The 72,089-nt window shown below is 32.1% G+C and overlaps 4 protein-coding genes and 2 long non-coding RNA genes across 9 annotated transcripts; 3 read left to right on the top strand and 3 right to left on the bottom strand.

Moving 5' to 3' along the window:
- Window positions 1–19,858: 19,858 nt before the first annotated feature.
- Window positions 19,859–21,393, bottom strand: LOC108468949 (uncharacterized). Its single transcript, XM_017769818.2, has one exon. The coding sequence runs from the start codon at window positions 20,991–20,993 to the stop codon at window positions 20,088–20,090; it is 906 nt and encodes a 301-aa protein (XP_017625307.1). The 5' UTR covers window positions 20,994–21,393; the 3' UTR covers window positions 19,859–20,087.
- A 2,809-nt stretch (window positions 21,394–24,202) lies between these two features.
- Window positions 24,203–27,274, top strand: LOC108467659 (pheophytinase, chloroplastic-like). The gene is made up of 6 exons (XM_017768378.2): window positions 24,203–24,383; window positions 24,783–25,548; window positions 25,858–26,084; window positions 26,270–26,461; window positions 26,575–26,731; window positions 26,882–27,274. Exons 2-6 carry the CDS (start codon window positions 24,799–24,801, stop codon window positions 27,128–27,130), a joined length of 1,575 nt encoding a protein of 524 aa, XP_017623867.1. The 5' UTR covers window positions 24,203–24,383; window positions 24,783–24,798; the 3' UTR covers window positions 27,131–27,274.
- Window positions 27,275–27,649: 375 nt separating this feature from the next.
- LOC108467896 (serine/threonine-protein kinase-like protein At3g51990) lies at window positions 27,650–29,646 on the top strand. Its single transcript, XM_017768712.2, has one exon. The coding sequence runs from the start codon at window positions 28,103–28,105 to the stop codon at window positions 29,492–29,494; it is 1,392 nt and encodes a 463-aa protein (XP_017624201.1). The 5' UTR covers window positions 27,650–28,102; the 3' UTR covers window positions 29,495–29,646.
- A 4,026-nt stretch (window positions 29,647–33,672) lies between these two features.
- Window positions 33,673–43,096, bottom strand: LOC108469712 (protein transport protein SEC31 homolog B-like). The gene is made up of 22 exons (XM_017770715.2): window positions 42,486–43,096; window positions 41,398–41,452; window positions 41,165–41,287; window positions 40,888–40,984; window positions 40,768–40,804; window positions 40,547–40,652; window positions 40,405–40,462; window positions 39,853–39,950; window positions 39,609–39,728; window positions 39,233–39,275; window positions 38,704–38,822; window positions 38,486–38,613; window positions 37,836–38,373; window positions 37,571–37,663; window positions 37,283–37,468; window positions 36,989–37,202; window positions 36,537–36,619; window positions 36,250–36,417; window positions 35,449–35,577; window positions 35,082–35,361; window positions 34,378–34,616; window positions 33,673–34,279 (listed from the first exon to the last, which is right to left on the bottom strand). The coding sequence occupies exons 1-22, from the start codon at window positions 42,800–42,802 to the stop codon at window positions 34,190–34,192; spliced, it is 3,321 nt and encodes a 1,106-aa protein (XP_017626204.1). The 5' UTR covers window positions 42,803–43,096; the 3' UTR covers window positions 33,673–34,189.
- Window positions 43,097–50,514: 7,418 nt separating this feature from the next.
- LOC108467398 (uncharacterized) lies at window positions 50,515–54,087 on the top strand. Of its 2 annotated transcripts, XR_008286865.1 has the most exons (3): window positions 50,550–50,799; window positions 51,066–51,426; window positions 53,888–54,087. It is a non-coding gene; the product is annotated as an uncharacterized LOC108467398 (long non-coding RNA). The 2 variants fall into 2 exon arrangements; XR_001868824.2 differs by having other exon boundaries at window positions 50,515–51,426.
- Window positions 54,088–60,072: 5,985 nt separating this feature from the next.
- LOC108469235 (uncharacterized) lies at window positions 60,073–66,096 on the bottom strand. 3 transcript variants are annotated; one of them, XR_008269597.1, is made up of 4 exons: window positions 65,804–66,094; window positions 65,177–65,565; window positions 64,680–65,095; window positions 60,073–60,183 (listed from the first exon to the last, which is right to left on the bottom strand). It is a non-coding gene; the product is annotated as an uncharacterized LOC108469235 (long non-coding RNA). The 3 variants fall into 3 exon arrangements; XR_001869064.2 differs by lacking the exon at window positions 60,073–60,183 and adding an exon at window positions 60,794–61,143; XR_001869063.2 differs by lacking the exon at window positions 60,073–60,183 and having other exon boundaries at window positions 64,569–65,095; window positions 65,804–66,096.
- Window positions 66,097–72,089: the final 5,993 nt, after the last annotated feature.

Below are 72,089 nucleotides of genomic sequence, written 5' to 3'. Positions count from 1 at the left end.
ATTACCCTTATAATATGAAAATGACCGTTTTGCCCCTAGGTAAAAATGACCATTATACCCCTAGGGTTTAAATATGAATTTAATACATGGGATTTTGATAAACATGGTATGTATGATATGCACATGACATGTATGATATGCACATGATATGTATGATATGCACATGATGTATTCATAAATGCATTGGGTTGGGTTTTTATATGGATGGAGGAAGTGTAAAAGGGTTTATGCCCCAGTTATGATAAAGGGCTTATGCCCCAGTTATGATAAAGGGCTTATGCCCCAGTTATTAAAAGGGCTTATGCCCAGTTATTAAAAGGGCTTTGCCCCAGTTATTAAAAGAGGCTAGGCCTCCAGTTATATGATAAAGCTATCTTTGCCGGTGGAGAGTTATGGCGGGGTGGGTCGAGTTAATCCCCACATGGTGTGTTGGTTGGTACGGGTGGAGAGTAGCGGATGGTGGGTTGAGTAGTCTCCCTAAATAGGCTTCCATTCTCTCATTGACATTACATGTGATATTGAAATGGGCCTATGGGCCATACCGTTCTGATAAAGGCTTGACCCGAAGAATATGAAATATGAAAAGGCTTCGGCCCAGTGTTATGAAATGTGAAATATGAAAAGGGCTACTGACCCGATACATGTTGAGATTGGATTTGCGCTTAGGCCCAACAGTTGTTATTGTTTTGGGCTCTGAAAGGGTTTGTTGCTGCCGAGTTTCCAAACTCACCCCTTTCCTTAACCTTCTGGTGAGCCTTGATGTGGGGACTTGGGTGGAGGGATTGAGTAGCCACGGTGATCGCCTTTGGACTTTTAAATAAGCGGTGGTTTTCATTAAATTTCCTTTAATTATTATTTATTTTTGGGTTGTAATAAGGCCATTTTAACTTTCCTTTTATTTCTTTTCGTGATTATTTTAATTTTAATAACTTTAAACACAGTTGATAATTATTCAAATGGGCTAGACTTAGGACGTGTTTTCAAAACGATACTTGTTTTCAAAATAGCTCAACGCCACGATTAATCGATTTATCAAAGACGTCCACTTAAACAAATTTAAACTCGATATAACAAAGTGTGGCTATGGTTGTGGGCATGTCTAGGATTGGATCCAATCAAAGAGTTTGGTACTTAAGCAACCTTCATGGCTCACCTCCTCTGTCTCGGATACCTACCTGGTGCCCAGCTTCCATACACTTTGTTAACTCAACAAAATATATGGTTTTTAAAACACTAAAACGGAACGTGGGTTTTCAACTCCAATGTGGCACTTCAGATTCGGCCATAATGTCTGGGCCAGGTTTGGAGTGTTACATACTTTGTGTATTCTTTCCCTGTTTTATAGATTATCGAAGCTAGCTCGGACTCAGGGATTATCGAGAAACGTCATCACACTATCGATCATCTTGTTGGTACTTCTGGCAGCTTTGTATATATGGTATATGACTTGTATAGGCTAGTGTCATCTTGGTATGTTTTGAGTTATGATATTAGCCATGAGATTTGGCTTGTAAATGTTGGTGTGTATGGCCATTTAAGTTGGCTTAAAATTATGTTTTGGATAAGTGTTATATGTGAAATATATAATGCCTTGTGTTTGGCATTGTTTGCCATGGTTTTGGATATGACTAAATGGTTACTCATTGGTTAGTTAATAATGTTTGAGAAATGGTACATTATGGTATGATTTATAGATGATGAATTGATATGTTTGAGAGGCATGATTTAGTTGATGGTAAGGTGATGAAAATATATTTAAAAGTTACGTGAATTTGGTGAATTATCCAAAATGAGTTGGTATGTTTTGAATATGGAATTGAGTAGTTGAAATGGTTGAGGATAGATGGCATAATATGTGTATGATTTGGCATGTTTTGGCTACCTATATATGCAATGAAATGGTATTATTTGATTGCTTTATGTGCATGAGAAAAAGGGTGGCAAATTGGCTTTGCAAATCACCTATTTTTGTCTACACGGGCAGAGACACAGGTGTGTGTCTTGGTCGTGTGTGATACACGGTCATGCTGCATGGCCGTGTGTCCCCTGGGGTAACCCTTCGAATTAAAGTCAGTATACCCTATAGGTTTGGCACGGCCTAGACACACGGGCGTGTCTACTGGCTGTGTGTGGCACATGGGCTGGCACATGGACGTGTGGTCGGCCGTGGACCCATGTTAGTAACCCCTTTAGTTTTCCCAAGGGCATGGCACACTGGTGTGTCCTCGATTGTGTAGTGCAAGTCAGTATGTATGCCCTGTTTTCACACAGCTTGTGACACGGGCGTGTCTGGTGACCGTGTGAGGCACACGGCCTGCTCACACGGGCGTGTGACCTTATAATATTGTAAAATTTTCTAAGTTTCTCAAACTTTGTAAATGTTATTAGTTTAGTCCCGAACCACTTTTAAGCATGTTTTAAGGTCTCGCAGAGCCTTATAATAGACAATGTGAATGATTTGAATGGATCTTATATGTGAATGCATAAATGTATATGTTATGCATATGAATGATGTGTATTGTTCGATAATGCCTCTAACCCTATTTCGGCGGCAGATACGGGTTAGGGGTGTTATAGTACCTACCGGGATGATGTAACAACCCGATTTAGACCCTAGTCGAAACAGTGGTTTTGGGACCATAAATCTGAGTCAGAAAACTATTTTAATATTATTTTGAGTGCCTGTTATATGTCAATTAGTATGTGTGAAATTTTCGTATGAAAATTTAATCGTTTGTGTGCTCAATTTGGTAAAAGGACCTAATCGCGTAAAATGTAAAAGTTGTATGCTATTTTTTAAAAGTGTTAAAGTGACATGGCTTATTAATTAAGAGGCCTTATGTTGATATTAAACCATTGGTTTTGATAATGGACATAAATAGCCCTAATATATATAATTTTATAATGTTTATAATAAGGTTAAAATTGTAAAATGTATAATTAAGTTATATTAAATTAAACCAAACATGAAAATTAGTGCATTATGTGTTCTTATTGCCGAAATTTGAGAAAAAATAAAAGAAAAAAGAACTCTAGGGTTCGGCAAAGAAATTCTATGAGTAAGGTATGGTTTTGACTCGATTTTTCATAATTTCTACGTTTTTGTAATCGTTGCTTTGTATACGATCAAGCCCATGTCTTAATTTTTTATTTTGATGATGATTTTGAGTTATGCCATTGTTGATTTTGTAAGTTTTGTGAAGATATTGATGGAAAAAGAAAGATATGTTTTGGGTTAGTATATTTTGTCTTTGAATTTTTGATGAATTTGAGTAAAATGGACTAAATTGTGAAAATGAGTTTTTGAGGGACTAAAATCTGAAATAAATGAAATATGTAGGTTTGTATGAGCTATAGGAATTTCGACCAAGCATATGTCTAAAGAAATTTGGTGTAATTTGTAATTTTATGAATTAGGGGCTAAATTGTTAAAATGTGAAAATGTGAGGGCTAATTTGTAAAATAGCCTAAATATGTGTTTTTGGATTGATTTGAATGATTTGATAAATAAACGAGTAAAATTTTTATTGAATTAGATCAAGAAAAGTGGAAATTAGATTTGGATAGGGAAAATCGAAAGTTATTGATTAGTCGTTCCGGTCCATTCGTGTCCGTACGAGGTAAGTTCATAAGTAAATAAATATTGTTAAATTGAAATATAAGTGCATTATATATGCTGAATTGAGCTGTAAATATATATATATATATATATATATATATGTGATACCGAATTGAATTGAGCTTTGGAGAATTTGTTCTGATCGTGGATTTTTCGAATATGTGAAATTGAGAAAGTTTCGATAATACGACAATGTCCGAAAAGCCCCGTACGAACCATAGGAATAGTTAGGATACATATGTCATGACATAGGATTCCGATATGTGTTATCATGTAAGACCATGTCTGGGACGTTGGCATTGATTTGTGATTTACGTGTAAGACCATGTCTGGGACATTGGCATCATATATGATTTCATGTAAGACCCTGTTTGGGATAGTGGCATCGATATTTGATTATATGTAAGACCATGTCTGGGACATTGGCATTGTATGAGCTTACGAGCTATCCGAGTATCCTTATTGATTCCGAACGGTTCAACGGGAGTTTCGAGAAATAAATGGGTTTATGAATGTGCATCCGAATTAGGTATGTTGTGATGTATATGAAATTCTGATATGAAAGTGAGTATGATTATGATAAGTTCATATATCATATATGTGAAAATGAGATGTGGATACTAGTAAGTAAACTATGATCTAATGAAATATATGAGAAATATGGAATTGTAATTGTGTATTGCCATATATGATACAGGTACATATGATTTGAATATGAAATTTTGATATGAAATGTTAGTATGATTCAAATGACGATATGTGAAATATATGATAACGAACGATGTGTTATATATGCTTATTAGATGAAATTGTGGTCCTATGTTTCGAACATGAGAATTATGAAAAATGGAGCATGATTTATATGTTCATTGATAAATAAGTCTAATGAAGTTACCTAAGGTGGTGATGTTGGATTAGATAAGAAAAGTGATTGAATATGTGTTTGAAGTTAAATAAATTGGTTTATTCAAGTTGAATTATATACATGATCTTGTGAAGATTTATTTGCTTATGGCTTACTAAGCTTTCGAAGCTTATTCTATGTGTTTTTCCTATGTTCATAGATTTTTGGAGTTCTGCTGGGCTTGGAAGTCGATGGAGACGTCATCACACTATCCAGCTATCATTTCGGTAAATAATGTTTTGAGTTTTGGTTATGTGCCATGTATAGGTTAGAAGTATGTGAATATGTTTTGAGATGTAAATATATATTTTTCCAAGTGATATGGCTTGATAATGGATGTGATTGGTTTGGTTTTGTTATGGTTTACTGATGAGAAAATGGTATGTTTTAATGCATATGAATGACTAAATGAAATGGTCAATTTGGTATGTGCTTAATTATTACATTTGGTTTAAGTTTGGCATGAAAATGGACAAGAAATTGAGATGTTGGTGATGTATGATTGAATGAATTCGACTTATGATTTTAGTATGTTTTGGTATAGATATTGAGCATGAAATAGATTGATGATTACATGATTTGAATGGTGTTTGTTTTGAGATTGAAATTTGCTGAAAATGTGGTATATTGGTGCTTGGTTTTATGCTCGTAGGTATGACCCAAAATGGGTGGCAAATTTGTTTTTCAGATGGCCCATTTTTGTCCACACGGGCGTGTGTCTCAGCCGTGTGCGACACACAGTTATGTAGCACGGTCGTGTGTCCCCTGGGGTACCCTACGATTTAAAGTCAGTCTCAAGCACAACCAAGGCACACGGGCGTGAGGCTAGCCGTGTGACTCAAGTCAATTTCGAACACGACTAAGGCACACGGGCGTGTCTTGTGGTTGTGTGAATAAGTCAGTATGTATGCCCTGTTCTAACACGACCTAGACACACGAGTGTGTCTAAAGCCGTGTGAGGCACACAGCCTGTTCAAACGGGCGTGTGACCTGTACAACTTTAATAAATGGTTAAATGTTGAATTTTTTTTGTATGTGTTCGGTTTAGTCCCGACCTCTTCCTAAAGCATGTTTAAGGTCTCGTTGACCTATGTAAGGGACTTAAAATTGATGCTTGACTATGATATACATATGCATGACTTTTGATTGTAAAATGATTTTGAAATGTTCCGTTTTTTCGGTAACGCTTTAAATCTTAGTCTGGCAACGGATATGGGTTAGGGGGGTTACAAATGACGACCTAAATTGCATCTTTCCTCTTCAGAGACAGGGGTAATCTCGATATGAAATCCATAGTCACTCTATCCCATTTTCACTCCGGTATCATCACAGGCTGAAGCAAACCCGAAGACACTTGATACTCGGCTTTCACTTGCTGAAAAATCAAACATTTCGATACAAACTCAGAAATGTCTCGTTTCATACCCGACTACCAATACGATTTCTTCAAATCATTGTACATTTTGGTACTCCCTCAGGTGAACAGATAAACTACTACTATGTGCCTCATGAAAAATTTACTGAATCAACTCTGGATTTTTCGGTACGCAAATTCGATCTCAAAATATCAAACAATCATCAGATCCAATTTAGTACTCTGAATCACTATTCGACTCGCATTGCTCTCTTTTAGCTTGCAATTCACTATCACATTTTTGAGCTTCACAAATTTGCTGAAGAAATACTGGTTGCTGAAGGTTACTTGACATAAGAGTGTATGACTTTCTGCTCTAGATTTAGAAGATGTTGAAAAAAGATTGAATAGACCAAGTAGAAATGCTGGGCTCACTAATCATAACATAGTTGAAACTTATTTATTTCGAAGTTATGGACAAACACTCGATAAAGTTGAAACTACACACTTAGATGATAGATCTTGGGTACAAGCTTTTCACCACGATTCAATTGAACCATTACGCAAGTAAGTTTTAGAATTTGATAAATATTCATTTTTTTAATTTGTTTATCTTCTAACCAAGTAATCCACTTTTTAACATAGTGAGTACAAACAAGTCTTGAGTTCTCGTTCGCGCTCCCGAAGATTACAACATCGAGAGATTCATAAGTTATTCACAGAATATTTTCATGAATGGTTAGGGAAAACGGTATGCAACTAAAGCTTTCATTGACAAATAATAATGTTTTCATCTAACATTTATAATTAATCAATTTACTTTCAATTCAATAGTTTGGAGTGGAAAGGACATCAATGACAAAGTTAAATGGCTTTCCCAAGGTCCAAATAGAGTAGTAAAAAAGATATACTGTCTTTCTCATTAATGGATTCAGGTTTCATACAAAATCTCGCGAAAGATTGAGAAGGACTCAAAATTGTGGAATAGTTGTTAATTCTTCAATTACAAGTTATTCTAGTGCTAGGGATAGCAATCCTATTGAGGGAAATATGGAGTATTATGGACTTTTTACGGACATTATTGAGTTGGATTACTATGGCAAACGAAAGGTTGTCTTATTTCGATGTGATTGGGCTGTGTTAATATTGCTCACGGAATTAAAAAATATCAATTTGGTTTTACAATGGTAAACTTCTCTCGATTAATTCACACTGGACAACAATTGATTGACGAGCCGTATGTACTTTCTTCTCAAGTCAACCAAGTTTTTTACTTGAAATATCCAACTATGAGGGTTGGTACGTTGTACTCCGTAACACCCCTAGAGACTTTTTTACATGGGCAATGGAAGTAGAGATGACATCGACGAAAGATCAGAAACTTTGCCTTTTCCAGAACAAAACTTAAATGAAACTATCCTTAGTACTAGTACACAATTTTAATAGGTTCGCTAGGATGTGGATAAAGATATTTACGAATCATGATGTAGTAAGATTTTACGATTTTTTAATTATGTGTAATATTATAATTTAAATCTTGATCTTGTTAAATATTTCAACTATTTTATATGTACTATTATTGTTGTAAATAGTTACTAATATTTCAACTATTTTATATGTATTGCAGATAAAATGCCTAAAAGAAGATTGCAAGATCTAAGTATTATTCAAAATCCTCCAAATTCGGAAGAAACAAATAGTGAACAACAGACTGCTATTGGATCTTCGAATGGTTCAAATACAACTGACGAACCTGCAGAAATTCAAAGTAATGTTAACTTTAATTTACATACATGTTGACTTTTATTATTTATTTTTGTTTCAAATTCTTATATTATCATATACCATTTTTTAGCTGAAAGTGGTGGGAAACGCAAAACTTAAGGACGTATGCTATTAAAAGATTTATATGAGCTAAATTTTATCGAGAGTGTCAAAGTGACTAGAAACAGTCACGGTCAGCCTATTGGATCAGAAGCTCGACTTTTAGCAGGATACTTGGGCATTATAGCACGAAATGCCAATTTGTTGCATATCAACTACGAGTCATGGCATCATATGTTTGATAGTAACAAAAACCAAGCACTCGATAATATTAAGGTAATAACGTGAATGTAATTTTTAATACTTTGGTTTAAGTTTCATTTATATTTACTTTTTAAACTTTGTTATTTGTAGGAGAGATTTGTTTTAGAGGTCTCAGATAAGGCATTAGAAAAGAAATGGATGGACCATAAAAGTAATTTAAAAAAGGAATATTTTAATAAAAATATAAGCCTCGAAGAGAAATTGCGAAATGTCCCGCCGAGAATGCTAAGGTACCAATTAGAAAATGCAGTTAAATTTTTGAAATTCAAAGAAAAGAAAAGTATTACGTACTTTCAAACTCTTATAATTATTTTGGTTTATAGTATTTACTATATACGTAATAATAATTTCATAATGTAGGATCGTGAGCGAGTTGGAACTACAAGTAGGCAAAAAAAAATTCACGCACACAACTGGGTCGAAAAGTTTCGCTTGTGTAGCTGATGACGAGGTATTTTGAATTTATTAATTGTGTCAAATATTAATTACTTTCTACTAAATAATATTTTTCCTATTATATTGCAGGAACTGTCATCTGGTTAAAAATTTGGACGCGTTCAACTTTTTGACATTACACATAGAAAGAAAGATGGATATCCTATGACTACTAAAGCTGTAGAAATTATGGTATATTTCCTTAATAAAATTTGAATTATTTTAAATATTTATCATGTTTAATTATAATGGTTTAATTTGTCGTTTGTAATGTCAATAATACCAAGTTATGTTGCATTTATTTTGATTATATATTTTGTTTCTAACTCTTTGATTGATTTATTAAGAGAAACTAAAGGATAAAAGGGCGGAGTATGAACCGATCGCTTCAAGTGATAGTTCTGTTAATCTTGATGACATTGATAACCAAATTATTACTAAAGTTTTGGGTCCTGAAAGGTATGGTCGGGTTCAATTTCAAGGATCTTTTGTTCACCCAACCCAATATTTTGGATCCAACTTGCAGCAATACATGCATTCGGGGAATCAGGCTCAAGCTGAAGTTTAGAGGTTAAGAGACTAGATAGTTTAGATGCAAGTGAGCACAGTTGAGCAAATTGCTCAACTTAAAGTGGAGGCAGCATCAAGGGAAGCAAAGGCTCAAAGAAAATATGATGAACTCCAGCTACAATTGAAAGCGGAGGCAGCAGCAGGGGAAGCAGAGGCAACAAGAAAATATGACGAACTCCAACTACAGCTTTAAAATATGATGAAGATGTTTCAACAATCACAGAATCTGCTATCTTAGACTTTTGTTTTCTTATTGTGAGAATATTTTAACAATATAACTTTTGAATATAATATATTTTACTATTTCATTTATTAATTTAGATCATATACATATTTCTTTCGTGATAATATCATTTAGATTTGAAGTTTTTGGTTGGATTTGATGTTACAGGAAATAATGTTGACAATTTGGGTTTTATATGAATGAAAACGGGTTGCTAAAATTTGATAAAGTTAGTGGCATTTGTGGGAAAAGTGTCGTTAAAGGTCATGATCTATAGCGGCGTTTTTCCACATAAACGTCGCAAAATTTAGCGGAATTATCTATAGCGGTGTTTTTTGCGGCGCTTATCAAAACGCCGCAAATTGTTTTAGCAGTGCTTATAAGCGCCACTATAGGGCCAAAAAATGCCACTAAAAACCTATTTTGCTGTAATGGTCTAGGCAAGTGAGACCGAGAGGTAATCTTGTTGAGCACTAATTCGTTAGTCCCAAGATAGTTGGTGAGATCAAAAGATTAACTGGATTAACTTATCTAATTTGGTAAATTAGAGACCGAGAGGTAAAATGGAACTATTTTAGGAGTTTAAACAATTTAGATCCCTAATTTGAGGATTAGTGAACCATATCAAAGTCACTCAACCACTATTTGTTATTTAGCTATAAATTTCATAATTTTGTACATTTTACAATTTAATCCTTAGTAGCTAGCTTGTAGAATAGTATAATTATTATTGACTTTATGATTTGTCATACTATAATGTTTAGTGATTAGTAGGTTAGACTCTTTATTTTGCAAGCTCGTTTGTAGAAATTGGTCAATCACCAAATCTCTTGGGTTTGATCCTTAGAGTACTTTATACCCTGTTATACAATTATATTACAACTAATCTGTGGCACTTGCAGACACCGCAAGTCTTATTTTTATTTGATTTTTGTATTTATTTTTTTATTTATCCACCTCGTTCGCGAGACTAAGAGGTAGAAGCGATCAAGAACATAATCTATAACAGCCCGTTTTTGAGTTAAATCGGAACAGTGGTTTTAGGACCACAAATTCAAAGTTAAAATATTTATTTTATTCTTTTATTAAAGTTTACAGTATGATAGAATTATTGTGTGAAAGTTCCGTAAAGAAATTTTACCATTTAAATGCTCAATTTGTAAATAAAAAAAAAGACTAAATCGTGTAAAATGTAAAATGTATGTTCTATTAGTTAAATGTGTCAAATAGCTTTGGCTTTTAATTCTGATGGCCTTAAGTGGTAATTAGACCATTTTAATAGTAAGTGGACATTAATGGACATGAAATGGATGATATAAATGTTTTATCATTAAGGTTAGTTTGGTAATTCATGAAATAATGGTTAATTAGTAAAACAAAAACAAAATTTGGTTCATTCATTTTTCTTATTACCGAAAATAGAAGAAGGAAATATTCATGAAAGCTTGCTAGTGTTCAGTCACTTGGATGCTTAATTGGTGAGTAAATTTTGTCTCGTTTTTAATGATTTCTATGTTTTTTAGATCGTTGCAGCTAGTGCTAGCTGACCCAAGGACTAATTTGTAAAACTGTTAAAGATTTTGAATGATGACATTGATGAATAAGCATGTTTTTTTGAAGTTTCTTGATAGATTATGAATGTTTGTTAATAGATATACAAGTTTTGTTAAGTGATTTTTAGTGAAAATGCAAAATAGGGATTGAATTGAGAAATGTGTAAAGTTAGTGGTTAAAATATGAAATAAATAAAAAATATGGGCTGCTAGGGACATATTAGCAATTTAGCTAGCATGGGTATATTTTAAATTTCACTAATTTGTGATTTTATGAAATAAGGACTAAATTGTGAAAAATGTGAAATATGTGGGGTAAAAGTGTAAATGTGTTTTAAAGTGTGTTTTGGATTAAATTGAATGAATATATGATTGAATAAGTCAATTTTGAATATATTTAGATCAAGAAAAGAAAAATACGGACTTGGATCGGGAAAAAGATAAAGTTATCGACTAATCGACTTATTTCATAGTTTACACGTCCGAGGTAAGTTCGTTTGTATTAAGCACAATAATAATTATGCTTTTAGTGCTTTGATATTGCATAAATTGTATATACGGGACTACATTTATGTTCGACGACAAATCGACTATTTATGGCACTCAGTGTGCGATTCGACATAGCTTCGGCTATATATAGCACTTAATGTGCGATTCAACATAGCTTCGGCTATATATGGCACTTAGTGTGCGATTTGAGATAGTTTCGGCTATGTACGGCACTTAGTATGCGAGATATCAAGTATGGCACCTAGTGTGCGAGACATTAAATATTCAACGGTATTCCATGTATGTATGAACTTGTTAAGGATTGGTACAGGTATATACATGTATATTATGAGCTTACTAAGCTCATAAAGTACATGATAATATGTTTGGATTGATGAATGTTGTATTTGTGATTAGTTAAGTTCATATCATATGAGCTTACTAAGCTTATTAGCTTACTTTGTATATTTTTCGTGTTTTATAGTGATATCGAAGCTAGCTCAGACTCAGGAATTGTCGAAGACTATGTCACACTATCCAACCATCACTTTGGTACTTTTTAGCCATTGGTTTGGTCATATGGCATGTATAGGATTATGGTCATTTTGGTTATGTTTTGGTAGTGAATTTTGTCATTTGAAAAGGCTTGTGAATGGTTATGTTTTGTTTGTATATATAGCCATAAGATTTGGCTTAACTTGGTTAGTTTGGTTGTATATTTAAGTGTGCTTATGTTTTATATTATGAGATTTGTGGAATTGGTGTTATGCTTGTGGATTGGAACAATAATGTATGTTTGGTATATGTTGTTAGATATGTTAATGCCATTTTATAATGTGTTTAATGATATTTGAAAATGGTACGAATTTACCTTAATTGTGACTGAACTGAGTGATGTTTATGTTATGATTTGGTACCATTTTGGTTGTTTAGGCCTATGCTTATATGGGGTGGAAAAATGGCTTGGCAAATAGCCTATTTTTGTCCACACGGGCGCGTGTCTCAGCCGTGTGTGACATACAGTCATGTTGCACGGCCGTGTGTCCCCTAATGTTGAAATTAAAATGAAGTCAGTATGCTCCACACAGTCTCACACACGGGCTTGTGACCGACCTTGTGGTATAAGTCAGTATACCCCCTAATTTGCACATGGCCTAGCACACAGGCATGTGACTTGGTCGTGTAGCATAAGTCAGTATACCCTACAGGTTTGGCACGGCCTAGCACACGGCTTGGCACACGGACATGTGTGGCCACTTCGAAGGGCACACGGGCTAGACATAGGGGCGTGTGGTTGGCCATGTAACCCAAGTCAATATGTACCCTCTGTTTTCACATGGCTGTGACACAGGCGTGTCTAATGGTCATGTGAGACACATGGCCGACACGGGCGTGTGTCCTCTATTTTGAGAAAATTTTCAAAGTTTTGTGAAAGCTTTATAAGTTATCGGTTTAGTCTCGAACCACTCTTAAAGCATGTTTAAGGCCTCGTAGGCTATTATAAGGGACCAATTGATTGAGAATGAATGATGATTGTATAAATTGATTGAATGTATGAGAAAAGTACAATTATATGTGTTATAAGCTCAGTAATGCTTCGAAACCCTATTCTGGCATTGAATAAGGGTGATGGGTGTTACATAATCAATCTTTGAAGTTAATGGCAAGAAGTGCATCTTTTTCTACCATCGTAAGAAGTTACCACCATCAAACAAGTCAAGCTTAACAAAACTGAGAACTATAATGTCTCACTTTCATGTGTTGTAGTAGCCATCATAAATCAAAATTGAAATTTAAAATTGTTAGAATGTGCATCATCCTTAAAATTTTAGGAATTTGAAACAGTGATAAATAAATGGTGAATCAGTTATAATCTAAGAAAGTCAGAAATTGGAAATTATCAGTGTTATGAAACAGTGAAGATAGATATTAAAGACATTTGGAAAGGTCTGTGTATTGAGAGAAATAAATCCAGGGTATTGACTAGATTGCAAGAGAGTGAAAAGTATTAAGGCCAAAGTGAGAAAATTGAAAGTTAGAGTGATTAAATTGAATTGAGGGAAAAATGAAGAGGGACTACAGTTTTCACCAAAAAGAAGCATGAATCATATATGGAATTATAGGAAAAATTTAGGGGCAAAATGGTAATTATTCAAATAAGATAATTATGGAGACATAATGATTAAGGATGAATATGTGTAAAAGTATAATTGGTGGGGAAAAATGGTGATTAATTAATAGATATTTTTGTAGATATTTACATGGAAATGTGTAGAAAAAAGTAGAAAAATATGGGAAAAGACGGATAAAAATCCATCAACCTCCATGTCTCTCACGTTACCTTCTATAGGCTATTACCTCAACTTTTGCTTTTCTTTCAAAGAAGTTATTTTCACCATTTCTAAGCCAATTAAGCTAAAATCCTCCAATTTTCTCCATGATTAATGAGTGACATCCATAGAGAAGTGTAATAGTAATCTCAATTTCATAAGAAGTGCGACCATACTTGTCTTAGAGGAGAGAAAAAATAAGGATTAGTGTTGAATACAAGTAATTGAGGTAATAATGGTAAACTTTGCATGAAATACATGCTAGTTTTACTTAAATGTGAGAATGATTTTAATGTGTAAATATTGTATGTTTGGATATGGAAAATGAAGAAAAAGTGAGTAAATGTGGGAAATAAGTGGAGAGTTAAAGAAAATAAGGAACCAAAGGAAAAAGAAGAAGAAGAATGTTTGATTCCAAGCTTTGAATTGTAAGGACAATTAGAGTTTCGTTTATTTTAAATATGTTGTTAATTGTTAAGGTCTATTAAGTGAATAAAAGTCTTATTATGATATTTAATTATATACTTACATGAAGAGTAAGACACGGTAAGGGTTAAATATAAGTAAATGATGAATTAGTTTTATTTACTAGGTAATATGTAATAGAGAAAATGAAAGAAAAGTGTGTAAAAGGACTAAAGAGTAAAAGAATCAAAAGTTAATAGAATTACAATTACTATAAATAAATGAGTATATAAAGTGATATATGAATAAGATTAATGAGAAAGATAATATGGTAATGTTGTGAGTTTATTTGATAAAGTGTGAGAAAGAAAGGATTAAGTTATAAAGGATATAAAAGTTATAGAAATTGCAATATTTATGATTAAATGGGTATATGAAATAAAATATGTGAAAAGTGATGTGTGTAATGATGTGATAATGTTGTGGATGTGTTTGATGGATTATGAGAAAGTAAAGGACTAAATTGTAAGATATGTAAAAGTAACATTTCATAAGTTTCATAAGAATCAATAAGGAATTATGGGAATTTATTTAAATTATGAGATATTCTATGTGTATTAAAGAGAATGAAAGTTCAGAATATTGTGTTACTATGACAAGGACTAAATTGTAAATAGTGCAAAAGTGCCATGTGAATGATATGTTTTTCCAAAGTAGACGAGATAAGAACTATTGGGATATAGATGGCATGCCATTAATGGAATATTAGTGTTCTCTCTGTTTACCCGCTTCAATAATGTCCCGTTACCCGTTTTGTCGGTGTCCCATTCAGTTCCATATATCCTATGCGTTCTGTTAAGTCTACTGGACTTCTATAAAAACGTAAAAGGTTTCCTCTGTCATATGATAAAGTATAGCATCTGTTAAATGAAGGAATAAGAAAATTAAATATATTGAAATGGGATTAAATTGTGATACAATAAATTATAGCAATAGATTAAAATATGTACCAATTTAATGGTAAGTTAAAGTTAATTATGAGTACAAGTTCGAATAATATTATGAAAATAATTATAAAAATTAGTATTTTTTATTATGAATAAAATTTTATTTATCTCTAAATTGTGCTTACTAAGCTAACAATAGCTTAACGCGTGTTTTATACATGTAGTTAAAAAGTAAAAGTAAGGACTTTTGAAGACTAGAAGCATCTCATCACATCACATCAACAAATTTGATGAAAAGAGTAAAGTTTCTTCTCTATTTTATTTTAGTAAATGGCATGTACCAAGGTATGTTTAAAGGATGATGTGTTTAAGGGACTTAAATGTAAAACTAGTTTCATGTTTTAAATATATGGAATAGTTTTCATGTTCAAGAGCAATATGTTAAATTATGAATATTTGGGATTGAAAATGCTTAAATGATATATGAATTGGTTTGGTTGCATTTGAAAGTTGTATACAAGGACTTCGAGGTAAAAGTTATAAAATTGGCAAAGAAAACTTGAAATTTTCAAACAGAGACACGATTCCCAAAAGTTACATGGCCTAACCACATGACCGTGTGGCAAAAACAGGCTATGACACGACCGTGTGACCCGACCATGTGGCAAACATGGGCTGTGACATGGTCGTGTGAATACTGAAATCAAATGTTTTTGGAACCACATAGTTCCCAAGATTCACACGGCCCAAGGACACAACTGTGTGCCCTGTTTTTCACAATAATCCTTATTTCACTTTAGAATAATGTTTTAGACGCAAGAATGTTTGAAAAATTTATTCGTTCTTGTTCAGTATAATTATAATATGATAATAACAAGCTAAAAAGATTAAAATACGATCTGAAAGAGAGTTCAATTTAATAGTTTTTGGCCAAGGTTAATCTGGCACCAAATGTGACATCTCTATAACTTGACTCGGAGATCGATCAGGTATTGGGGTGTTACAGAGTGGTACTTCTTAATTGTTGGTAAGTCTTGAACATATGAACAAATATTCGAATAAAATAACCAATCTGTGGGATAGAGCTCCAAGAGTGTATTAAACAATTATCTTTAAAGTTCTATTTTTACCCTCACCTATATTTTGGTGTGCAAAAAAGTTACAACCAAACAAACCTCAAAAATATAATGAAACCTAATGACTATTTGTCCTTTTCACTGCTAAAAATAGTTTAAGGAGAACTGAGTAAAATATAGCAAGAATATCAAATTCTATAGAAAACTTTTACATTCTTCTATGTGTCTTACAAATGAAATTTGAATATTGTTTATAAGAGTTCTCATATCTCCTTTTTTATTTATTTTGATGTATCTTCATTGAAACAAAACTATCATATATATATATATATATATATATATATATATATATATTTCAATAATCACTTTTAATCATCAATTACAATATTTAAATTACTAATAACACTTCACTCCTAACTATTCAAGCATTATAAATATTTTGAAAATGTTAAAATTAGGTTGAGCAAAAAAACTCGACCAAATTGAAAACCGGCTCAAACTGAGGTATTTGGATGGTTTATAGAATGTACGTTCAAAATTCATAGATACCCAAAATCGAACCGAATTCTATTTTTATTTAATTCATAATTATTTTAATTTTTATGATATAAAAATAAATATTTTATATTTAAAATAGTAAAAATAAATTAAAAGTATTGAAAAATTTATTTTTAAAAATATTTATAAAAAATCTTGAAATTTTATCAAATAATATTTAAAAGCCATAAAATAAAGTTCATATTATCAAAATAAATCTAAAAAATCAAAACTAAAAATTAAAATAAGAAACCGAGAACCATATTATTTGAATCGAATTGTGATGGACAATTCAAAAAATTAAAAAAAAAAATCCAACCGAACTGAACTGAAATTACCCTAATTGAATGAAATTGTTTCCTTTTCATAACATGCATTATCATTTTACTCATTTTTAAGATATAAACATCGAAATAGATATAGTACAACAACCTGGATGATACTTCCACTTATATTTTGACATTTAATTATGAAATGAGAAATTTATTTGAAATGAACAGTTTTAAAAGGTAGATAGCATATTTTACTCCTTTTTATTTAAATTATTTGAATTTTAAAATTCAAATCGATTCGAATTTGAATAACTCGGTTTAATTAACTCAAAATTCAAATTTTTTTTCAAATCAAATCGAGTTTTACTCACTATTTAAAGTTGATATCATAAGTCAATCGAATCTCAATTTAATTAAAAAATAATTAAAAACTCTTTATTTTTACAAAATAATATTTATTAATATGAAAAAAGTTTATAAAATATTACTATGACTATATTTGAATTAATTATATGCCTCCTAACCTTAACATGTGTCAGCATGATAGGCAACTTGAGAAATACTTGTGATATCCTTTGACTTTCACTGAAAGCCTTCACAATCAATCTTTCAAATCCTCGTCATCCATCCGATGCTTGGTCTAGTAGAAGACCTAGTTACCCACTTCCTCTTGAAAGGCGTAAGCCACTCACTCTCATATCTACTTGCTTGACAAGCTTTTTTGATAGATACGCGCTTTTTAGGCGCAAGCATTCAAATATGAACACCTTCAAAATCGTTGAGCTCCACTTAGGCATAATGATATTGTTGATTGAATGAGTAATACAATGAGCCCTCATGATGCACATCCTTCACATACTTTATGATGATAATTTCTTTTATAATAACTCGTCACATCATATTAGAAAATAAAATAATATATGCTATAAGTACCCTCCCAACAATAAAAAAGAGATCAAACTTGAAGAAACCATAAATAACCTCTACAAAATTACCCTCAGAAATCATATTCTCCTCAACAATTTTCCTGTCTCTTGTTATTTCTAATACTCCACCTCTTTTAAGTGAATCCAACTCTTAAAACTCACTCTTTATTTCTTTTTGTAGATTATATCGACTAAACTTAAAGTACATAATCATTCGATGGAATGGGTGAAATTTATTGCTAAATCTAAAAGAAAATACGTAGAAACAGTTATAAATAAATGAAAGGAAAGTGGGAGGAAAAATGATATAATTTGGTAGCACCGTCATTAATAGGTCGAACACTATCGCTCATATTAATGTCTCCTGCGTGAGACTGCTGGCTGAGTCTCCATATTTCAAAGTCTTGGAGTCGCCGCCATTAATAGGAAGGAGGATAGGTCACTCCCAATATTTACTCCATTATAGGTAGGGTGAGGGTCCACCATCACCTACACACCCTTCTGCCACCTCTTTAATGTTTGTCCACGCGGCCGAACAACCTCCACTTCATCATCCTTTTTTCATGAATTTCCTCTCTCCGGTGACACAAAACCTGCCATGCTATAACCAAGCACCTCATTCAATTCATATGTAATTGTGCGGTAATCTTTTTCTAGAAGTAAATATGGGGTACAACACCAATATATAATAACAAACTTTCTTAGAAGAATAATAATGTCAAATTAACTATTTATGAATATTTGAAATTAAATTGTTGAAGTGGAATCATGGCTACAAATTTTAGTTGGTAGTTTGAATCCTCAAGTACTCCTTTCATAAGTAATATTATGTAGGATGTTAATATCTCTTTTATGAGTTACTAGAAATCGTATCTCCATCAAATGATATTTTTATCCTATAAATCTTTTAAATTTTTCTATGAAATTAAGGGATAAAACTCTAAACAATAACAATATTTTCTGTTAAAGAATTCATCAATTCTTAACCGAACAATACTTTAAAAAAAATTCAACCTCCTTTCAACAATAATTATTCGATTTAGTATTATAATTTGAATATATAAATTCATTTTAATTTTGCATTCAATGGGTTCCATTGTTTCAACTCAAATCTATTTATTCATTATATATTCTAATTTTTAAATAACTATGCAAATTCAAAATGAAATAATAATAAGTTCTAACAATGCCCTCCGTCTATATATTTTTCTCACATTTGAAAATAATCCTCAATTTTCACTTTTTTTTGGGGGATTTTAATTAAAAAAAATATCACTTCACCAATTTATAAGCATACGAAAGTCATGTAAGCAAATAAAATTGTTGACATGACTAACTTATGAAGGAAATAAGTTATTTCACAGTAAATTTATTTGGGCATACAGATAAATATCCATTTTGTTATTTGGCTATAGTTCTCCTTTTGGGTTCTCTGCTCTTAATCTTCATATTTTTATATTTTAGTTAAATTGCTTTATTTTTAAGACATAATAATTTTATTTAGTCTTTCAATTTTACAAAAAATTATTTTAACTCTCTATTTATTTTATAGCCTCTTTTAACCATTAAATTTGTATTGCTTATCAAATCACCTCAAAATGAATAGAAAAATTAACATTTATTAGCATTGTTGACGTGGCATCCATCTCACAATCTATATTTATGCCACGTTAGTAAAATTAACAGATGTTGGGTGATTTAACAAACAACGTAAATTTAAAAATTAAAAAAGATAAAAAATTAAATGAAATACTAAAATAACTTTTTGTAAAGTTAAAATTAAGCCTATTTTTAAAGAAAAAGTTGGTTGAAGTATTACAATTTCAATCATGTTAACTAGGTAGCTCGCATAAAAATGAAAAAGCTAAAATGATCAAAAATATTTAAGTCAAAGTAACAAAACGGACTAGCTTTAGATTCTAAAATTATCATTATGCCAATATATTTGCTTATTTGACTCTTTATGCTTATAATATTGAACACATGAGATTTATATATATATAATTTAAATGGAATTGTAATTAAAAATTTTATGAGACGAGTTAAAATTGTATCATCTCATTTTCACTTGTTTAGACCTAAATTTTAAACTAAAAGTGAAAAATTAAATATTTTTGATTGGAAAAAGTATAAAGATTTAATTAGACTTATTACTAGATATGGTAGACATATTTTCCTTTTCTTTCTCATTTTAAGGAAACAAAATCACACTTAGTACTGACGATTACAAATCGCAGCATAAAACTGCAGAAAAGCAGCTTGCCAAAACCGTAACGTTCCCTTTTTGACCAGATTTGATAAAAAGTAAAAAGCGATAATTTTATAACTTTCACAATATCTGCAGTGAAATGTCAACGATTTACCGCGCTAAACGGTTGTAATTGACTGTGCCCATATCAGCAAGCTTCCTCGACCTATTAGCGGAAAACCCCGCTGCGGTGGCTAGCTGGGGTTTCATTGTCGGCCTACCATCGCCGGTAAATGATATGTCAGGCGGCAAACCGCTCTTCTGGTTCCAGTGCCGGTTCGGACTCGCCCTCACCAGCGGGCTCATGCAAAAAGCTAATCCCGATACGTTCTTTACCCCGCTCCTCGCCGCCGTCGGTGTCCTCTTCCACCGTGGGGAAGCTTCTGGCGAGAGTCCCGATGGTAATCGATGACACCCATCTCCCGTATCTGCTACAATCACCGGCGACATTCCTCTATCTGTGATCCTGTATGATTTCCTATCCCCGGTACCGAATTGGCCGAATTCTTCTACATGAGTTGCTCTCGAAAATTGCTGCTTTTTTCGACGAACAGCAAAGAATGCCGAGAACCAAGACGGAGATGACGAGGACGAGGACGGTTCATCTGACAAGTCCCGACGATAACGAACGTTAGGATCCGAATTAAATTTCTCGGATCTCGACCTGAACAGATTCGAAAAAAGCGAGACCCTGTTTTTCTTCGTGAATGATCGGGCCGCTTCGAAATCCCCGTTGGTCGTGGCTCCGTAGGTAGGACCCACCTGAGGAGTGCTGTAGAATCGCTGGTGGTGGATCCAATTGTCACCGTAGTCGTCAAATTTCCGTCGACTGACGTAAGGAGAAACGGACCGAGGGAAAACCAACGGCGGCGGGTCAGGTTTCCGACGACTCTCAGCAGAGCGTGCTAATTGAGCCTGAGCCTGAGCGGCGACGACCGCAAGAAGACGCTCCCGGAGACAAGTGGCGCAGACGCCGACGCTGCTACTGAGGTCAGTTAAATGTTCCTTACACCTCATTTACTTAAAAACGAAATACCCTTAGCTTATTAACTTGTCTTCTGTGATATCATCTATAAAGAGAAAATGTTGATTGCATGAGTGGGCTGTTGCTGTAAAACGAAGGAAGGTACCTGATGAAGAAATAAAAAAAGGGAAAACAGTGTCCTTTTCTCAGTGTTAGTGAAACAGAGAGAGAAAGCTTGGTGTTTGGGGTTTCACGTAAGAGAAAAGAAGAGTAAATGTTGGGTTGTTCTTCGTATTTGGTATCTATCTCTGTCTATATAACTAGCTTCATTAATAAATATGGTGTTAGTAGGAGATGGGATTTATGGTAGGTGTTGGTTCTTGTTACCAAATGTATCAAGGGGGGGCACTTGAGTTTTGTCTTGCCGCCCTGCTTCTTCGTAAAACTGCAAATTAGTAATTGCCTGCCTCCAACTTAAATGGTATATTTATGGTTTAGTCTATTTTACTCAAATTTGAAGTTTAATTTTTGTATTTTAATTTAATTTGATTTGATCCACTTATTTTTATAGTATGATTGGCTAATATCATTCTTTATTATGCTCAAAATTAGGATTTAATTTCTATATTTTAATTTGGCTTAATTTGATTATTATCTTTTAGTATGTTAAATATTTCCGTGTTATTGTTAAAAGTAATGAAATGATTTTTCTTCAAATCAGTTTAAATTGCTCATTAACATGTAAATTTATTATTTAATTGAATATGGTTGATTGAATTCTTATGTATCCTTAAATGTGTGATAAAATAATAGTAAAAAAAAAATATTAACATCATCACTTTAATAGTAACAGCTGACATTACATAGGTAAAGGGACTGAATTATGCCAAATTAAAGTAGATAGGTTAAAATCTAAATTTCAGCCTAGTAAAGGGGGCTCAAACCATAAATTATCAAACTTATATATTTTGTACATTTCTAGTGGCTATAGGATTAGCTGATACTTAATAATTACATTACAAGATTTGTTGGCTTTTCAGCTTTATTTTGAATCCTCAAAACTTATACAGCATTATGGTCCAAATACACAAAAGATATTAGTAAAAGGGTAATGCTAACACCCTAATGGATTCTCAGGAAACAAAGATCCAATCAATCCATGTTAACACGCTTAATTAGGGTTAGCGCTTTGATGTAAGAAAAAGGGAAGGTCAACGTGGAAATAATTTCAATTAAGAAATGGGGTTAGCTTAAAGAATCAATTAAATCTTGGGCGATATTCAATGATGGAAATGAAAGTGAAAGTGGTGCCTTCAGTTCACATACAATAGAAAACGGTACTAGGAGTGACGAATAAAAAAAAGTGTGAAAGAGCAGTGTTGATGGGACTAAAAGGGGGCAACTAGGGCTAATTAGGGCAGGCATCAAGAGCTAATTGAGCATCCCACTTTGTAATGAGGCAGCTTGTTAACATATAAACAAACCAAAAGTGTGTACATAGAATCCTCTGGGCCTGGCAAGCTTGGCCCACATAAGTGTTATCACAGCATCTATGCTTTTATTGGGCTCGAATTCAGACACTGCTGGCCTTATTCTCCATTGCTAAAACTCCAACCGTTTGATATATAGACCGAAGGAGTTTCATTATATGGAGCAGTTGAGGCGCTTAAAATTACTATTTTGCCATTAAATATTTATGTTTTAAATTTTTACAAACAAAATGCGTATAGCAAAACTTGATACATTCTAAGGAATGTTGTTAATTTGAATGTAAAAAAAAAAAAGAAAAAAGAAAAGAAGGTAATGATGTAAAAGCAAGTGGTTGGTGTCATTATCAAACAAAGAATCCAAAACCAATCCAACACGGCAAAAACTCGAATTTGTTTGGACAAATTCACGTTGAAAACCTGATGGATGTGGTTTTGTTTGGAACAATGTATCGTAGCTTTCATTATTTATTCTGGTGGGAGATAATGGTGAAAGTAAATAGGTGGCAAATTCATTCATTTTGGTTTCATAAATCTAATTCCTAGTTTCTATTTGCTATTTGCTGCCTATTTTCTCAACCTCCCAAACTCTTATTTTCTTTCTTCCTTCCATCCCTTAATTTTCTTAATAAAACATCTTTTACTCGCTTTATTTTCTTTTTATATTTATTTGTGGGAAATCCAAACAGGTATATTTTCCTTTTTAATTTAAACTAATCACCTTTCACATCTGTTAACTTTCAAAACCCTTCCATTTTAATTAACATTTACACGAGCTAATAAATAACATATAAATATCAATAAAAATATTTTCAAAAATTAAATGTAAATTTAAATATGTTTACAATTTTATCAAAAATATATCTTATATAACATCTTGTTCTCTTAAATATTATGTAATTTCTCTTAATTTTTATTTTTGTATTCATAACCCTAATTGAACAATGAGATGAGAATTTCTAGATTTGTGATTATCCCTTTTATTTTTGATCAACTCAATTAGTTAAACTATTTTAAACAAAAATTAACTAATATTTACATAATTAAAATAATTATATCTTTACTACATATTATAGTATACATACCCTTTTGAGGACATAATATATCAATTGTTATATAATTAAATTGTGATTATATAATAATTATTATAACATTATAATATTACAGTGTGCATTCTTCTATTAATCGTATGTAACTTAAACCTTAAACATGTAACTAATCTTATAGTATACTATAATATGTACAATTAGTATTATATGATTAAGGTATATTACTTACATATATATATATATATATTATAATAACATAATTGTATATAGGATTACATATCAAATTTCATCTGGTATGTGGGTTGGAAATAACATCGCCATATGCCAAATTCTACCGAATTAACAAAAACCCTTTACTAATCAAGAAGGTAAGAAAAGAGAAACAAATGAAGAAGAGTGATTTATTTGAACTAAGAATTGACTAGTAAATATATATATATATATATATATATATTCTGTAGAAAAGAGTCTAATTGATGTAACAAAAGAATCTAGCCTATATACAATTATTTACATATTTAAGGTTTAAAATACATATACTTGAATGCACATTGTAATATCGAATTTTTTATTATGTAACAGTGACCATGTGCAATTTAATCAATTTTTTATTATGCAAATCAAAACAGTTAGGGTTTGAAATATATGAAACTTACAGGGATTGGGAATAGTATTAGACCAATAAGAAATAAGTAGTTGGATTATTTTCTGAAAAAAGGTCAGACAAGTCATTATATTTCTTGGCCTTTTATAAGAAGAAGCAGCAGCTTTGAAGCAACCCAACTTTCCTCAATTTCTTTATAGATAGTGCTAGAATCTCCTCTTTTCTTGGAAAAATATTGCAATTTTTCTCAAAACCCAAAACAAAAGAGCAAAGCCCAATGTCACTTGTCTTTCAGAATTAGAGGTAAAACATCGTTTAATCTCACCCTTTTTTTTTATTATTATTTTAAGAATAAACGAATCTTTTTTGCTATTGTTGATTCGTCAATTTTCTTCCATTGTTTATGCTAAAGCGTATATAATTTATTAATAAGTTACTCCTTTTTAATTTATTTTAAGGTTTTTTTTTCTTTAAGAATAAATCTTGCCCAGAAAGCTCGTCTTTTGGTGCTCTGTGTATAAATATTTCATTTCGTTCATGAATTCAAGGTCCTAAGTTAGTAAAAAGTAGACAGTTTTATACATGGTTATGGTTATGTTCTACGCTTGGTTTGATTGCTTTTGTTTCTCTTAATCAAGATCAACCCATAGGGTAAAGTTAACTTTTTTGCTAAGATATTTGCTTTTTTGCTGAAAATCACAGAGCCAAGTTTATAAGCATGGAAGTCATCTCATACAATTCCCCTCGATGCTGTAATTTAAATCGGAGATTAGTGGTAAAGAAAAGTTCAAGTAGACAGCAAGTAAAGATCCCTTTGTGTAGAAAACACAGAATTTTATGTACTAGAGTTCAATTTAGAAGTGGGTCACTGGGTTTACCTAATAAACATCACCTGTTTTTGAAGAATGTTTATCATGGGAAAGGTTCAAGGCCATTCAAGGCTCTTGAAGGGTTTAACAATGTTGATCCAAAGGTCTTGAGTGGGAATTATAATGGTTATGTGATTGGTAGTGAAGATGAGATGGGGAGGATGTCAGAAACTGGGCAATCAGTAACCAAAGTGTTGATTCCAGGGTTGCCTGATGAGTCCAACGGTGAATGTGGTGCTCGAATAAGCAGTTGTTTCTGGCAGTGGAAACCCAAATTCAACGTTCATTACGAGAAATCGGGTGCTGAAAACGTGAATTCTCCGCCGCTGCTCTTCCTTCCTGGTTTTGGTGTTGGGTCTTTCCATTATGAAAATCAACTGAAGGATTTAGGCCGTGAGTATAGGGTATGGGCGATCGACTTTCTCGGGCAAGGCATGTCATTGCCTTTTGAAGATCCCACTTCCCCTTCCAGGGAGGAGGGTATCACTGAAGGGAAGGATTTTTTGTGGGGATTTGGGGATAAAACTGAACCATGGGCAAATGGTCTGGTTTACTCCATGGATTTATGGCGGGATCAGGTTCGCCATTTCGTAGAAGAGGTACAATTTACATGTTTACATACATGTCATTTATCTAGACTTTATACATCTTTATTTAAGATCTTAATGGTGCGCATACATTACTTAATTGCTACATTTACTTGCTATTGTTTTAATTTGCTTGTTACACCTGCTGAAGGGGAAGTTCTTCCCCTATAGACTTTGACAAGAAGATGGTTTAGCGAGGAAATCTTGCATTCTATCTAACGTGGCTTTTTAGGATTATGAATTTGTTATCGTACAACTCTTTGGTTTGAGTTGAATGAAATTTAAAGACTGCAATATTGACCTAAACTCTTTCTCTCACAGGTCATTGGTGAACCGGTTTACATTGTAGGGAACTCACTCGGAGGATTTGTTGCCCTATACTTTGCTGCATGCAATCCTCAATTAGTGAAGGGTGTTACACTACTTAATGCAACTCCTTTTTGGGGATTTTTTCCTAATCCAATAAAATCACCGAGGCTAGCTAGGATATTTTCATGGTCCGGAACATTTCCTCTTCCCGAAAACGTTAGGAAGCTGACGGAATTTGTGTAAGTTCTTTCTCCTTTTTATTTAGATGATATGGCTTTCTCACCATGTAATTGCCATTCCATCGCCATTAAATGTTTAGCAATTGTTTTAAGAGCTTCGAAAAAGTTTAAGGTCAGCTGCTGCACTTTCTTTACATAAAATCTCTTCTTGTTCTTAACTTCTTTTCCGCACCTTTTGATTTCAGTTGGCAGAAAATAAGTGATCCTGAAAGTATCGCGGATGTACTTAGACAGGTTTATGCAGATCATTCTGTAAATGTTGACAAAGTCTTTTCTCATATCCTTGAGACAACACAACACCCTGCTGCTGCAGCATCGTTTGCTTCAATTATGTTTGCTCCTCAAGGAGAGCTGTCTTTCAGGGAGGCTTTATCGAGGTATGTAGTATGAATAAATTTTTTACTGGTATAGCCAAATCGGACCATTCTATGTGGAAAGGTTACCTATCTGCTTCAAGTTATGGACTTTTGTGTTTATTTGTTACTTTTAGGTGTCATATGAACAACGTACCTATCTGTCTCATGTATGGAAAAGAAGACCCCTGGGTTAAGCCTGTCTGGGGACGTCAGGTGAAAAAGCAAGTTCCCGAAGCTCCATACTATGAGATCAGCCCAGCCGGTCACTGCCCTCATGATGAAGTTCCTGAGGTATATTGCTGTTGATAGGCTTCCTTTTCACATCTTATTGGCATGTAAAATCGGTCTGAGTACTGTAAATTGTCTATTTTCCTTTAAATTTATGGTCCCTAAGCCATTGGATCGGAGCTTATTTGTCTTATGTTGTGCTATTTCATACAGGTGGTGAATTATTTGCTACGAGGATGGATAAAAAACCTGGAATCTGAGGGTGCAGTTGGATTGCCGTTGCTTGATGATATGGAAATGGAAAGCATTCAAAATAACATCACTAGGGACTTGGAATTTGTGAAGGAAGGATCAAAGAAATCCGTGATGGTGAGATTTTTAGGATCCAAATTCTCACTTTGGAACTTGATAAAATCGTCCTTGAAATCTCGCTTTGGCAAGTTAGAAACAAAATCGCCATAGCCGGATCATATGTAAATTTCAGTGTGTATTTATGCTGACATAGGTGAATGGATGATCAATTAATTTTAATGTATGATAATGGTTTGTAATTTGTTTCCAGATTCCAAAGCAAATGCAGATTAATAGCATCTTCGAGAACAAAAACACATCTGAAACCTGTTTTTCAAGCTTCAAAAGATCGGTTTAGCTCATCCTTATTTATTTTTAATACCAACTTAACTGAACGCTTTCAATTACCATGTTGAAGAAAGTATGGTTAAATGTAAATCAAAGTTTACAATTATTTTATGTGTCTGATTACTCTATCTGCTAAATCAGCTTTTAACTACGAAGACTAATGTACTCATTTTTCAAGTAAAAAAAATAAAATATAATTTAATTATTAATATAAACACTTTCATATTACATATGACATTATTAACTAGCACAACTATGATAAAATAAATATTTTATTATTTCTGACCTACCAAATTGAGTTACAAATATAAATGTAATTAATTAACCACAATTAGTATGTAGGGTAAATTAGTGGAACAACGCACAAAAGATAGTGCGTAGAAATAGTAGTTGATGGTTATGAACCAAAAAAGGTAGTATTTGGTGCCTATGAAAATACAGGTAAAACTAATCAAACATAAGATGATAGCCTCGCCCAAGCCAACATGTAAAGTAAAGCACACACAATCCATGGCATAATTAGAGGTTAAATATTTCTTTGGGATTCCAATTTGGCGGGCTCTTTGCTCATCGCCACCATATCCCCAAAACATTTACATTTTTCATGTTTTGTTTTCCAAATCCCAAAACCCCTTTTTCCTTTGCTCTTCGATATTGAAAAAGTCTCCAACTTTACATGCACTTGCAGCTCACCAATGAAATTATAAAAGTTTCGAGTTTTGGGTTGTATTGCTTGTGAACTCTCAAAATTTCTCTTCAATAATCAAGACCCAGAAAAAAAGACCATCTTTTTTGATGGGTTACCTTTCTTGCAAAGCAGAATCGGCAGTCTCTGTAATCTCCGCCGCCAAAACGACCCAGAATTCATCTTCGAAAGCTGCCGCCGCCGACAAGCAGGAAAAATCCATCAAGATCCAACAGTTTGATTACTGCGACCTTGAAGCAGCCACCAAGGGCTTCTCTGACCAAAGGCTTCTAGGCAAAGGTAGCCATGGTGCTGTCTACAAGGCTGTTCTCAGGGGACGTCACGTTGCCATCAAGAGACCGTCTTCGAGGAACCAAGAAACCAACCAAGAAGCCGATAACGAGATCGAAATCTTGTCAACGATTCGGAGTCCCAGATTGGTTAATCTTCTTGGCTTTTCTAATGATGCTAAACATCGGTTGTTGGTTGTTGAATTTATGAGTAATGGCACATTGTATGATGTTCTTCACTCTAATTCTTCAAGGCCTTTGAATTGGGGTCGAAGAATTCGATTAGCTTTGCAAGTTGCCAAAGCCTTAGAGACACTTCACTCACAAAAACCTCCAATTATCCATAGGGATGTTAAATCTGCTAATGTGTTGATTGATAGGAATTTCAATGCAAGACTGGGTGATTTTGGGTTGGCACTAAGGTGTGGTGTTGATGATTACAGGCTTAGATCAACCCCACCAGCTGGTACCATTGGGTATCTTGATCCAGGTTATGTGACCCCTGATAATTTGAGTACAAAAACTGATGTTTTTAGCTTTGGGATCTTGTTGTTAGAGATTATAAGTGGTAGGAAAGCTATTGATGTAGCACATTCACCACCTTCTATTGTTGATTGGGCAATCCCTCTTGTAAAGAAAGGGAATATTGTTGCTGTTTATGATCCAAGGATTTTACCTCCTAAGGATCCTATAGTTAGGAAGCAATTGGCTGTCATTGCAGCTAAATGTGTGAGGTCTTGTAGGGAGCGTCGCCCTGCAATGAAAGAGGTGGTCGGTTGGTTAACTGGGTTAAGCAAATTGGTTCCTTTACATTCATGGAATGGTTTCAACAATCCATGTATGATGGTGGAAACAATGGGGCGTCCGGTCGAATTTAGAAATGCCCAGGAGAACTTGGATGCAGTGCATGGTACGTTCGCTGCCAAGGACTCGCGCAGAGTCTATTCTGATTTAGGCTTTAGGAGTAACTTGATGGAACTTATGGGCATCACCAGCATTGATGGGGAGGCCAAAGCTTCTTCTAGCCATAGATTTGGTAACAAAAGCTACGGTAACCAAGTAAAGAGCCGACAAAAGAATGTTGGAAATGAGAAGGGTGGTTTTGGTTTGAGGAGGAATCATTCAACTGGTGAAAGCTGTGAATTGTTTTCAGGGAAAGGGGACGGGTTTTCTCAACCTAGTTTCAGTTCTCAGGCTGTAGGTGACATGTAGTTCACCATGAATTGTTTTTTCTTACATTGAAATGATTGGCAATGGAGAGTAAAAGTTCATGCTTTTTAGGTTCTCTTGGTTGCACCTCTAATTCATGTATATTTGTGGGTAACTTGTTCAACAATCAATCAAAATTTTCAAGGTTCTTTAAATTGTTACCATCTTGGTGTGTATATGTTGATTAGGATATTGCTTATTGTCATTTTATACCCTTGTTTTTGCTGCAAAGCATAGATATGATGAAAATGCTATTAAATCCATAGATGAGGTGATTTCAAACTCACGAGTTAAAGACTGATTTTGATATTTTTGTAATTTGAACATGCTGTTACAATAATTGAATAATATATTCAACAACTTGCTTATTTTTGTTATAATTTAAATGAAGTTGCCAAATTGACACTTACACTTTTTATGGAATTTTCATCCAAAGTATCTCTCATATACAAGGCTTCCTACCTGCAAATGCAAGCTTGGAAGTGTATGAATGCATGATGATGGGGTTTTAGGTTTAAAAGCCAAATATAGTTTGCTTTGAGGGTTCTTTTGTGTTCTTGGTGCCTTCCTGAAATAGGCAATGTTACCCAAAGCATACAGGGCAGAAAGAAAAACGACGTTAATAGCTAATATGATAAAAATAATTGATCCTGATGGGCCATTACATATTTAACCTTATTGATATTATTGTATGTCTTATCTCATTTCTGGAAAATCAAGAGCTATTAGTATATTATTTTAATGGTGGGTCAATTTGGAAAAAGGACTGCTCCAAGTGGGAATTTTGTATGGGAATGGGATCTTCTCAAAATCTACACAGCTCTCTCTCTCTCTCTCTTTTGTTTGGATTGTGAAATTTCCTAGCTGTCTCTTCAATTTATATTTTTTAAAGATATCTTCCGATTTCATGATTTGGTTCATAGAGGATTAAAAGTAATACATACAAGTCACTTAATAAAATTTTTAGAAGACTCCAACTTGTTGCTTGTTAAAGTGTTAATGAATCATATTCAAACAGTTTTTTTTTTCTTTTTTGGGGGTGTAAACAAAAAAGGTGTGTACAAATGGAATAGTCAGTCAAGGAAGATGGTAGGAAACTGAAAAATTCAACATCAATCTCTTTCTGCACAATTGACTGTAGCTTTTTAAATTTGTCCACTGAGAAAATGGGAAACCTTATTGCAAGTCAGAATTCCAATAAAGAAAGCAGGTGAAGCAAGGCTTCTAGAATCTAAGACCAACCCATAAATTTTAAGTCACAACTTGGACAACAAAAAATATATTAACTTTAAAAGGACTTGTAAATATAATAAGAGGGTTCATTTGGTGTTTGCATAGAGGCATTGGGCACAAGCACCCACCCAAAGTTGACTCTTAATGGTAGTAGTTTGGGGGCAAAACCCCTTCGATTGTGCTGACAAATAACAAAAAAAAAAACCAGTATTAAGACAAGAAGAAGAAGATGACACAAAGCAAACAAATTTGGTTTCAAATGCCAAGACTTTTAGAGTAAGGGGCAATGTGTCTTTTAGTTGTTAGCAGGAAGCGTGAAAATCTAATATTCCTTTTGCAAATATCAAAAGGTTGTTTAGTTTTTACAGCTCAGGTAGGACTCGCAGTTTGGGGGTAATGTGGGTTTATTTTGCTTTTTCGAATATGCTCATCATTTGAGCTTATTATGTGTTGTGCAGTTGTAATGTATGGTTCCTTTCCTTCCCTTTGAATGACTGGGTGAATGTGCCCACCTGCCCCTAACAATGGAAATTTCTTTGGGTTTTTTTATTTTTATACAGGGGTATTAAGAAAGACATAAAAAGAACCAACCATCACCATGGTCCATGGAGAATGAAATGTCCATTTCATTCATCATAAAAGACGTAAACTGAACTGGATTCTTCTTTTCATGCTTTCTTCCATCACCTGCAACTATTTGCAATAATTAGAGGTCCGATATTTCAAGATAAACCTTAGTTAATGTTATTTACTTTCTTACCCCCACCAAACAAAACATCATCTTCCTCTAATCTCTTTATTTCGTTTTTCAATTTCAACAAAATTCCAAGGTAAGTTGTTGAAACAGAGATTATTTTAAGAATCTAAAAATCTTAAAACAAAAAGTGAAACTTCCTGATTATTGCAAATACTTAACGTGTCTGTTTAGTGTTCTTTCCAAATTGTGGAAAATGTCAAACAAAATGACCACTTTCTCAAGACACGACACTTTTCTTCTACAGTAACTGTCTTTTAGGTGATTGAACCCCCTCCCCCCTTTTTCCCAACGAATTTGATGCTTTAGATTTAAGAGTTCCATTTTTTGTTTTCGGTTTAGAACTAGATGGACGACCAACCATTTTATTGTTTATTTCATTTTTGTTCAATTTTTATTTTTATTTTTTAAAATATTTATTGAAGCGAGCTCACTGATTAATTTTCTGCATTTTGTAAATCCATTTATATGATTTTTATGAATCTTAAAAAATATTTTTAATCGACTGAATAAATGAATGAAAAAAAATAATTTTTAGATATCACAATTTTAGCATCACATCCAACAATTTCAAAAGATTTATGTAATTTTTATATTAATCGTTAGCATTTTGTGTTTGTTTTAAGGATTTATCAAATCAACTAGATATTGAGTTGTACTGTTACGTTTTATAAAAAGCGTTTCGTATCATACTTCAAAAAAGTACTTTGAATTTCGAATTTCGAATTCTAAAAATATGTCTTGATTTATTTTCTTACATTTTTATACAAACATAAGATTTCTTTAGATGACTTCAAATTGATACATTATTTATATATCCACTAAATTAGAAAGAGATTTTTTTTCATTGGGTTGAAATCAGGGAATTGAAATATAGTAATTTAGAGAAATAATGAAAGTTGCAAAACTGAAATTTAATGGATTAGTTTCGACAACACAATTAAAGTTCTTATATATATGTGCTACGCGATTCTCTATGATATAAATATAAAAAAAATATTATTTTATTATTTAATTATTTATTATTATAAATGCTACCGTTGTCATTGATCAAGAAGGAAATTCAAAAGGAACTTGAATTTTGGGTGTGATCATCCGAAAATTGAGACAGTTAAATTTCACTAAAATAGTTTCATTAGCTCTCGAGGTATTATAAGACGAGACTCAAGTATAGTTATAGTATTCAGAATATTTAAATGGCATAGATTAATTAGTAGATTGTGTCTCACGTATATACCTTTACTAAGTAAAAAAAAAACACGTTGGTTATATAAAAATTCGGGAACAACAAAAATTTTAGTTTACCATGGGTAAGGACACTATTGCTGACATAATAACCTCTTTACGAAATAGCAAAGGCTAGACTATATTAGTAACAAGTAAATCCTTTGTATGTAAAAAATCTCAATATATTTTTGCGATAAAAGTGAATTGTAATGCCTAAGACGACCCATAAAGCACTTGATCACGATCAACTTTGTACGCCTACTTGGGTATTAAGCATTTACCTGTAAAAATGAAATTTCTTGAAATGTATAATTGCAACTCCGTAAAATAGAATCGGGTAATTTTTTTCTTACATATAGAAACATTCATATACGTGGGGATAACATAGATTTATTTTAAACAGAATATTTTTATGTTCTTTCCTCAACCCTTTCCAAGATATGATCGAATAGATTTGTTCTTGAATCAGCTGAACATTGGACTCAAATATAGTGAGAATTTTTATTTTAGATCAGTTTGATCCTGTCAGATTTTATTTTAAATAATAAAAATTAAATATAAATATTGGTATTTTATTAACAATTGAATAGTAAAAATAGATCATTAAGTGGAGCATAATTTGTACTTAAACTTGATAACTCTTTTAAAACTAAACCATGGGTAATAAACTGTTTTTCATTTTATTTACTATGAAAGAGCAACAATATGTTGAGAATAATGAACCCTACCACTCAGAGCTTGGACAAAGTGACTTCAATCCCTTGTCAAATTTAAGTTCCAAAATTGACCAAAAAGATCACCGTTACTTATGATACTTTCTTCATAAATGGATTTTTTTGACAGTCAATCCATTACTACCTGGGGTTTCAATTGAATCCGAAACCTGATGATGAATGCTTCAAAAGATGTATCAATGGAGAATTCTAAGATACAGCTTCCAAAGAAAGGAAATGAAATTATAAGCATCTTATTAAAACCCTTCTGTTTTCATATTAATTGATAATAATAATAATAATAAAAGAGGAAAAGCATATGGGTTTTACAAGTAATGGACCATGCAGAAACCAACCAATGCAACAACATCATGTCAATCCAATTTGCTCACTAATGGAAATTTTGGTTCCACAAAAGTGGGGGAAAGTGAAAACTGGAACTAATGGAACCAACTCTACTACTCAATACTACAAGATGTCTAATGAAAAACAATCAACATTATAGTCCTGAAAACTACTTCCACTATCTGCTTTGGGGAAAAAGGAAAAAGAAAAGAAAAGAAAAGTATTAATGTGAAAAGGGAAGTCAATGTTTTAGCAGGAAGCAAGTAATGGAACCAAAAGAACCAAAATCCTGCAGGCAGCAAACAAGAGAAGCCATTCTTTGTGCACATCAAAGGATTAATTGGTGCCCCAAGTGTGTGACCGCATGAGGAAAAGTTAAGCAGACTTCGGATTCCATCCTCGGGAGATTTTGTGTATTCTCATAACTTATCTAACATTCTGCCTTGTCTTAATCATCCTCTTGAGAGTTGCAAGCCAAAAGTTGCACTCATCCCACTCACTAGTAGTGAGAAGAACCTGTTTGAGAAAAGAGATCAAAATTAAAATAAAATTGAAGTGCTTCTTGTTGCCAACATCGTGAATAACTCAGCAGAAACATCCGTTCCCATCCATACCTGGATTTGCAGAGCTGTACCAAAATCATTATTGTCCAAAGCCTGGCAGAGCTGAATAAGTTTATCAGAAGCATTTTTTGAAATGTCTCCACTATTGAGTTTGGCGAATAAGGCGCCTATTTTCTTCGAATTGTCTTCCATTTCACGCTTCTTCACTGGGTTTGCACGTGCACCTCCCAGTGCTTGAGATGTCTCATTAAAAAGTCTAGTTAAGGTAGTGATTACAGGTTTTTGGTGGGCTGAAAAAAGCAAAGCAAAGTTATCACCAAAAGTATTTATATCAGCATATATATATACATACATTTCTAAATCTATTAGTTTGCTGACATCTATGAACAGAGATTAATGTTGAAACAAGCACACATTTGATTGGTCATTATTTAGGGAGTTCATAAGCCACAGGTTATACCTTCAATCTTATTTAATGTGGACCATGCAAATTCAAAAGGAGGATTAACTAGAGTAAAGAATATTAAAAAAAATTTTACAATTATCATTTTTGCGACAATTTATTATTTTTTGTAAGTTTCCGTAAAGGTAATAATGTTAGAGATAAACCCTTTAACTATTTGGATAGAAAAACACCAATTCTGGAATTATCCTAGAAGAGAAGTGGACATACCATACATCCAGAGTATCTCCACAATCCAATAAACATCTATGACATTAGCATTAGCATTACCAACCAAGAAACTAGCAATTACCAGGTACATTTGAAGTATCAGCAGTCTGCACTGTTGGTGGAGGAGCAGCAGGCGCTGCAGCCGGCTGTACTGATGCTGACTGTGTAGTGCTGGGTGGTTGCATTGGGCCCATACCAGGTCTTTGAACAGATGTGCTAGTAACTGGCATAAATCCCCTAGGTGCTGGCGCGGGAGCTACAACTTGTGGCATTCTGGGGCCAGGAGCTGCTCCCATTTGGGATGGGACAGGTGCAAATGAACCAGCCCCAGGGGGAGCAGGATAAGTAGGATCAGCAGCACCCTGAAAGCCACGTAAAAATAATTCAAAATACCAGTCTTGGAAGAATAACAATGGCATCAACCATAAACTAAATGTGGCTATACACACCGGATATAACTGAGAACCCAAAGAAGGTGGCTGCTGGTATTGATCTGCATTTCTTAGAACAGGAGGATTTGAAGGAACAAAGGGTCTGACAGTAGGCTGAGTGGTTTCAGGTGGAGGAGCAAAATTTGTCTGGAAGAACAAGAAACCTTTAGTCAACCATCTAGCTGATATGCTAAATTCAAAGAAAGTCATGCATTACAATAAAATAAAAGCTAGAAAAAAATAGTTAGCCAGAGATACAGTGCTAATTTCACACAACAGAGAGCCTTCTCCGTTCAATAGCTAATCTTCTTTCTACAAATACTCAAGTTGTTTCTTCAAACCAAGATCCGGAAAATATCAAATCCAAACAAACAGATAATGCTGGTGTGGTTCAGATTTTCAGCCTTTTCCAGTTTTCTCCTCCCCTCGTGGATCTCAGAGGAAAGTCATCACAAACTGTAGACATCAGCAGTTTGTAGGTTGAAAAACTATCAAGTCAATCAAGATTGCAAGTTAAAAAGCCGCAAGATGATCCCATGCTAGTTTTAGCCTGGCCTTGCTTTCCTAATTAAATCCAATTTTTCACTCAAACAATATCTAAACAGGCACTCACTTTTCCTCAGAATGCATCCAAATGGATGGCATGATTCATAGAGTGAATGAATATATCCATTGAACCAGCCAGTCTCTAGGTGCTGAGACAGCATGCCAGATTAAAAGTAAAACCAGGAGAAAACCACTAATATTATTGCAACTTAGCCATTGCTTCTACCATAAAATTGAGTGTCGTGCACAAAAAAGAAACCAAATACAGCATACCTGGGAAATATGAGGAGCTTGGGTTGGAACAAACATGTTGGCAGGTGGTGCTTGAGGTAGATATGAGGGAGGAGGTGCATATGCTCCATATTGTGAAAAGGATCGCTGATAATTTTCATCATAAGCACTACCAGGACCACTTGGCTGAATTTGTGGTGCAGCTGGGTCCTAAGCAAAGGGGGAAAGTAACCAGAAAACAAAAAAGGTCATTGACAATATCAGAACAGAATATCAAGGAGCATCCAATTAAAACAGATCATATAAAAGAAACGTGTAGGATAAAGTACCGGATATATATGTTGTGAAGGCTCAAAGCCTGGTATACCAGTTGGATGAGAGTTCTCAAAAACAGCAGATTTACCTTCTTTCACTGCAACAATTAAATAATAGATATCCTCAACAACTACATATTAGTGGGGCCACAAAGCTCAAACATTGGTAAGCTATATTCATGTCCTCATAAATATTGCTAGTCACAAGAAAACCTGTAAAATAAATTGAAAGAAACATGGATACCGAAAAAAGAATTATCTAATAGTTCTTGATTTAATCTAGAGCACCAATGCTTAAGCACTCAAAAAAGTTCTCTACCAAGTCAACAGATGTTGACATTTTAGTTACTGGCACCACCTTTTTTACATGATTAATTTGAATAAACAAAAATTAGCACGGGTAGATCAAAAACCCATATGTAACAGCACTAAAGCAGTAAGCATCGGCCATCTTCTAAAACACATACCAGGTTCAGTAGAAAGTGCAATACGATCTTTTAATATCACTAGTTCGGGTGACAGATCATCAGAACCCAATAGTTTTAAGTATTCCATTGCTGTTGTTAAAAGTCCTTGACTGGCCAAAATTTCAGCATATTTCTCAACAAGCTTGCATAGGGATGCACTAAACCGCTTCTGGCCAGTTGCCAAAGCAAGGACAATGGTCTTTTCCATTAAATCCTAGAAGACAATCACCTATTGTCAGATTTCTGTCCAAACAAACTTAAGTTCTGTTTGTTTCTATGAAATTGCTAACTTACCTGGAGAAGATCGACATAAGATTTGCCATCAAGTTCAGTTGTCAGGCACCTTGACCAAATCTCTACTGTTTTATCAATATTCCCTGCACATATATAACAGAGAGTCGCTGCCAGAGTATTCCCATGGGCCATTAGTTTGGAAGCAAGCGTATCACAGAGTACAGTCCACTCCTCTCTCTGGGCAAACTGCTCATCAAATATGACAAATAAGTCCGTAATAGTAGCAATAAGAAGTTATATAATTTGTTGCTACACCACTATACATCTATTTCCAAAATAGAAACTTACAGTACAGAGGAGCGCCAGTGTTTCTTTCCAGAACTTCAAAGGCCTGGTGTTGACAAGGCTCGTGAGATCATTGTTCACCATTGCAGAGACAACCTGAAACAGCAGAGTTGAGACATAATTTTCCCAAAAAAAGGGAGAACAAATAACAATCTTGTAGCCAATGAAAAATATAACTCCTGTAAATAATTAAAATCTAATTCCTATTTCTACAAAGATATGTATAGTTAAACCATTCAGTGCAAAGAAAATATAAAAGTTAATTCACCTTCAGGTATGGAGAACGGCTCATCTTAAGATATTGATCACATGTGCTAGCCCATAAGGAAGGATCACCAACATGAGCAATAACTAAAGCATCAGCCATTTTATTTGCAGCAATGCACTGAGCAACTGCTCCCTTATAATCACCCACCACCAATGCACGTTGTACAGCATCATCAAATGATGGATCTGAGCTTTCCTCCACTCCTTCTGGTTCTTGAGGTGTTAAATCAGAAACAGCAAAATTATTTTCAGATGTTGAAACAGGGGTATCAGCTTTGGGACTCGGAAGATTGTTGAAGAAGTCTTCCCCATTATCAACTGCAAATCGAGCAGCTTCTTTCTCACCGTCATTGCCCACCTTTTCTGCCACTTTATCCTCAAGTGTAATATCATTTACAATCTGAGAGATGTTATCTTGTACAGTATCTTTTTCTTCGGGCAGACTAAAACCAAGATGCATGAGCAACTTTGTCCTTGCTGTCCCATCATCTTCAAACATCACCTTTAAGAAGCCCCAAGTTTCTCGATCATCCTGAGATCTGTATAAAATTTCAAATGAACCATCAAAAGTATTAACTGGTAGAAGCAACAAATTATTTGAAAAAAGACAAGAACGAAAATAACAACAATTCCTTAATTCAGATGACATACTCAGATTCTTGTTCTTTCTTTTCACATAAAACCCTTAGTGAAGACCTCTCCCCACTCTGTATGACGGATTCAAATTCAGATGAACGACTGACCAGAGTTTCTTCAGCAACTAAGTTATGCAAAAATACCTAAAAATAACATATAGGAGCATAAGATCCCAAAAAGAACACGTGGCATTCAAATATAATGGAACAAAAACAATGGCTGACAATATTTACCTCTGATGATGCAGAAGTACCTGAACCAGATGACCGAGTGCGAAAAGATACAACTTTTCCTCCAAAACCAAAAGATGCCCCAACAGGACGTTTATACCATTTAGGAGCTCTCAAAGACACTGCATAAAAAGAAATTAAAATTAATTAGAGAAAAAGGAAGTACCAATGAAAACATATAATCTTAGAAACATGAAGTTTGTTTTTAACAAAGATCAAGAATAAAGACTATTAAGCAGAGTTGACCAATGTCCACCTATATTCCCCAACTTATATTGGCAGTCATCAGTATGTTTCTCCTGCACTACCAAAGCTTAAGAGCACTAAGGTCAAACATTGATAAAGATGTCATATATACATAATATATACATGTACAGATATGCTATGGGCACTAAGTTCAATACAGGCCTACCCAACCCAGTCTACAATCATACATGGAAAACATGGATATTTCTACCAGAATCAAACTGAAGGCTACCAAACCAACTGCTACAGTCAAACATATAAATATCAGGATAAAAACATGGATTACCTGTACCAAAATCGCTGTCCCCAACACCATATCGGCTGCAGCCCTGCAAAATAAAGGAAAAAAATTACCCAAAAGTGTTACATCTAGGGTCCAAGGAAGAAAGAGTTCTGAGAGGCAAAATTGTTGGTACTGGACAAGTATCTTTTTCTTGAACAAGCCAGCAAGAACTATAAGCTTCAAAATTTTGCCACATAAATTAAGAAAGAACAGTTCCCACAAGATACATAAAATGCCATCCCAAAACAAGTGTACGATAATGATAATGATAATGATAAACAGATTGCAATTGACCTATCATACATATTTCCAACTGCTAAGAAATTTTTGTTTAAAAAAATGTGATTATGAAAGGAAAGAAACTTAAACACGGTCACACCTCAATATTGTAAATGCCAATTTTGCCGTCAAATGAAGATGCTGATATTATTCCAGGTATCTTCGGATACCAGTGCACATCAAAGTTCCAGTTGGTACCTGCAGGCAATTCACAGACAGCCTATTCCCCAAAAGAAAAAAAAAAAAAAAACATAATTCAAGATATACTTGTTTGATAAAAATAACACACAGATAGCCAAAAGGAAAGCCTAAAACATATATCAATAATTAACTCATTTACCCACCTCTCCAGTTACTGTATCCCAACAAATAGTCCGATTATCTTTGGCACATGTGAGTAAATAAGAGCTGTCAGAGGGACACCATGCCATTGCAATTACACCTGGAACAATAGATGCATAAACGGAAAAGGGAGATGGATAAGTATCAGAAAAATTGAACAACAAATGCCCTGTACAAGAAAAGTGATGAAATCCTAAATTTATCATGGATCCCTACTGACTGAGGCTGTGGGTCACCTACGCAATCTTAATATATAATTATTAGTCCAACCTTGGTAAGCTAATTACATGCATTTCATATTCTATGGTCGACTATCAGCTCAAAACGAAAAAGTTTAGCAATAATTTAGCCCTTCCAGTGTAATTGCCATTCTTATTGAGAAAATATTTCAGGCAACTGCTTTTCAATTCTAGAGAAAGTGAGAAAAGCAAAATTGAAAATAATCAATAGCATATAATTCTTGCATCAAATACAGAAACAAACATCCAAAAGTAAAGAAAGATAACATTATCAGCAAGTTTAAAACAATGCATCAACTTGTCAAGCACCATTACCTCTTGTGTGCCCTGCAAACTCCTTCACTGGTGACATTATATTTCGCATGTCCCAAAGCTGTTGGAAAAATATCAGAAATTAACAAATTCCCAACAAATGGTAATCCTCAATAGAAGCAAATATAGTCTACAAGATCATTACCCTAAGAGTTGGTGAACCATCTTCATCAGATGCAACAACAAGTTGAGTGGCAACATCAGGATGCCACTGCAAAACAGAACATCGCCTTCTTATTGAATCTGCAAAACTGCAATAGAAATGGGGGGGGGAGGCAGATTAGGCCAAATGTTGTGCCACATCAAAACGGAAGCAACATGCAAACACCCAGAAAATTTTCTCTTGGTAGATAACATGAAATTTACCTTATCACTGGTTTTTGCTTCTTCAAGTCCCAAACAACTGGAAAATGAAACCATAAATATTATCTTCCTGCCTAAGCTTAAATGACAAGACAAATAGTCTAGTGTATGTCATTTACTCACCAGTTGTTCCATTGTATGAAGTTGATGCCAATATGTGTTGAACCTTGCTATTCCAAGACAGATATGAGATTTCACCTTGAGAAGCAGAACCGCTACCCTGCATGATTAAAAACCAATATATATATATCAGACGCCTCCATACATTTTCTTCCATCTTTTTGGAATGCAGAGGGAAAAGGGGGGGTCAGACTGATATCCAGCTGAACAAAGCGTATATATTAAAAAGGCAAGCTTGCTACAGTAAAGACAACATGAATACAGAGGAGGAGGCACATACCTTAAGAGGTGGAAAATGAGAGGGTTGTGCAGGTGCTGCCAGATCCCAGATGCAAATTTCACCATCATCTGCCCCAGATGCTAACAAGTTTGGAGCAATTGCATTGAACTCGAGACCGCGAACCTGAAAGATGGGGAAAAGAATAGAAGTAACATAACATGCAATCTCCAAATGCTTGACAAAAAAAGTCACGTATTGTGGTCAAGCATTTATTACAGAAAAAAGAAACTCACAGGCCCTTTGTGCCTTGAAAGATGTCCAACAAGAGCTTGATCATTTGCCTCAGAGCTGGGGATACGAAGCACAAAAATTACTACCATTTAATCATATATAGCACCCAAAAAAAAAAAACGAAACTAATAAAAATAGCACTGATATTCTGAAAAGAGAAATATGAAAGTAATCAAATCCAATCATCTAGAAAACAACGACCCTATAGGAACAGATAAAAAGTTGCTACTTCCGCAACAAAGGGTCCCAATCAAAAACCAGTTAAATAGGGGGAAAATTCTCCCAAAAGATAATGCTAATCTTTTGCTACTCTTAGCATCTAATAAAATACAGCATGGTACAAATGTAACCCGAAAGCCAATATCAAGAAATAAAAAGGTTTCCCGCCGTTTAACCACATTCTATATATCATCCAGTCATAACCCTACACAAAACAATCAATATGATTCATATGCTGTACAAACACGGGAACAGAACACAACAAATATGAGTATATTTTGATCTAATCAATGAACCTCCAATTATCATTAACTATGATACCTAACAGCCCAAGAATATCATTGACACGTGAAAGAAAATGCAAATCATGCCTGTAAAAAAGATGAGAAGTCAGGCACAAAGAATTAACATTCATTTTATCCAACTTATTCCAGCTCCAAGAACAAATAAAGCAATAAAAATTGAACATGGAATTAAATTTCAAATAACAAGTCATCCAGAGTCAATTTCAAATTTCAACCAACCAGTCATCAAAATACAGTTACAACAAGTATCTAGAACTCACAAATCAAGGGCACAGTACTACTAAATCAAACATAAAATACTGTAGCCTCGAAGTAGCCAGAAAATTAGAGATGCTCACATCAGAAATGTGTCAATGCCATTTAGGTAACAGAACAATATAATCCCAAGTAGCTAGAAAGCCACAACATATTCCCATCCATGCAACACTTTACACTTAAAACCAACAATATAATCCAGTTAACTAATAGAAAAAAAAATGCCCAATTAATTGAAAGTCATTTCCAGTTCAATCGAATTTAAAGCCAATTAGCTAAATACAATGTAAGCACAAACAAATTCAATTTACCGGATCAATTTTAAAGGATTCCAAAGATCGATGCTACCATCAACGAGGCCACCAGCAATGAGTCCGAGAGAAAACTCATCGGAACCGGATCCGTTCTTGCCCCAAGCTAGGCGGTTAAACCGCTCTGAGCTTGGGCACTCGCCTATAACGGGGAGCTCGAGATCGTCACTCTGGAAATCAAACTTGAAGATCTCGAGATTCGCCGATGAACTGAAGGATAGATCCACCGCTCCGGCCATCGTCCCAGCAGCCATGTAGGGCGCGTCCGGCGCCAGTGCCACTGACGCCGATCTGTTCACCCCTTTTATACACGCCATTAGGATTAAATGTAAGTTTTACGGTTCCTTATCCCCCAAAATGCCTATCAATTTATCTGTAGATACAGTGAGAAAATGAACAAAGATCGAATAACGATTATCAGCGCCTATATGTGAATTGAAACGTGATCTGATTTGGATTAAAACGATGAGAATTTGGACAATTAGGATTTGATCCGATTTTGGAAATTCAGAAAGAGAAGAGAAAGAGAGAGAGGGAGGGGAATCGACGAGGCAAAAGGAGATTTAATGAGCGAACACATAGTGAGTGGTTTCATTTTTATTTTTATTTTTATTTTTCTCTTTTCGGCAATTTCTGATATTTATATTTGGTCAAATTTACTTTTAGTCCTCTTTTATACTTAATTTTAAAATTTAATCCTTTTACTTTTCTTTTACTTTAATTTGAAATAATCTCAAGTTTTATAATGTCATTATTTAATTACATTTTCATCAATTTTTAAATACCTTTTCCATTTTAATACAATAATATATATATATATATGTCAACATGATTATATAAACGAAGATAAGGAGGCTTGTAATAGGTATAGCAAAATAAAAAATTAAAATCGTAAATTTGATTTGATATCTATGGGTTAAATATAAAATTAGTATCCAATTTTGTCTACTTCTTTCAGATTGTTATTTATGGTTTTTTGTCCTAAATTGGTATCCAAACTTTTTTTCCGTCAACTAAATTTATACTCGAGACCAACGACGTTAAATTTTTACTGATGTGATAGTGCTGGTCAATCGCATGTCGTCACGTGGTGTCCTATTATACCATCCAATCACCACCAAAATCACGTCTCTTAAACCTCTTTCGTTTTCCTCCTCATCTTCCAGCCATCGTCAACCAACCCCCACCACTTCTTCCCTTTTCAAAATAACCCATAAAGAGTGGCTCTTTCGACACCTAATTTTCCATTTTCATTCATTTTTCTAGTTCTTATACAGTTCAAGCTTTTGAATTATCAGACAAATAATGGGGCTTCATTAAGCCACACAAAATTTTTTAATATCTTTTAAATAATTCATTTACATTAAAACAGTTTGATTGGTTATTTTGAGAACCAACTGGTCAAACTAGTTTGAAATCGATTCAACTACTAATTTAATTGATTCTTTAGCTTGTTTCAACCAATTTGAATTGGTTCGTAGGTCAATCGAGTTTTTACCTCACACTAGACTGATACCCCAATAGTTCTTAGTCTACCTGGCTAGTGCAATTCAATTTAAATAACATTGGATTTTGGAATTGATGTTTATATTTTTAAAATCATTTTATATTTTATATTTTATATTTAAATTTGAAAGATTTTTTATAATTTTTAGTTTTTTAGAAATTGTGATTTTTGAAAATATAAATTTTATTTTTATTTAAAAATATTAAAATTGTATTTTTAAAATTTTATATATTTTTAAAAGGTAAGGACCAAATTAAAAAATAGTAAATATTGAGGGCTAAGAAAATTATTTTAGTTTTGACATTGTTAATTTTAATTTCAAGATTAAATGAGGACAAAGATTTTTGATAAAAAAATACATACACTTAATGTCTCAAAATTAAAGTTTAAAATTAAATTTTAAATTTTGAAGAGTATAAGACTTTTGACATATTTAAGCCTTCTCCTTTGGCATTGGAGGGAAAAATAGGTGGATGTACTTGAGTTCCTTATATTATAAGGACATGATTAAATTAGTCTCTCTATTATTAATATATTAATTTAATTTTATACTATTAAAAGAAATCAAATAAGATTAAATTTAAAATAGATTTAATATTTATTGTTTAAAAATTATCATTTATTGTTTAACAAAATTAATATTTTTAAAGTTTTTATGATATTATAAATAAATTTTTGTTTGAAATTAAACTGTAATAAAAATAATTTTTAAGATATTTTTATACAATAAATGTTAACTATGTTATAATTTGGATTTATTTGATTGTTTTTAATAGTATAGGGACTAAATTGAACTAATTTGATCCATACCCTATAATATAGGGACCTCTCAAGTACTTTAACCGAAAGAAATGTCTATGCGTTTCGTTGGCGAATCAGGACATGACACATGGATCCACTTTAAACATTAAGTAGCTTAAAAGACCAAAAAGGCCCTTTACCTAATGTGGTTTGGTATTTGTTTGGGCTTGGGACTGAGCTCAAAACGAAATCCTGTTTAGAATCCAAAAGGCCATACGCAATACTATTTTAGGCGACTCAATAACCCAATTATTGCAATTAATTAAATAGTTAAGTAACAATTATGAAAGAGATCTTTCACGAAGGCATAATCATAAATTTACGCTCACTGTTTACATTTTCTAACAATTTGCCTTTTATTCTTTATTTTTTTAAAGTTAAATTTTGCTAAAGAGTCAAATTATTTTTTTTAAAGAAAAAGATTTTAAAACAGTAATTTTTAAATGTTATTGGCTTGGCAACTCGCATGGTAGTTCATGTGCACATCATGTTAACATAATATTATTTATCTTATATATCATATGAACAAATAATTTAAAATTTATAAAATAAAATAAAATTAAAAATATAAAAATTTCATAAAAATTTAAAAAGGAATAGCATGAAGTATACGTGAATTTTCATGCAAGTTGCCGTAGATGGCCAAATTTGATTCTTTAAAAGATTGAATGCTAAATTTAACTCAAAAAATAAGAGCTAAATTAATAAAAGATGTAAATGTTAAGAACTAAATTTAATATTATGTGATACATAAATAATTTCAAGCTGCAAATTGAAAGATACTAATTAAAACAAAAGTATTGTTATAATATCGGATCTATAATGTAAAATTATTATGCTCTTTGGGAGTTATTAAAGAATTATCATCTTTGAGATTTTATTGAACTTTTAGAAAAATTTAAAAGCATCTCTCAACTTCAAACCCTAATCTTAATATATTAGCGGTATGATGCTCTAACAAATATTAAACTTAAAAGAAGGATAAATCTCTAAACTATATATAACTTTTGGTTTAACGTGTAATTTTATACATTAACTTTGATTTTGTGCAACTTTATATATGAAATTTTGATTTGATTAAATTCTTATAAATTATTAACACGATTATTAATATAGCACTATTTAATATTTATACATTTATCTAATATAAAATAAATTGATATATTTTTTAAAATGTGTATGATTGAATCAAAAGTAAAGTTTAATGTATATATTTAAACTACAAACAAAGTTTCGTGTGTATAGTTGCATCAAATAAAAAATTACGTATCAAAATATACATTAAATCAAAATTCGTATATAATTTAAAGATATATTTCTTAAAAAAAATAAAATTAAAAGGGTTTATATATCAATGGAATGCTTAACGTAACAAACACTTAACTTACTGTAATCATTCTAAATGTAGCAACACTATCAAAATCGCCCGCAATTTTGTGAACTTCAACTGGTTGTAAAAACCCCATTGCCGCCGACGCATCAACTATTTTACTATCCTCTTAGTAGACAAGAATAATCTCCCAATTCATTCTTAAAAACCTCTTGATAATTCTCACCAACACATTAGTATCCTATATGGACTCTCACTCTTTAACCAAAAATATTTTCTGTGAATTATCCATCTCTAATATACATTAGTAGATAGGGGTGAATACAAGGGTAGTAAAAAAAATGTAAAATTGCAATTTTAATTTTTAAAGATAATTAAATTATAAATTAATATAGAGTAAAATTACGTTTTGGCCTCCAAGAAAATAAAAAAAATATATTTAATCCTCAAAATAATGAAATCATAAATTAATAAATGATAAATTTTATATTTTATATTTTAACATATCAAAATTTTATAATTTAAAATTTAATCCCCAATCGCCATGCTTATTGCAAGCCCTCCGAGGCTCCCAAAGTACATCAGAGCCAAACACGTACCAATATTCATAGCAAAGCCCATTATCTAGGCTCATAATTTCTTATTTTAACAGTTTCATTGCATTTTTACCTTGAACAAAAAAATATTTTTCAACTAATTTATTTTTTTGAAAAAATAGGAAACCCAAAACAACCTGTTAACCGAAAATTGTTCCAAATAAATACAAATATACTGAAATTTGGTTTAATCATTTTCAGTAAAATTCATTCCAAAATTATATGAAGTTAAACTTTCTTTCCATTTTTGGCCTATTCTTGGTTGATATTGATGCTTCTTTTAATAATTTTGGCCAAAATTAAAGCATGTTGTTAATATTTCTATAACTATAGATGCTTCTTTTGTTTACATATTTATCGAGTATTTTAGTATTTTCAGCCAAAATTAAAGCATATTCTATTAATTGAATGTTTGTAAGATTGAGTTGTTTTAACCATTGATGGTGACAAATTTCATATCAAAATTGGCTTAGAATTTAAAAGAGTTTTAAATTCAATTTGTTGATTAATAGTTTGGATTCCGCATGAATTGTTTGAGTATTAATATTTGAGGGTAATCTAATGGCGGGAGGAAAATTCCTTTGGTTAATTGAGATTCTATTTGTCAACCGTGTGTCTGTAAAGGACTAGGATTCAGGATTTAGAGGATCAAAACTCTCTTTCTTATTAAAGTTGGGTTTTAACATTGCAACCAAGATGAAGCTTTATGGGTCCAAGTCCTCAAATCTAAGTATGAGATGAAGGAAAGGTTGCCCGAGAGCATAACATGAGGAAAATGTTCAGCTATATGGAGAGCTCTTGCTAAGGTTTGACCTTTGTTACGTGAAAATTTATGTTGGTCTATGGGGTGAGAGATTCTATTAGATATTGGAAAGATCCATGGATCCCAAACCTGGGTCCTCTGATACATAATGTGTCTTCTCATAATAATCTGGTGTCGAATTGTTTTTTAAGCGAAATGGTTAATAATGATGGATCATGGAACTTAGACCTATTTAGAGTATGGTTTCTTGAAGACATTGTTAAAAGAATTGTTAGCGTTTCTCCCCCATCCTTCAACAGGGAGCGATTGAATTAATTGGATTGGTACCTCGCAGGTGCCTTCTCTATCAAAAGTGCTTACAAGTCTCTCCATCAAAATACATGGAATTCAAATGATAGATGGTGGAAGATTATTTTGAAGTTTCAGGGACCTCAACGTGTAAGGGTTTTCTTATGGCTTGTATACAAGCAATGTCTTCTAACTAACGTGGAAATATCATAGAGGGGGATCAAACAAAATAGTTCTTGTTTGTCGAGTAAGCATGGGACTAGAGACTTATTACATGTCCTTAGAGATTCCGCAACTGCTACTAAGGTATGGCTAAATGCCGTACCTATCAGTATCCGAAACAGGTCCTTTTCTGGCAATCTTTTCGAGTGGATGGAAATCAATTTGGGTTTTCAAATATGGTTACCAAATGTGGGGGTTCTTTGGTCTATTCTTTTCAGTTTAATCGCTTGACACATTTGGAAAAATAAAAATCTCTTTATTTTCCAAGGGATATTGAGGAGCTCTGCTGATACCATTAAGTCTTCAATAAGCTGGGCAAAACAATATATTGCAACACTTAGAATGATTCCTTTGGACAACTCAAACTCTCTCATAAATCAGATTCAATGGATAATTGGATTTTTTTATATACTGATGGAGCTGTTAAGCACAATACAGGTAAGGCTACTACCGGGGGGTGGCGTACAGTCAAGATGGACAATGGATCGCAGGCTACAACAAGTTCTTAGGTTTTGTTCAGTTTTTGATGTTAAGTTATAGGAAATTTTAGATAGTCTAGTTTTCATTCAAAGAGAGGGTCACAAGAGGGTTCTTATCCACACCGATAACTTAGAAGCGGTCAAAGCCCTTCAAGATATTTATTCGACTGAAGCAAACTCAGCCTTGTTCAAAAGGATTCATATGACCCAGCAAACAATTGAGCAAATGAGAAATTAAGTATATTCCTAGAGAAAAAAACTCAAGTTGCGGATCGTCTAACCAAGATGGCTTCAAAAAGAAACTTAGCATTGCAAGTATTCGACAAGATTCTTGAAGAGTTAGTAGCTGTTGTTGAGTCAGCTAGAGCAACAAATTTGATTATGTCTGTTTAAGATAGTTTATTTGTGCTTTTTCACCAAAAAATATTATAATACTTTTATAATATTAGGTTTTAAAATTAATTAATGATTTGAAAATTTTAATGATATTTAAAAAATAAATTTATTTAGTGTTTGTGCCTATTAATATTATAGTTTTTTTAATTTTGATTTTTAAATTAATTAATTAATTTAAAAAATAATTATATTTTAAAATGTTTTAGAATATTTTCAACACTAAAAGTTAATTTTAAAAATATATTTTAAATTTTAAATTTTATTTAGTATATATTTGTGTCAATTTGTTTTATAGTTTGTATTTCCTATAATTTATTTTATTTAATTATATGTAGAATTATAATTATTTTTAATTTTTAATTTTTAGTATTTATTGTAAGATTTTAGCCCAAGGCTCAATTAAGTCTAAAATAATGTGTCAAATTTATCAATTTATTTGGTTACTTGATGGACGTACGAGTTAAAAGTTAATCATTACAATTTGATCCTCCCTTTACTTGTTAAGCTTACACACATAAAATAAAATAAAAGAAAGATTATAGCCTCCATTATTTAGGGTTTGCATAATTAATAGAAGAGATCAAAAGGGCGGAATAAATTTATCAAGTGTTATTCTTTGTATTTTCGTCAAGTCTAATGGATGGCCAACTTCAATTCTGCATTAAGTATTTCTTGAACTTGTGAAAATCATGTAAAATATTTTAGATCTAAATATAGTTCAAGATGGGGAAAACAATTTATTAGGTGTTCTTGTTTGTGTTCTTCATCAAGCCTAATGGCCAACTCCAATTCCACATCAAGTATTTCTTGAACTTATGAAAATCATATTATTCTAAAAACCCTATATCATTGGTTATGCAATATAATAAATTTTACATATGATATCGAGCTGAGTTAAAGAAAATATGATTTTTCAAGTGATTTGTAAATGTTTCAAATAAACTACTTATACCACTTAATTTATTTTATTTTATTATTGATGATAATTAAAATTACGTTTCTTAAATTTTTTCTACATATATTTTATAACTAGCCTTAATATTTTATTATGATTTGTTTGAAATTCATAAAATTATTATGTTGCCATGAATTGATAAATAAAATTGAATATTTGAGATTTATATATTCTTTATTTTGCCAATATTTCTTATTGATATATATGACCCATCGGTTTTAATCTTTAAATCTTAGTTAAATAAAATGTTTTTTTTTTTTTTTCATTATTGCTAAAAAGAACCAGAAGTTATAAGATGAAAACCGTAAAATGAGAAAGAAAAGATTTTGGTGCACAATGATGATGTTGATTATTATTATTTATTTACAATGACTAAGCGGATGATAATTATAAGTTTTTTTCCTTTTCTTTATTATTTTAAGAATTAATTCAATGATAATTGTTAATTATGATATTTATATGACATATTTATTTTAAGTTTGATATCTATATGATATATATATATATATATTGAAACTAATAATCAGATTGGGGTTTATTAAAATAACTCAATAAATACATAAGTATAAACTAAAAGAGAAAAACAAAAAAAAAAGGAGCCCAGATATAAGACCTGGCCCAAAGACAGCAATAACGAGAAAACAAAAACCAAAATAACCAGAAATGAGACCCAAAAGTAAGATTTTGGCCTGTGAAAAATCAAAAAACAGAAATAAAATCAGACTTCTTTAGAAGCGCAATAATTACGCCTTTTTCCTGCCCAATCAGAACTTATCTCTTGCCGTCTTGTCCCTTCATCTGACATTTCTTCATCAAGACACTTTCATATCCCCAAAGGGAGCACTTCTCCATCAAATCCATTGGTATCCCTCTTCAAACTCCCCAATTTCACTTTCTTCCTTCCATTTTCAATCTGGTTCTCTCGCCCTGTCCCTCTCCTCTTACTTCTCTACAGATTCTGGAACACTTCCTACCAGGTATATTTCCTCCTTATTCTTCAACGTTTCATTTGCTAAAAGATGAGCTAAACTGTTTGCTATTTGTGGGATGAATTCAAATCTACATTCCCTAAATTTTAACAAAAGCTGATGAATATCATGAATATAAGCGCCTACCAGAGACTTGTCTGGGCTTTTCGCCTTGCATTTTTTTATTATTGACAAGGAATCTCCTTCAATAATAATTTTTTACCATTGCATGTCAATACCGATCTGGGTCGCTTTCCGGCACGCGAGTGCCTCAGCAACGAAAGTAGATGCAACTCGTTGATGGATCTCCGTACACGATAAAAGAACACTTCCTTCGCTATTTCTGGCCACGACCCCTACTGCCGATTGGCAAGTTCTTGCATCATATGCGGCATCAAAATTAATCTTCACAACCTGATCAGATGGGTGCCTCCATTTTCTAACAATAAAAGAGTTCTGTGTATTTCTTTTATCACTCTCGTTTAGCTCTGATATATAATTATTAACGAAAGTTACTATTTTTTTCCAGATTTACTAGCCTTCTTATGCACTCCAGCGTTCCTGTCTCCCCAAATGACCCATAAAACATAGCAAAAAAGCCTACACTGAGATGGCGACCTCTGCGAAAATACCCAGGTTAGCCATTGTAAAAACCCCAAATGGGTTTATTGTATAGAAAACTGGCCTGATAACTCTCTCTAAACTGAAACTGAAATAGGACATTCACGAAAAAGATAGTCCATATTCTCTGTTCCACTTCCACACTGAGGGCATATTGTTGTGTTCGTTAACTTTCTTTGTAACATATTACCTCGTATAGGTAGATAGTTCCATGATAATTTCCAAACTGTAATTATTGTAGCCATAGTTTTTTGTAAAATTCCTTATAGTCGGCTTGTAAAACGTAAGCTGTAGGATTGCCTTCAATGCTCTGTAATAGTTTATAGGCACTACGTACTGTGTATTCTCCCGACGGCTCACCACTCCATGCCCGAAAATCATCATGAGGTTCCTCTGCCAACGGAATACGGAGAATCTTCTCTGCTTGTAATGACCCATATTTCACGGACACCGAAAAAGTGAATTTAAGGTTTCCGTATTAGGAAAATGAGTTAGTAAATATTTATAAAAAATATTTATGAAGTTAGTTGTGAGTTGAATTAGATTTTAATTAGGTGAATTTATTTTAATTAGAAGTACTTAGTAGAAAGGATTAAATTGAATAGAGCATAAAAGTTTAATAATAAAATAGAGAAAGGATAAATAATTAAATTAGTAATTAAACTAAATTAGTGACATGTGTAAGTTAGAAAATAAATACATGTGTATTTAAATTATTAGTACAAGTGTATATAATATATAAATTTACTTATAAATTAAGTAAAAGATATTTACTTATTATTATTATTATTATTATTATTATATTTTATCAATTAATTGAGATAATGAAAATATATGGTGATGAAATATTACATGTGTACATGTATGTATGAATACACATGTAGTATTTTATTTGTATTAATTAAATATTTTATAATTAATTATTAATTTAGTAAATGAAAGAAATAAAATGAAATAAAGAATAAATAAAAGAAAGAAAAACAAGAAAAGAAACACAGAAGAAACGAAATAGAAAGAAAGAAGAAAAGAAAAGAAAAGGAGAAATTAGGGTTTGAAAGCTTGGAAGTTAAATTGGTAAGTCAATTAAGTTTCTTTCTTAGTGATTTTGATATTTTGAAGTTCTAAAGTTTAATATTTTGAATTTGTGTGAAAATATTGAAAGATGATAGACTTTTAAGTAGGTTTTATGTTGAACTAATGATGAAATTAGGAGTTTAATTGATAGAAATTTTGATTTAAATTGATTAAAGGATTGAATTGTAAACAAGGTCATAAGTTTTGTGTTGTAGGGATTAAATTGATAGAAATTTAAAATTATGAAAAAATGATAAATGTTTGATGGAAATTGAATAAGGAAATAATATGAATTATAAAAGGAAGAAGATGAAAATAGTTAGGATAAATTTGAGATTTAGGTTAAAGTTGCATGTAAAGTTATTATTTTCTATAAAATAAGTGTGTTATTAATTAATTATAATTATGCTAATTTTCATAGCAAACAAGGAAACTGAGACTTTGAATGAGAAGGGAAAGGAAAAAGTGATTGAGGAGTAGCTCGAAAAAATATCGGTTTGTATTACCTTAATTCAAGTTATTTATTATTAAATGTTTAATTTCAATATATGTGTATGAAAAATGAAATTGAGGTAAGCAGTGATAATTGAATTGAATGAGAATTGGATTTGATTGATGAATGTATACATGTGTGAAATTGAATTGTATAATGATTTGTGGTGAATTTGAAATTGTGATTGAATTGTTATTGTGATTGATTTGAATTCGAATGATTCTAATACCCTATTAACTAGTCGGGGTAGGGTTGATATAGTTGGCATGTCATAGGATAGGAAGAATTCAGGGATTCTTCGACTTCGAGTCGATAAAACACTTGTTGTGTCATATTTATTTCGGATAGATTCGATGAGGCGTTGGTCGCCGCTTTGCTTCGGCTTAGCTGATGAGACGTTGGTCGTCACTTATTTGCTTCGAACTATCCGATGAGGCGTTGGCCGCCACTCTGGTGTTTGGTTGGATTCGTGTATCCTCTAAAGTCCGAGTTATATTAATCGGGGAAATACATGTGAAGAGAAAAATTAAATGAAATTGATAAATTAAATTATTGAATGAAATGAGAAAGTGATATTATAAGATGAAATGAGAAATACAATTTGAGCTATGAGATTGAAGGCATAAAACCTAGGCTAATGAATTATTCATATTTAAATGTGAATTGGATATTTATATGTGATTGAGAGATGAACGAAATGTTCATGAATAGTTGGTAATCTTATTGATGAGATATTGAATCAAATAATGAAAATGATACAATGGAAATATGATAACTTGGTATGAATTATATGTATGATTTGTTAATTATCTATGCATGTTTATAATATTTTATATTTGCTATAATTTGAATTATGGTAATACCACTGAGTATTTCTAATCTCAGCGTACGGTTTGTTTCCGTGCGCAGGCTAGGTAAAGTTGAAGTTTGGTGCAGCATCCGAGTCAATCCTAACCTCAGCTTAATTTCTGGTGAAGAATCTATCTTTTGGAAATGTGGCATGTATTAGGTTTTGTTTTAGTCACTTAAATATATTTATGTTTTGGGTGTAAGTAATTTGTAACTTTTAAGAAGTATTTGAAATGAATAGATGAATGTTATTTGGTCAAGATTTATAAGTCAATGTATTGGGCATGAATTAGGTGTTTGATATGTGAAAATAGCTTTAAAATGGTGAAAAATCATGTTTTCACCTAGGCCGTGTGGTAAAGTCAGAATTGCCCACAAGTTAGTCCCACGGCCGTGTGAGCAAGTCAGATTTGCCCACGGGTTGGCCCTAAGACCATGGGAGCCCCCTTGGCAGGCCACACAGGCATGTCCCATGCCACACGGGCGTGTGCTCCTATTTTCAAGAAAAAGTTTCCAAAGTTCCCAGTTTAATCCCAAGTCACTTCCTAAGCATATGTTGGGTCTCGTAGGTCCATATTAGGGACTTAAAGGTGGAATTTGAAAAATTTTAAATTGAAACATAGATTTATGACTCGGTGTTGTTCGTTATTAGTGTTTAATTCTAGTAATGCTTTGTAACCCTGTTTCGGCAACGGGTTGAGGTTAAGGGGTGTTATATGGCAACTTCCTCCGGAAAAGTAGACATTATCAACTTATTTTTCCATATTCTGCTACTTGATTCAATTAGCTCAGCAACTTTAAAATTGTTCAAATTATTAATTAAAGACGATAATCTGGTATTTTTTGCATCTGGAATCCAAAAATCATTAATAGCTAAAATATCGGTACCAGTACCAACTTTCCAACATAATCCCTCCTCTAAAATGCCCCTTGTAGTCCAAATACTCTTCCATGTATATGAACTGTTATTCCCCAATCGCGAATTTAAAAAATCCACACTTGGAAAATATTTTACTTTAAAAACTTTCGCAACTAAAGAGTTTGGATTGTTTAAAATTCTCTACCTTGCTTAGCTAGAAGTGCGACATTAAATTGAGCTATGCGCCTGAAACCCAAACCACCCTCCTCTTTAGGCCAACACATATACTTCCACTGACACCAATGAATCCCTCATTTCCCATGTGCTTTTTGCTGCCAAAATTTCGCAAAGATCCTTTCTATTCTCCACAAAGAGAATTTGGTAAAAGGAAGCAAGACATAGCATAGGTTGGAATAGCTTGAAGCACCGACTTTATGAAGACTTCCTTACCTCTTTGTGATAATAATTTGGTACTCCACCCTTCAATTTGAGTATACACCTTCTTTTTGAGATGTTGAAAAAACTCCTTCTTCTATCTGCCATTAGGAAGACCTAAATATTTTGCCAAGTTTGTTGAACTTCGTACCCTCAATATTTCCGAGACTAATTTCTTCTGTTCATTTGTAGTATTCGAACTATAGAAGATTGTCGATTTATCAAAATTAACACATTGGTCTGAGCATTTTCCATACTCTTTCAGTATGATATATATAATTTGTTAGTCATCAAAGTAGCCAAATTAGAAAGTTCTCATAGATGTAAATTAAATCATGTAAATTGTCAAAATCCATGTAATTAATTAATTAAATGTTTATGATAGAAAAGTGGATAGTTAATTTTCACTACTCATTACAACTTTGAAATTTGCCCAAATAACTTATTTATTCTATGAATATTGATTTTTTTTGTTAGATATATATTTGAATGTCCAAAATATCGTGTATATTCAATGAAAATTATTTATTTGTACAATAAAGTTATTGGCATTTATTTATGATACTATATTTTAGTATCTGTCCAAAGGAGAACTAGGATATATTTAGATTGTTTGTACATTTGAATTTAAATAAGTTATATTATATTTAATTTTAACAATTCAATATAAAATTTACAAAAATAATTTAATATAAAATTGAATATTCAAATTTAATTATATTATATATTTTGAAAATTTGAATACATAATTATAATTAAAAATGTGTTTAAGTTTTTTTATTTAAATTAAAGGATACATAAAAATGAAATAAGTTTAAAATGCATTTTTTTAAAAATAAAATAAAATATTAAGTTATAAATTAATTTTATTCAGAACAAATATTTTTAAGTACTTTTTACTTTGAACATTAATTTAAACTTGATTTTTATATATTTTTAAAATTAAAATTAAAATTAAAAATTATACATTAACAGATTTTAAAATTTAAATAAGAAAGATTGTAAAGTAGAATATAACAAATTTAAATATTTATTTTTCAATATTTTTAAATACAATTTAATTATTAATTTATGAATATTAAAATTTTAAAATAATATATTCTTAAAATTAAAATTTAGTTTTTATTTTTTAGATAATCAAATTTATAAATTTAAATAAAATATATGTTCTTAAAATATGTAATTAAAATTACAATTGTAACAACCCGATAGTTAGGGTGTCGAAAGTGCATTCTCGGACTCCGTTCCCATAAATAGGACTCGTAAATATTTTTAATAAATATTTATAAAACTAGTTGTGTAGTTAATTAGGTTTCGATTAAGTGAATTTACTTGAATTAAAATTAATTAGATATAATGACTAAATTGTATATAAGGAAAAAGTTGAATTATAGATTAAAAATAAATTAAAGGGCCAATGTAATAATTATACTTATGTTATAAAAATATGTTAAAATATGTTATCTTAATAATTAAGTAAATATATATTATATAATAATAAATTAAAGGATAATAAAACAAAGTTAGTATATTAAAAAAAAAGAAATAAAGAAAGATAAAGCCATACAAATTAGAAAGAAAGAAAAAGAAAGAAAGGGAGAAAGACACAGACGGCAACCTAGGGACTTTTAGGGTTTCAAAGTTTAATTGGTTAGTCAATTTAGTTCTTTTTTTTTTATAATTTTTATGTTTTTGGAATCTCGATACCTAGGGCAACCCGACCCATGTTGAAATTTTAGCAATTATTAAGTTTTTTTAAGTGTTGTCAATGTTGAATCATTTTAGTATTAGGGATTAAATTGATAGATTTTTAAGTTAGAAATGGAAAAGGATTAATTGTAGAACAAATTGTAAAATTTCAGTATTAAGGATTAAATTGTGAAAATTTTACAATTTAGGGGTTTAAATGAAAATAGAGAGTTAAATTTAGTTTAAAGTGGAATTTGTATGAAAAAATAGAATTAAATGTGAAGAATAAAATTGGTCACAGTTTAGGGAATAAATTGAAATTTAGACAAATATTGAGTAAAATTTAAATATTCAATATTCAATATGAAATTGAAATTTTATTTTATTGATGAATTTTAATTGTTTTAATTTCGTAGCTAACATTGTACCGGAATCCTCGACTAAAAAGGGGAAAGATAAAATCGACGTCAAATAGCTCAGAATTCCTGGTTTGTATTTCTATAATCCGAACCTAATTACTAATTGTTGTATTTTGATTTAATGCATATGGTAAGTGGTTGAGGTGAGTATTTGGCACTTTGATATTGAATTGGTATATATATTATGAATGTATTGATTATTTGAATTGAAATGAATATATATATATATATATTTGTAAATGTGATAATGTGAAAATATGATAATTAGATATTGGTTGCATTTGGAAAGTGAATTGGAATCCTATTAACTGTATCGGGTTGAGTCGGATATAGATGGCATGCCATAGGATAAGAAGAGTTCAGGGATTTCTTCGAATTCGATTCGATGAGGCACTGGATGCCAATTTACTTCGGTTTAACTGATGAGACATTGGGTGTCAAATTTATATAGTGCTGGCTCAATTACTACTTCGGATTTATCCGATGAGGCACTAGGTGCCAAGCTGGTGTGTTGGTTGGATTTGTGTATCTGTCCGAGTCTGAGTCGTGTTAATAGGGGTAATTAAATAAAACGGTACTATGATTGATATTGGATAATATTGTATGTGAATTGAAAATGAGATAGTGATTCGAAACATGAAAATAAGATACATGAGTTATGTACTCATGAATTGGATATAGAATGGATAATGTTATTGTTTAAATGATATATGGATCAAATTGTGAAAAGCTAGTATATAGCAAGTGATGATAATTGATTATGGTATGAAATGATGTATTCATGAAGTGAGTATTGAATGACTAATGCCATTGTACAAATAAATGTGGTTTGATATGTGAATAACTATTTATATAGCAATTGTGTGAATTGGAACATTGTTTAACAAATGAAATATGATACTAGACATTAATATGTGCTTATAATTCAATTGTGCATATTGCATTATCTTGTCTTTAAATTTTCAGATTTTTGAAATACCATTGAGTTTTACTCAGCATATGGTTTTGTTTTTCCATGCGCAAATTAAGTACTTCTCTTTTGATCGCCGATTCAGCATCCAACAATTATCCCGAACTCAAATGTGGTGATGTTTATCTTTTGTGTCGGAATGTACCTAGGATGTCTAAATGATAGTTATTTTATTGATGGAATGTATATGAAGTTATAAGTGTAATGTTGGTTTGGTATATATATATATATATAAACATGTGTGTGTGTTTGAAACTATAGTATGGTATGGTAAATTGAACCAAAGCTTGGTATGTGCATATGAATTCATGTTAAAGTTTTAAGTAGATATAAGCTAGGCCAAATTAATGAATTTTGGCATGTTTATAATCTTAATTTGAATGATGCATTAATGATATGTTTTGATGATATAAATGTGGTACCAATGAGGATACATTGGTTAGGCACCTAGGATGATTGTTTTGACATGTTTTGAATGTGTTTAATCGTGTTTTGAACAGGTTAAACGAATGATTTTTGAGTTGTTTAATGTCCAAGCATGTAGGAATTGGTAAATTTGTTGGTAAAGGCACATTTTAGGTCCACATGGCCAGAAGCATGGGCGTGTAACTTGGTCATGTGAGACACACAGTTAGCACACAGGCGTATGAGGCCTTTTAAAAGGTAGACGGCTTGGCACACGGGCGTGTGGTTTGGCCGTGTGACTCAAGTTAGAGAGTTACACGAGCACAGACACGGGCTGGGACACGACCGTGTGTCCCTACTTCGAATGCCCACATGGCTAGACACACGGGTGTGTGACTTGGCCGTGTGTGTCACACGGCCTAACCACAGGGCCGTGTAAACTTGCTGTTAAAATTTTTCTTACTTTTTTGAAAAATTTTCAAATGTTCCCGATTTAGTCTCAAATCGTTTCTAAAGTGTTTTCAAACTCTCAAAGGCTTAATAAAGGACTCTATACATGTTATTGATGAATCATTTTATTATTTTTTAAATGTTTTAAATGAATGATTAAATTATGATTACCCGGTAATGTCCCGAAACCCTATTTCGACAACGAATACGAGTTAAGGGTGTTACAACAATTGTCAAAACTATTCTTAAAAATTATTTTAAAAATTGTTTTAAAAAATATTTCAAAACTTTTTTGATACAATTGTTTTATTTTTTAACATTAGAAAAATAATGCTATTGAAAGCTTTTAATTAGTTAATAAATAACAAAAATATTTTAAAGAGTATTATTATTTTTCAAATATTATTTTGAAATAAATTAAGTATTTGCATCTAAATATAAAGAAAAAATATTTTATTTTTTCAAAATTTTACTTTTCTAGAATTATTATGCTTACAAAACAAATGAAATTATTTATCATATATTTTAATTTTTCTAAATTGTTTTTCAAATCTTTAAAATTTAAAATAATTCCAAAACATTATTTATCATATATTTAACTACAGTTTTAATTAAAAATTAAAATATGTAAATTGATTTAAATATTATTTTAACATTTATACAATTTTAAAATTAAAATTGTTAGAGTTGTGTGACCCCATCACTTATTAAAAAAATAAAATAGAGAGACAAAATAGGTGGTACGGATGATGCTGCACAAGTTAAATCCGTATAGGACTATGCTTCTTATATTAGAATTGACTATAACAGGGCTATTTAACCCATTAATAGATGTAGTCGAACTTTTTATGTATTGTGTGTTTTTTAACATAGTGAATTCCTCGTATAAAAATTAAATTTACAAAAATAATTAAATTGGATATATAATAAAAGTTTATTGAAACTAAACAAAGTATAATATATTTAAGGATTTTACTCGCAATTATGTTTTATAGTCAGCATTTAAATGAAATCTTCTCATTTCAAATTGTTGATGTCTTATTATTAGAAATTTATGAAAGGATTTGAAGTACATGATCAACGTTTAGAAACCATTTATCATCCACGCAACCCCGCAGATCTGCAATTCCTAACATAATAAAACAACCTGAGGTTGCAATCAATTTAGGAAAGACGGTTTTAAATTTAAAATTATAATTATCTCTTAAATTTTAAAATAGTTATTATTATCTATTAATTTTAATAATTATTATAATAATAAATTTCATGTAAAAGATAATAATATTTTAATAAGAAATTTCCTATCAAAATTTAATAGGAAAATAAAATTAAAATATACTAATATTTTAAGTAATATTTATCTAACAGAATTAATAAACCAAGAGTGCTTTCCAAAGAGTCTTTGAGAAAGCAGTAACTGCTGCAGCTTGGGATGGAGGAGAGCGGTGGCGATGACAGGGAGGGGAGAGATGAGATCTCTCAACTGGCGGAAGAACTCATCCAATTATCAGTTCAGTGCTCGACAGTGGTACCGAATGCAAAACCTACCCTTATATGTTCAATATGAACAAAAAAGCCCTACAACCCAGAAAGCTTTAGGGCGCAGATGAAGAGCACATGGAAAACTAAGAAAAATTTTGTGGTCCAATTGGCAAGTCAGAATCTCTTTTTAATTGTGTTTGATTTAAAAGAAGATTTGGAGACAATATGGAGGGACGTCCATGGTTGTTTCAAAAATACCTAGTTTTATTTGATCGGCGAAGTAAACAGATAGAGTGAAATCAGATTAGGCTCTTCTCTTCTTCGTTCTGGATCAGAATAGGCTCGTGTCTACCAGAATTCGACAAAAAAGATCTTTTGCATGCTATTGGTGTTACTTTTGGAAGAGTAATTAGATCTGAAATTATTGGTGATTTATGTCGGTTAAGAATAAACCTGGATGTGCAGAAACCTCTTCGAAGAGGTATTTTTGTTTCAAGCAACAATAGTTTTAAATCATGGATTTCTTTTAAATATGAGAAGTTACCGATTTTTTGTTTTAGATGTGGAAGAATGGGGCATAGCATTAATGATTGTCTTGTGCTAGATCCTGCAGAAATAAATAAAATTAGAGACGATCCACAATATACTTTAGCACTAAAAGCTGAATCAAATTTAATTGGAAAGGAGAGTATAAAATTAAATGCTTTCTCAAGGAAGATGGGGGTTCAATGCTCTTATACAGGAAACATGGAAATAAAGCACAATGGAATTAATAAATCTGTTGAAGGAAATACGTATAGGGGACCCAAAGATAGACTTCAAGTGATGGGTTGGAGGCAGTATTAAAGAATCAGTAGGAAGGCTCTACTATGATGCAAACTGGTGAGAAGAATGGAATATCCAATGAGCTGGGGCAAAATTCAACTTTAATGAAAAAATCAAGCTGGAGGAGAATAGCTCCAGGGATTTTGATAGATAAATGAAAGGATGAAAGCATTATGGGGAAGTTAAAATTTCCAAAATTTGATGAAGGAGATAACTTCACAAAATTTTCATATGAAGATTAAGTAAAAAGATTAAAACAAGAAGGAATAATTGACTGAGCAGAAGTTCCTATAGGTATGATGAATGAAAATTCAGAACAAAATGATGTTCCCAACAGGTTTGGATCGGCGGCTGCCAAATGGCAAGCCGACCGGGCGCAATGAAAAACATATATTGGAATGTCCGTGGGTTAGGGAGTCCACGATCGGTACAGAGGCTGCGACATTTGTTAAAGCAGCATAATCCCCATATGGTCTTCTTAATGGAGACTAAAATTGATAAAAAAATGTATAGAACAGGTTAGAAGGAGTTGTAGATTTATGAATTGGGATTGACATTGAAGCTGAAGGGTCTCGTGGTGGACTGTATTTAACATGGAAAGGTGATATCACGATTAATTTGAGAAGTTTATCCAAAAACCACATTAATGTAATGATAAAAGAGGATTCTATTAAAGAATATTGGCGGTCTACGGGGTTTTATGGTTCACTTTATTCGAACAAGAAGAATTTTTCATGGAATCTACTAAGAAAATTGGGTCAAGAACAAAACCATCTTTGGCTAATAAGTGGTGATTTTAACGAGATTATGTACTCCCTTTGAAAAAAGGGGAGGAATTCAAAGAGAGCAGAGGAGAATGGAAGCCTTTCGAGAGGTTTTAGAGGAATGCCAGCTGACCGATATAGGTTACTCGGGGGTTTGGTTCACATGAGAAAGGGGGAACTTGACAAAAAACAAGCATAAAAGAGAGACTTGATAGGGGAGTTGCAAACGAAAAATGGATTAATTTGTTTCCATTAGGAAGTATTCAACATCTACCTTATTCAATGTCAGATTATTGTCCTCTCTTTTTAAATACAAATAATGGAATCATGTATACAAGGAGTCCAAAAATTAAATTTAAGGCGTGGTGGACCATGGAGGAGACTTTTGAACAAGAAGTAAAGCTTTAATGGGAATCATCAACAGACATGTTAATAGAGAAAATTGAAAATTTGTAGTTTTTTTGAAGAGATAGGCAAACACAATCAAAAGATGCAGAGAGGGACTAAAAAGAAAGTTAACCAAGGAACTCACAATTCTGTTAGAAAAAGAAAAGGATGATAAAACAATGGCTAAAATTATTGATACTAAAATTCATCTTAATATGGAGATTGATAAAGATGAAATGTACTGGGAACAAAGGGTAAAAGCAAATTGGCTTCGGCTTGGGGATAAAAATTCAACCTTTTTTCACAAATGCGCCTCAATTCGTAGATGATCTAACATGATTTACAGGCTGGAATTGGATGAAGGAAAGGAAATTACTGACGATTCAGAGATTAAAAAGGCTGCTACTTCATTCTTTCAGGAGCTTTTTACAACAAATGGAGTTGAAGACCCATCTCATGTTCTTATGGGCATTGAAAAAAAAATTTCTACCTAGTTGAATTCAGCTTTATTATATCCTTTTACGGTAAAAGAAGTTCTGACAGCTTTAAGAGGAATGGGGCCTACAAAAGCACTAGGACCTGATGGTTTCCCAGCATTAATTTTTCAAAGATACCGGCACATGATAGGTAAAGATGTTGAAAATTTTTGCTTAGGCATCTTGAATAGGGACTAGAATTTCGACTCTTTTAATATGACAGATATAGTGCTTATTCCAAAAGTCCAAAGTCCCACAAAATTAGTTAGCTTTAGACCTATTAATTTGTGCATGGTCATATATAAAATTGTAGCAAAAACAATAGCAAATCGTTTACAAGAAGTTATTGGCAGCTGCATTGATAAAGCACAAAACGCTTTTGTACCAGGGAGACTTATTTCTGATAATATGCTTTTAGCATACGAAATTCTACACATGTTTCGACAAAAGCGGACGGGGAAAAAGGATATATGGCAGTGAAGCTAAATATGAGTAAAGCTTATGATAGAGTTAAGTGAGATTTTTTAAAGAAAATAATGTTACAGATGGGCTTCGCAAAGGAATGGGTGGGATCAATTATGAAATGCATTACCACAGTCTCTTATGTAGTAAATATCAACAGGAGGAGGGGAGGAACTTTTCAACCTACTAGGGGGCTTAGACAAGGCGATCCCCTTAGTCCATTTTTTTTCTAATATGCAGCGAGGGATTTTCATCATTGATGAGATTAGCAATGGGAGAGGGTTTGATAAAAGGTGCAAAAGCAAGCAGAAGAGGGCCATAGATATCTCACTTACTTTTTGCGGATGATTGCATTTTGTTTGGTGAAGCAACAGTCAGGGGTTCGACAATTTTGAAAGGGATACTCAAGGAATATGAAAGTTGTTCAGGCAATGTGTGAACTTTAATAAATCAATGATCTTCTACAGCTCAAATACAACAGAAAATAAAAAAGAAGTCTCGAAACGGCTAGGAATAGGAAGCTCAACAAATCTTGAAAAATATTTGGGTCTCCCTAATGTTGTAGGTAGACGAAAAAAAGAATCTTTTCAGAATTTAAAAGAAAGGGTCTTTGTGCAAATTGAAAACTGGAGCACTAGGTTTCCATCGCAAAAAGGAAATGAGGTCTTCATTAAATCAATACTACATGCAATACCTACTTATGCTATGTCTTGCTTTCTTCTACCAAATTCATTATGTGGAGAGATTGAAAATATTTGTGCTAGATTTTGGTGGCAAAAAGGCCATGGGAAAAGCGGAATACATTGGTGCTAGTGGAAACATTTGTGTCGCCCTAAAGAGGAATGTGGAATGGGGTTTAGGAGTATGACCCAATTTAATATCGCATTACTAGCAAAACAAGGATGGAGATTCATAAATTACCCAAATTCTTTAGTTGCGCAAGTATTTAAAGCAAAATATTTTCCAGAAGATGTTTTTTTAAACTCGCGATTAGGAAATAACAACTCTTTTGTATGGAGGAGTATATGGGCGACTAAGGGTATTTTGGAAGAAGGATGTTGCTGGAAGGTAGGTTCGAGCCCGAGCATTTTAGTTATTAATGACAATTGGATTCCAGATTCAAGAAATTTGAGACTATCATCAAGTAATTTTAATTTGCCAGATTTTAAAGTTGCTGAGTTAATTGATTCTAATAAAAGGAAATGGAAGAGAGAGCTGATTGTCAATACCTTAACAGAAGTAGAAGCTGGAAAGATCCTTAGCATCCTGTTGGTGAAAGAACCTCATGCTGATATTCTGACGTGGAGCGGGGAACCTTCGGGAGAATACTCGGTTTGAAGTGCCTACAAACTATTACAAATTTCTAGTCCTAGAGCTTATGCTTTACAAACCGACTTCAAGGATTTTTACAAAAAACTTTGGCTCCTAGATCTACCTACCAAAATTAAAGTTACAATTCGGAAGATCTCATGGAACTATTTGCCTACACGGGCTAACATGGTATACAGAAAACTAGTAAACAGTTCCGCATGCCCCCGTTGTGGTGAAAGAGAAGAAACAATAGACCACCTCTTCCACGAATGTCCTGTATCAGTGTCAGTTTGGAGAGCTTATCAACCTCGAATTTACCTCTTCCACGAATGTCCTGTATCAGTGTCAGCTTGGAGAGCTTATCAACCTCGAATTTTATATAGGACTCTAATATAGCATTTGAACAGTGGCTTACCAGGGTTTTCGTTCAACATCCTTCCAGTCACTGCAGAATATTTTGCTGTGCGCTATGGGCCATCTAGGGAGACAGAAATGCTCGTATTCATAAAAAGACAAACAAATCTGGTCAGGAGATAGCAAAATTTGTCCACAACTACATAACAGAGTTAAATGGTGTTGAAAAAAGAACATCCAAAGGTTTAAAGGAGGAAATAAAATGGAAACGCCCACTGGCCAAACAGTAAAAATTAATTTCAATGGAGCCTACGACGAGAGGAATCATCAGTCGGCATCTGGAATAGTTGTCAGAGACAGTGAAGGGCTCATCCTCCTATCATGCTCGGAGATTCATTAAAGAGTGTCCTCCGCCTTCGCTGCTGAAGCCCTTGCTTGCCGTAAAGCAACCTAGTTCGGAATCGACATGCAATGGCCAGAAATTTTCATTGAGGGTGATTCTTTATCGATAATAAAGAAATGCAAGGCTAAAGGGTATGATAAATAGCAGATAGGGGCTTATATACATGGCATTCATCAGTTAAAGACTAGATCCAAAAATCTAAGGTTCGAATATATCCCAAGAACAGCAAATGTTTTAGCCCATATTTTAGCAACAGAAACTTTGAAGAGGAAGGAGGAGATGTACCCGGTCGAGAGTGTCCCCAGATATGCCAAAAACCAAATGGAAAATGACAGCATGAGAGAATCGGATTGAAGAAGAAAGGAGATGGAGAGAAAGTAAGGAAGTTTCAAAATGAACAAATCAAAAGTCATAAGGAATAAAGCTTCCTTTGAAAACGGTAGCGCCATTAAAATTGAAATGACAGAATGATGGAAAGACAGGCGTCAGAATTTTTCTAATTGGGCATTAAGACGATGGGAATAATTACACTTCTAGAATTTTGTGTTTATTCTTTTAGTATCTAAGAATTTTTATTTAACGGGCCATTTTGAGTGTTGACCTTCAGTAATGTTTTGATAAATTTTGAACTTTGTTTTATATTTTAATTATTATATAAGCCCAATCCGATTATTAATTTTAAAAAGGTAATATTTATCTAAAAAGAATTTAAGGAGTAATTTAAAAATTAAAATTAAAATTTTAATTGGAATATATATATCAATTTACAAACATAAAGATATTTTAGAATTAAATATTTTGAAAGGATAGTTTAATTAGAAAGTTATAAAATATTTTTTAATTAGAAAGTTATAAAATATTTTTTAAGTTATAGAAATTAAATGGCATGACTGATATTTATATATGATATGAAATCGTGAAACGTTTCTAAGAAATACTACGGCATGACAAAGATTTTTTACCTACTTTATAACCTCATGCTTAAGTTGTAAGTAAATTAAATTATAATTATATTATAAACAAAAAGGAGAAAAAGAAAATAACACAAACACAAGTTATTGAATATGATTATAAGATTGACAAAGGTATAAAAGGTGCTTGCATATTCCAAAGGGTTCTTTTGATGGAGAGAAAAAGTGTTACAAACAAGTGAATATGATGTACTGGAAGAAGGTAGAGGGGAAGACTCAAGTAGATTTGGTAACATTGAGCACATCACACATGGTGAGGTACAGAAAGTTAAACATAGCTAACAATCAGGCTTAACAAACAAGTAAATTGAGAGAATTTTAGAGAGAACCCTTTCAGAGTTCAAATACTGAAAATGTCAAAAGTTTCGAGTTTTTTCACTTGTTTTGAAAGACTTCTATTTATAGTGTTTCAAGAATAAGAGTTAAAATGATGGTAATTAATATGAATAATGTAATTAATTTTCAGTTAACATTACATTAATTATTAATAAGGAATTGTGAAAGTTTTTGTTGGTGATGGTGAACAGTGAAGAAGAATTCATTGTGTTTTTGAAAGGAGAGAACAACACTCAATGTTACAAAAAAAGGTTAAGAGGAGAACTCTTAACTACCTCCATATATGATCCACCAAGTTAAGCTCTCGGAACATCTCAAAAGTGAAGATAACCTAAGAACCCTGCCATATTATGGGGCTACTTTCATTTCTTCTACTGTGGTGAAGTGGTACTACGTGAAACATTTTTCGTGGAACATATCTTGAAACGTAAGACGATAGTTGTTCTTAGATGAGATGTTCTTGAGTAATGATTATTTTGACGTGTTCCAAATGTAAGTTGTTCTCGACATAGTTGTTCTCAATGTAGAGGTTGTTCCGAGTAAGAGTTGTCTTGTGGTAATACTTTTCTTGGAAAATTTTGTTATGAATAATGACTCTTCCAAAAAACACGATTCTTCTAAATCCCAGTTGTTCCAAATAATAGTTGTTCTAAACGTAACTATTCCTAAAATGCTATTATTCTAAATAAAAGTTATTTCAAACTTTAGTTGTTCTCAAATATCAACTACACTGGATAACAATTGTTTTAATTAAACTCTTGTTCTAAACATAGTTATTCTCGAACAACATTTGCTCTGAACAACAACTATTTTAAGCAAGAGTTATTGCTCTAAAAGAGATACGCTTGGTAGTATAATTTCCTGAAGCATAATATTCTTTATTTTAAGGATAAAAAGTTAGTAGCCAAAATTGAGTATCTACACATATAAGGGGTTGAATCCCTACTCTTACTTGCTTGCTCTCCAGTGTATCACTATCTTATCAAAGTGCATAGTGTTTTCTTATAGAAATTGTATTGATTTGTTTGGATGTATAGTTATAGATTTATTGATATTTTTGAAAATATGTTTATAAGTATTAAATGAATGAAATTTAATAAATAATTTAAATATAAATATTTATCAAGTATATAAAATACCCATCAATATATTTCATAAATAAAATTCCTTTACATTAAACAAATTCAAAATAAACAATAAAAATCTATATATTGAATAATGTGTATCTACAATAAAATCATCTCATATTAATCTATAAGATGGAAGTTTTATACACATAAAGCTATACTCGTGAAGTTTTTTTAGAGATTTTGTTTTGTACCTTTATTTCATTTGTATGTTATAAGTCCTTCACCTATTTTATTATTTACTATTTTTTATACTTCCCGATGTCGGGGCGACACATTTTTTTGGGCAATGGATGTGGTGACGACGTTGTGAGGAGGAAAGCCAGCACATCACGACGTCACGAAGATTCCTAATGTTATGCAGTCATGTTTTGTACAATTCAAAAGGACTTGTTATCCCAATTGGACTCTGATTACTACAGGGTTATTTTAGTCATTTTAGCCCTTAGTATTAAGCCTATTTAGAAGGCCTTTGTAACCCTGATTTAGACATGTCAATTAACAAGGGTTTTTCTTGAGGACAATAAAATGTAGTCACATATGAGTTTTGGTGAGAGTTTCGTGGTAACTATGAAAAGAATTTTGTTCCCGAGTTAGGACTTTGTTTTTTGGGGTTTAGTTTTGTACGTTTAATACATTTAAGTTATTTTCTCCATAATGTACTCTTGTTTGTTTACTCATTTAGTGAAAAGTCGAAGCCTCCTTTACCTGTGTTTTTTATCCTCTTCAGAGGAGTTTTCCACGTAAATATTTGTGTATTTGATCTTCTCTATTTTACTTGTTTTGTAACAACCTGTTTTTCAGTGGTGTCGGAAACAATAGTTTCAGGACCACAATTCTGACGAGAGAGTCCATAGATATATTTAATTAATATTTATGAGTTAAATATAGTATAATAGCAAATAGTGATTTAATGGATTTTATTAATTGGTTAGTTAGTCAAGGTACAAGTTGTGCGTATCGAAAGTTAAGTGGTTTTAAAAAATGAGATATCGGAGCATTGTTTCTGTAAATCGAGCCCATGAATATTTTTATTAAATATTCATGAGCTTTTATATAGGTGAATTGAGGTTTGGTCCGGTAATTTTGATGATTAATTAAGTAATTAAGGAAAAAAGACTAAATCGTAAAAATTATAAAAATTAATCAGTATTAGTTATTATTCGTTAAAAGGCATAATTAAAATTTATTTAATTTCTTATATGTCAATTAAACCATTTTTATCTTAGTGACCTGTTAAAGTATGAGATAGTTGAATATTTATAATTAAATATTTGTTAAATTAAGTTAAAATAAATAAAGTAAAAGATTAAAAACATAAACAAATGAAGTCATCTTCTTCACTTTTTTTTCCAACCGAATGGCCATTTTTGGAGCTTCTCCATTTCGGCCAAGGAATTCTTCTTACATGCTAAGCTTTTCAAATCCGGTTTTTCATAATTTTTATGTTTTTAATATCGTTGCAATTAGGTTCAGCTAACTCGTATCTTCATTTTCAAACTGTCAAAGATTTAAAAAGTTTCAATTAATATTATTTGAAGTTTTTAATGTATATGGTAAATTTTGAAGCTTAGAAATGAAATAAGATTAATTTGTTAAGTAAATTTTGTTAGTTTTGAGTTATAGACTAAATTGTGAATATATTAAAATTGGTATGAAATATTTGTAAATTGTGATAATAAGAGGATGTATATAGACATAATTGAAGTGGATTTAAAATTTGGAGTTAAATTTGGAAGATGTAGTAAGTTCGGTTTAGGGACTAAATTAAATAAAATGCTAAAATTTAAGGACAACCAAATAATTAAATTGAGTTTATACTTGTTTATAATTGGTTGAAATAAGAGAGTTTGAATTAATAAATTGAATTTAATTATTGAATAGATCGAAAATTGGACCAAATTAAAGATAATTGGGGAAATAACAAAAATTACGTATTAGTCCTTAAAGAGTTGTTTGTTTGTTGTCTTGACCAAGTAAGTTCATGTGGTATATTTGAGTTAAATTTTATGCACTTAGAATTATAGTTGTAATTATGTTTAATTAAAATTTTGATTATTTACAATTAGATATAAAAAGTAAGTTAAATGATTAAATTAATACGATGAATTACAAATTGAAATAATTAAATAGTTGACCCTAAATTGGACTGTAACTAAGATTTTTATATGATAAAGTGATGATTTGATGTAATTAACTAAATTGATTCAATTTAGACGTATTGATAGTGATAATGAACGAAATGAATATATGTGAAAAATGTGTATATATATAAATGTGTAATTGAATGCATATAGAGATGATTGATGTTGTCATGAGTATGGATGAATGATTTAATGATGAAAATATATGTGAATTGAGATGTTGACTGATAATAAATTGAGTAACTGAATACCCTATTAATTGTTCGGGTAGAGTCGGATATAGTTGGCATGTCATAGGATAGGAAGAGTTCAGGGTTACTTTGACTACGAGCCAATGAGGCACTGGGTGCCAAATTGCTTCGGTTATACCGATTAGACACTGGGTGTCAAACTATTTAATAAGCGCTGGGCGTAATTATTTGCTTCAGATTTATCTGATGAGGCACTGAGTGCCGAACTGGTGTGTTGGTTGGATCCGTGTATCCATCCAAGTCGCATTAATAGGGAGATAAAAAATAAAAAAAAAAGTATGATAATGAATAAGCATTTGAAATCCATGAAATTGGAAAATTGAACATGAGATGTGGTATCTGATATTGAGATGGAAAATGAATAAGAAATGGAAGAAAAATGTGAAATGAAATGTCTATTTGTGAAATGAGATGATATGATGATTAAATGATATATATACATATTGAGAATCAGTTATACAAGCCTAAAGGCCTAACTTGAAAACATGATAAATCGATGAATGTGATTCATAATTAGTATTATGGAATAAAGCAGTGATTAATATTTAATTGACATTCAATATCTATTTGGTATAAATATGAATTAATATGATTTGGATTGAGAATTCAAATTATGAAATGAAAATTAATCTTTGACATTAATTTGAAATGGGACGTATTGTAAATAAGTAGATTGTATGATAAGTTAAGATAGTGAATTGGTTTAAATGATTATTTGTTTTGTAAATGGTAATGAAATGTTGAATAATTAAATTGAAATATTATACGATTGAGTTACTATATGGTTTGATAAATGTTGAACTCACTTTTTTTATATTTGAACTGTCATGATAGGCAAACTTTACCAAGTTAGGTAGCATGTAGTGTATAATTATAACCTGAGGTAAGTTACTTGGTTTTAATACCTATGAACTTACTAAGCATTTGTAATCCTTACTACCTTGTTTCCTTTTTCCTTGTAATGTCAGGTGGATCGTCGAGAAGCTCGCACTATCCTGGTATTGATTCAATAGTATTTATATAGTTTAAAACTTGGTTTTGTAGCATGTATATAGGTGATTCATTTTTAGTCAATCTTGAATATTGGTATTTTGGTTCTTGATTGTGGTTTGAGTTTTGCATGGTTATATGTTATGTATTTAAGGGTTTATGGTGGTATATGGTTAAGGCATAGTTGAATTGTTTTAATTAGAGGTGAGCATTCGATCGAATCGAATCGAATGAAAAGATTTCAAGTTAATCGAGTTGATGAATCTTATTTTATCATCCTAACTCGATTTGAAATTTTCTAGAATCGAGTCGAGCAAGATGAAATTCGAATCGAATCAAACCAAATATATTTGTTCGAGTTAAATTTAAAAAAAATAACTTTGGGTCTTTATAATCACTACTGTAATTAAATTTGCCCACCGTAATCAAATTTGTTATTAACTTTCATCTCATAATTAATTTATTAATATTTTATATACAAATTAACTTCTTTGTTTGCTTAGTTGCTTCAATTATCTTTTGATTTCTGTCATTTTATATTTTGAAATTCAAAAATATATTAAATATAAAATAATGTGATTTTTAATAAAATTATCTTAAAGATAAAATGTGAAATTGATACCAACATAAAATTTTAACACGAATATTTTATGACATCATCAATAATTCAATTTTAGATTTAATATGATTAAACAAATCAATAATATAAATAGTAAAAATGTGAAATTTAATTCAATAATATAAGTAGTATA

Source organism: Gossypium arboreum, chromosome 8 (genome assembly GCF_025698485.1).
Source record: "Gossypium arboreum isolate Shixiya-1 chromosome 8, ASM2569848v2, whole genome shotgun sequence".
NCBI classification, from domain to species: Eukaryota; Viridiplantae; Streptophyta; class Magnoliopsida; order Malvales; family Malvaceae; genus Gossypium; species Gossypium arboreum.
Note: the sequence above shows the minus strand (reverse complement) of the source record. Positions and strands in the feature narration are given on the sequence as shown.

Coding starts and splice junctions, on each gene's coding strand:
- LOC108467896 (XM_017768712.2), top strand. CDS start 28,103: ATGGGTTACCTTTCTTGCAAAGCAGAATCGGCAGTCTCTGTAATCTCC.
- LOC108469712 (XM_017770715.2), bottom strand. CDS start 42,802: ATGGCGTGTATAAAAGGGGTGAACAGATCGGCGTCAGTGGCACTGGCG. Junction 37,664..37,835: donor GCCGTTCTCCATACCTGAAG/GTGAATTAACTT, acceptor CTGCTGTTTCAG/GTTGTCTCTGCAATGGTGAA. Junction 35,362..35,448: donor TGGGTTCTCAGTTATATCCG/GTGTGTATAGCC, acceptor CGTGGCTTTCAG/GGTGCTGCTGATCCTACTTA.
- LOC108468949 (XM_017769818.2), bottom strand. CDS start 20,993: ATGAGGTGTAAGGAACATTTAACTGACCTCAGTAGCAGCGTCGGCGTC.
- LOC108467659 (XM_017768378.2), top strand. CDS start 24,799: ATGGAAGTCATCTCATACAATTCCCCTCGATGCTGTAATTTAAATCGG. Junction 25,549..25,857: donor TTCGCCATTTCGTAGAAGAG/GTACAATTTACA, acceptor TTTCTCTCACAG/GTCATTGGTGAACCGGTTTA. Junction 26,732..26,881: donor CTCATGATGAAGTTCCTGAG/GTATATTGCTGT, acceptor TATTTCATACAG/GTGGTGAATTATTTGCTACG.